At 37.5% G+C, this 72,089-nt stretch overlaps 2 protein-coding genes across 4 annotated transcripts; one reads left to right on the top strand and one right to left on the bottom strand.

The window, feature by feature from the left end:
• The first annotated feature begins 17,770 nt into the window (after nt 1-17,770).
• Nucleotides 17,771-38,573, top strand: NEIL3 (nei like DNA glycosylase 3). 3 transcript variants are annotated; one of them, XM_066185932.1, is made up of 10 exons: nt 17,771-17,915; nt 21,162-21,277; nt 23,268-23,402; nt 24,712-24,925; nt 25,970-26,044; nt 28,499-28,665; nt 31,683-31,852; nt 34,807-35,209; nt 37,030-37,204; nt 38,020-38,573. In XM_066185932.1, the coding sequence occupies exons 1-10, from the start codon at nt 17,820-17,822 to the stop codon at nt 38,194-38,196; spliced, it is 1,728 nt and encodes a 575-aa protein (XP_066042029.1). In that variant the 5' UTR covers nt 17,771-17,819; the 3' UTR covers nt 38,197-38,573. The 3 variants fall into 3 exon arrangements, with proteins under 3 accessions (XP_066042029.1, XP_066042030.1, XP_066042031.1); XM_066185933.1 differs by lacking the exon at nt 17,771-17,915 and adding an exon at nt 19,539-19,619; XM_066185934.1 differs by lacking the exons at nt 17,771-17,915; nt 21,162-21,277 and adding an exon at nt 22,850-23,176.
• A 14,383-nt stretch (nt 38,574-52,956) lies between these two features.
• AGA (aspartylglucosaminidase) lies at nt 52,957-69,011 on the bottom strand. Its single transcript, XM_066185931.1, has 9 exons — nt 68,833-69,011; nt 66,795-66,948; nt 65,522-65,634; nt 62,797-62,909; nt 61,882-61,996; nt 59,848-59,923; nt 59,024-59,131; nt 56,844-56,977; nt 52,957-56,032 (listed from the first exon to the last, which is right to left on the bottom strand). Exons 1-9 carry the CDS (start codon nt 68,975-68,977, stop codon nt 55,932-55,934), a joined length of 1,059 nt encoding a protein of 352 aa, XP_066042028.1. The 5' UTR covers nt 68,978-69,011; the 3' UTR covers nt 52,957-55,931.
• Between the last annotated feature and the right edge of the window lie 3,078 nt (nt 69,012-72,089).

The following is a 72,089-nucleotide window of genomic DNA, read 5'->3' as shown; positions in this document are numbered from 1 at the left end:
TATTTAATGTGAGTCAGGCAACACTAGCGTGAATTTGCATTCATAACTCCTTTCTGAAAAGATAATTTGACATGCCCTCTTTTTTCACTTTGCTATGTATTCAGCTTTAGTTGCAAAGATCATTTACTGTGCTAATGCCTTTCCCCTTCAAAACTGTCTGTGCTTGCCATGTCTCATGATGAATACCCATTTGTAAACAAAGTAGTGATGCATTATTACAGCTGAAGGGCATTGTTTTACCTGGATGTAAATTCATCATTTTTTAATACATCACAGCTTGATGCTTGATATCTCATCAAGCACTCTGAAAGCTTTGTTGACACAGATTGATGATCCAAACAATTAACTTAATAATGGCATCAGCAACTCGAGGTTAGTGTTAACCAGAGAAAGAGTGGACCAAGTTCTTCTCTAGTGTATGCCTAATAAAGTCAAAGGAGGCAGGTTTGGGAGCTATTTATTGCAAACAATTTATTTGATCCCTTTTTTTCATTTTCAGAGCTAATTTTAAGAGACTAGCTATGCTGCATTAAGTACTGTGTGGAAAACAAATGGTAGCATTTTTTTTAAACAGGTTATGTTCTGTTGCACTTTATAAATAATTCTCCTTTCTCAGGGTAGTTTCAGAAAAGCGAATAATTTGTGAATATTTTGTTAGATCTCAACTAGAGATAGCTACTTCCCAGCTGTTAACTACGACACCTCACCTGAGACATGGTGTATATATGGAGATGTGGTAACTACCATGTATGTACTTCTGCTTTGCTCTAATGTATAGTAAAATGACATTCAGTAAAGCCTTTGTTCTTTGTTGTTTCTATAACTTGTCTAACTAGGAAAGCTTTCCTTTTCTAGCACTATCTATCTCAATGCATTTCTGTGTGGACCTAGGAATTCACAAATGAATATATGGCATAATTTAAATACAGACTGAACAAGTAATAATTGTCTTAAGAAAGATCTTCTGCTGTGGATTTGATGGATTCTAGAAGACTGCAACCTCATTATTATATCCTTTGTTATCAATCTTTCTGATAACAACCTAGCAGAAAACACAGCATCTAACAGAATTCAAAGTAATAACTCTTAAAACTAGGGAACTTAGTTTTATGACGGTTTAACAGGGAGTCTAATGTCTTGTGCCAACTGATGTAATTGTACCTGGCAAACAGTACACGGGAACTGCCAGTTTCAAGCTGGAGACTGACAGATGAGTAGCTTTTCTTTCTGAAGTGAGCCAGGTGCTTGGAGTTAGATGTAAGGGGCTTAAGTACTGCCTTGAAGCTAAGCTGTTTCATCCTCTCTTTGATAGTAATAAATGAGAGAAATTCATGAGTCAGATGACTATAAAAGTAACCTGGATCCAAAGCTGACACCTGCCACCATCTGTCTGCCTCTGTTTTTTTTTTCCTTTTTTTGAAGTTTTTGTCATTTTTTTATAACATGGATAATTTCTACATCCTCATCACTTCCTTCCTCTAACAGAATTTTTAAAATTCAGATTTGGAACAAATTCTACAGATATTTCACAGCAGCTGATATGTCTTTAATGGTACAGTTAGTGTTCCCATGCTAACACAAACCCTTTTCCACTTTTACATCTGGTACCACACAAAAAGTGTGAGTGCTTAGCTAAGTAATCTTCCTACCTGTAAGGTATGACTACACATTGACAACTACTTATTTCCCAGGTCTGTTGCATGCATCAATGATCTTGCAGTTGTAATTTACTTGCAGGTGCAACAAACCCTTGTATGTTAGATGTCAAGGTACTTTTCACTACCTTAGGAATACTGATTTTAGTACAGTTGTTAACAAAGTCAACAAAGTAAAAAAAAAAGCACTGGTAACCATTTCTTGTATTAACAAAAATATATATTACTCAATATAGGCTTGTTTTTGAGAGAAGCAAAACTCAGATTAAAGTACTTCTAAAGAAACCGACTGTTAGAGATGCTACAACATGCAAATAAAGATGATGATACTCCATATAATATGCATTTTTTTGCTTAATTCTAATGCATTAACAAAAAAAAAAAAAAGTTGAGGAGTGGAGGATGGTGCCCAGTAGAGACCAGGGATAAAAGAAGAGGAACTACCAGAGAGCTACGTACAGCCAGGTAAATTGGAGGTCCAATTATGTTCCTAAAGTATGATAAACTGTAGAGAAAACAAGAATGGATACACAAACTTATATTTTAAATTAATTTTTCAGAAATCTTTCAGTTCTAGATTAAACTCTTTTCTACTGCTCATGACTTCTGAAAAAGAGTGAATCTAAGTTGAATCTGAAGAGGTAAATGGGAACAAATCTTTATCTTCTTTTATAATCTAAGGGTAAGGATTCATTCAAGAGAACAAGCCTGAAGTTAAAAGAGAATATTTTTATGAAGGACATAATTTATATATTGAACTCCCACCACAAGATAACAATGATGTGATAGCAGCAGACAGAAAAAGCATGTATTTAATGAATGTTGTTACACTAGACAGAATATTAAAATGTATTTTCATAGACGTAAAGCAATTAGAGAATTGTTAGTCATATCAGATGTTTTGACAAAGAAAAAAAAATGGAAATAAAAATGAAATAACACTGCATCCCCTTATTCAAACATCACTGTTATTACAACCACAAAACAGATCATGCACCACAACTCAGATTCTGAGGACTTGAACTTTTATTGTGCATCTTTTAGTTATGATCTCTCCCTCCCCTCAACCCTATTCCTTTTCTAAGAAAAATGTGTACATCTTGGATTTTTTTCCAGTCAGTTCTTCTGTGTATAGCAGTCTAGTGAAGATTTGTAAATAGTGAATGGATAAGATAAAGCAGTGTCTTTGGCAGGCAAAATTAATGCTGTGATGCATGGTCTGGAATACACAGCTGGTCTAAACATAAAAAAAGTATTTTCTTTAAACATTGCTCAAATTGAATTAATTAACAGAAGTAGAACAGCTAAATATTCTGCCCACTAGCTAAATATTTTTTTCCACTGGCATATGCACATGAACCTTATCATTTAGTTTGATGAAAATGCACAGTCCCTTTTGAAGAAGGTTGTGTGCCCAGCCCTCACCCAGCAGATTGGTGCAGCCTAAGCACTGCGAGTTGGGAGGGTATGTTTTACAGACTGGGCTGTAAAGAATCTCCTTTGTCCATGAGATTTGTGTAGAAAACTGTAGAACATGTTAAAATGTCCTAAAGGTATAATGATGTCAGTCACCATTAAAAAAAAAAAAAAAAAAAAAAAAAGTGTTAAAGTTCTTAAGTATGAGTATTCTAACATTGACAAAGAGATATCAGGCAATATGAAAAGTTATTTCAAGCTCAGCTTAACTGAAAAATCTTTTTTTTAATTTTTTTTTTTTTAATGGATGCCACCCCTGTGCAATTTCTTTAAATGGTGCTGGAGTATTTGTTTTTGGCCACGATCAGTTCCATTAAAATAACAGATAAATAGGGTTTGGTACACCAATTCCTCTGACAGACTAGCCTATTTTACTGCTGTAGCTTGCTGTTTTAAGATTAGTGCAAGTGTGATGGCAAGCTTCTCAATAGACGCTCATTAGGAAACCTTTCTTTTCTGAGTACAGAATCAAGAAAAGGAAGTACCTGTAATGGGACATCTACTTTCAGGCTAACACAGTTAAGGACAAAGTTACTTCTTCATTTTAAGTGACTAGGTCTAAACAGAGCTAGATGTGTCACTCATAGATTACACACTCAATGATTTTTATTAGCACCGAAATTTGAAATTTTCAATCTAGGACTATACAGATGCAAAGCACTATATTGTTTTATGCAATACACTGTTAACAAGAAGTTGGAATTAACTTTTAACAGAAGTTGGAATTAAAACGTCTGCTACTAGTTTACACTGAGAAGACACCAGTAGTACAAAACATATATTATGCCACTTTATAGGCAGAGCTATAATGAAAACATTGCTAAAGCAATGCCAGCATTGCCAGCTACTGATGAGACTCAGGAGAAATTCTTAAACAGATGTTTCCCACATCAAACAGATATTTATCCCTCTCTGATTACCATGATGTCGAGAATTCATTACTTGATTCAATGATCAACACCTCTTCATCAGCCCCATAAAAAAAAAGAAAAAAGAAAGGTTTTTCCTTCCCCACAGCAGCTGATAAAATATATTATGGCTTTAAGTCCCTTATGGTGAAGTTGTATTACAGCATTGTTGTGTTCATGACATAATTAGGATCCTGTCAACACATCAGTCATAAACTGATGAATACACATTTCATTTCCTTTGCCGCTTTAAAACCTACCATCCTCACAGTGACTAGTGACTACTGTACTACAAGCTGACATGACCATATGCCTACTTCTTTAAATTTCAACTGCTGTCCTCCAGGAATATTTATTAGTATTTAGTATAACTGCAAACTTAGTTCAAAGAGTTTCCTTTGACAGGCATTATTTATTATTTTTAAATGTCCCTAACATACAATGCACTGAATAATATTCCATCTGGATAGCCTGTTTCTTTAGCTGGAAGTTTTATCATTAAGCTTTGTTTAGACACATATCAAGTAGAGATATCAAACCCTTTCTGGAGTAGGTAGTCATCACCTAAAGAAAAAAGTAGCAGCTTATACCCTGACTGCAATTAGCAAGAAAATAAGTTTGAGATACTCAACAAGCCTGGAAATATGGAGGGTCAAATGAACACTGAACACAATATCCAGTTCTATTTGATTCATCTTCTTTAATTAACAGAAATCTTCAAACCTAGGTCACACTAATAATGTTTTTGTGTCTATAACATATATACTTCATTCGTAAAATAACTTGCTTATCTCACAAAACATATATTGTGCACATAACACCACTGTACAGTGAAGTACACTCATTTTTACACACAAAATACCTTGAAATGAGCTGTAGCAGACACTGAAAAGAAACTCCTGCCAAGGAAATGTGAGAGGTCTCTTGATTTTTCACATTAGTAGAAATGTTTAGAATTATGTTGTAGATTTTTGTCAAATTTTATACCCCTTCAGTTTTCACTGATTTTCATAAGGAAAATAGCACAGCTCAATTTAAGTGTTCTGCTGCTTTTAATTTCCTTTAATATTTATTCTGCTAGTATGAATAATAACTCAGGTACTCCAAATGGCATGTTTTGCTTTTGCTATACATCCCATGTTATAGTTTCTTATGAGTGGGATGAAAGTAACAGGCATCTTGGGCCAAGAAAAATGACTTCTTAAATAGAAAGAAAATCTTTCTAGTATGTATTTTTAATTTAATTTAAAATTTGTGTTACTTTTCATAGGTGAGTCAAGAGTAATAATTCTATTGAAATCAAATTTTTCAGCATATATGTGACATAAAAAAACCAAACCCCTTGATTATCAATGACTATTTCTTTATAGTATCTAATCTCATTTAGTCTGGAACACAAGAGAGAGCAAATCACTGAATAACCCGATAATTGCAGCAAAACTGTTTTTTATAATTGTATCCCGGGCAACAATGAAATTGAACATCTGAACTTAGCCTAGCAGCTTAAAATCTACACTTCAAAAAATATCACCTTGCCTACCTCTTGCACATAAATCATAGAGTGCCACCTTGCCTGCACAGCCCCTACTTTCTCAACTGCTAAAAATTGCTGGCATCATTAACTCACTTCATATTATGCTATTTCTCTTTCTGCCGAACCTGTCATCACCTCATTTTCTCCTGCATCCCCTGGTTTGACAGATGCACTTGCAGTAACACTTTTCTAGTTTTTGACTTATTCAGATTCTGCTATATTGCCAGCTTCCTCCTGAGAGCGCTGCTGGATCAGGAGCCCGCTTCCTATGCTTGCACATAGAACTAAAGCAGAGTTCTAAGCACCACAAGAACTGCAGAATTGTGTCCAACAGTTAGGCTGCTTATTTCCAGCTTAACACATGCTGTGCAGATTTACCCATGATTTACAGAAACAACAGACTTTTCCAAGGGAACTGCATACAGCCCACATTACTGTGGTCTAGACATCTCTGTCTCATTGACAGGGAGAGGGAACATGCCTTACCTATCTGTACACATTCCACACAGAACATTACACATCAAGTACATTCACAGCTTCCAAAAAAACAAGCAGATTTTTATTCTGTGTTGTTTGTATGTGCCTGATTTTTAGAGCTGGTGATTATAGCTGTTCTATTGCATACTTTACAAGACCTTGTATAAAATAGGCATATAACAAATAATGAGTTTCAGTTTTCTTCCAAAAATAATTCTTAAACAGGAAACTACAGTAGTGATTGCAGCATAGATAGACTGATACAGAGCCCTATAAAACTCCTAAAAAACTGCTGATACAACATTATTTCAGTAAGGAATTTAAGGAGATTTAATTAAAAAAACACCCCACTGTTTCTAGAAAATCTTATAATCAAATAAGCTTTGTGACATTGCTAGACCATATGCAATTTTGTCTAAAAGCTACTCATAAAAATATGAAGTAAATTAATCCACCTGAAAAATCTAAAAAAGTTGTTACCAGTATCAAGTTGAGGTGCCTGTAGAAGGGTCTGTAAAATTCTAGTCAGCTTCTTTCACTTCAATACTTAAAAAGTGGTCAAAAAATACTATACTGATGAAAGGTATACTGATATTGACAGGTAAAAGTGCAGGGTAGACTTAGTCTGTGAAGAGTACTGCAGTTTACTCTTTTGCTCAAGGAAGAGCCAAACCACAGTTTCTACTACCTTACCCCCTCACCCCTGCTAAAAAGGAAACCTTGATGTAGCTGTTAATTCTCTCAAGCTGCTGAATCTTAAATTGCATGTAAACAGTGTTTCAATGTGTCGTTCATACAAAAGTATATGCAATCACAATCTGTAAAATAACCAAAATGTGGCTGCAGACAAAGAGAAACTGTTTTCATAAATTGCTCTTATCTTCTTAATACTTGTCTTTGTTTTTAGTCTGCTTTTATTTCTACTCTAGCTAGGATCCTAGAATATTTCTGTGTAATAACTGCCAGTTCAATTAATGGTCTATTTACTCCCTCTTCCAGATCATTAATGAAGATGTTAAGTAAAACCAGTTCTAACACTAATCCCAGGGTGCCTTGGAGGACACTTCTCACAACATAATTCATCATATCCTTTGTCTGTAGATTACTTGGATGATACAGCTGATGTAAAAGAATGCTGCCCACCTGCTTGGCTATGTTATCCACAGGGAACATATCAGACCAATTACAGGAAAATTTCACTGACTCTATATCTGCTTCTTGCTGCAAGTCAGAAAATGAAGAGTATTGACAAGGTTCTAGAGAAGAGCTTTAAATTTTCTGGTTCCTGATACCTGAGAGACAGCAATCAGATCACTGGAAATGCTCTTCATAGAAGCACATTTCTACTTTTTGAAAAGACTTACTAATTAATGGAGGTAGAGAGATGGAAACATCAGCTTCCTTTGATAGCAAATTCTATTTAGCTGAAGTGGAACTGTATTTAAATTACTTTGTACAGAGACTTATACAGATGGAGAATTCTCTGGAAAATTTTCCACCCCAGATAATGATCTATGTAACGTTACTACTTACATGGTATCACCAACTGTTCTTCAGTGGTTGAATCTGCTGGTGTAGTTTTCCTTGCTGGCAAATCAACATACAGATGGTTAAAGCAAGGTCTTTCCCCCTTTCAAAAAATAAATTAAAAAATAAGGCATTTAGTGGTCATTATGACTTTCAACAGTTTTTACTCTATTTCTGTAAGTAATCTCTATAGTTAGTGTTATATAATCTCTATAGTGGAAGCCATAGTGGAAGCTTCCCACTTCTACAGAAAGAGTCCAGGGACTCTACATTTCAAAACAACAGTCTGTTTAACCGAAGATTACTGCAGGCAGTATTTTTACTGTGTAATTTCATGATTCACATATTATTTATGTTATTTGTGGATATAAATCCTATAAATGTGTTTCTGAAATCCAGTAAGAGGCTTTGTTTTATCTTACGAAGTTCTTTCAGTTTTCTTCATCAGATTCTATTTAGTATTAGTCAACATTAATCTTTCCCTAGTTACTCCAGTGTCTAAAATCTTTTCTAGTGATGGCACTTTTATTCACTGATTTATACAGCCTTTTTTATTTTTTTTATATATTTTTCACTAGATCTGATTTAAAATGGGTAATAGAACAGGTACAGTCCACAACTACATATCAACAACCCTCATTCATCTGAGATGGGCCACGCTTTAAATAAAAAAATCTCACCATTATCACTATAAATCTGCATGAGGTAACTAAAGCCAAAGGTTGAAATACAACAGAGTTCAAAATACCTGAAGGGAAAAGGAATAAATCATTCATAGTATTGCAATGTTGCCAACCCTTACACTGAAAAAGTGCATCCTAAAGAAAAGTTTTGTCCTTTTTGAACTTTCTGGTACTCCTGTCAAACCTCTTCCTCCTCAAGTTCTGCCAGGTTATAGCCTGCCAAATAACCTTGTTGCCAAAGCAACCACCACTTCACAAAACATCAGAAACATTTTTGCACAGAAGCTCTTACTGCTGTAGCAGTTTAATCAGCAACTGCTTTAGACAGTCCTCTACTGTCCAACAGCTCTTAGATACAATATTTCATTATCGGGAGAGGAAAAAAGAAATAAAGTCTGAGTTGGTAGCATGTGCACAATACGATCTTGAATTTCTTTGAGTAACAAAGAACTTCACACAGAATTCAAAACCACAGCAAGAGCAATCTGGTTGATGAAGAATGTAGATCTTAGACTCACAGGAAATAAGCAAATTGGAAGAAACCTCTGCTCAAAGTCCCCCTCAAAGCAAGGCAATATTCAAAGTGAGATCAGGTTCCATAGAGTTTTACCCCAAGAGCACTCTCTCAGGGTGGAGATTTCACATGTACCCTGGACAACATACTCCTGTCCTTAACCTCTTTTCATGATGGTTTTTTGTTTGTTGGTTGGTTGGTTTGGTTTGGTTTGTTGTGGGGTTTTTTTTTTTGTTTGTTTGTTTTTTAATCTAGAAAAATATTTCCGGTCCTGAATATGTTGCTCTTGTCCTTTTGCTGTGAGCCTCTGAGAAGAGCCTCTGCATCCTTAACACCTTTCTTTTTTCTTAAGCAGGTGAAGCCAGAAATCAGAGAAGTGTAGAAAGCCTTGCCTCTCTCTCTTCTGCTAAGCAAACACTGCTCTCTCAGCTTCTTGCCATCCGGTTCCTAAACATACTGGTGGAGCTCGGCTGGACTTGCTTTAGCTCGTCAGTCTTCCTGTGCCGAGAAATCCAAAGCTACCCACTGAAGTCCAGGTGTGGCTTCCTGTGTTATAACTAGGCAGAACCCACCGCTTCCCGTGATGTAACTGAGCAGAACCCACGGTTCTCGGCAACATGACAAAACCGAACCCGTGGCTCCCGCGGCGCCGTAGCCGTGCGGCAGCGCGGCAGCTCCGCGTGTTGTTCTCCCGCATGGCCACACGGGCGCGCTGCCGGCCCGCGCTCCCCGTGCCCGCGGGCTGTCCGCAGCCCCGGCCTGCCGCGCTGCTCCGCCGCCGCACAAAGCCCCGGCCGGCACTTGTTGCGTGGGATTATGCCACCCTAGGAGCCCGACTTTGAAAGAGAGGCATCCTCTCGCTTCTGCACCAGTCCAGGAGTCCTGGCTTCTTTGTTTCTGACTTTCATCACGTCTAGAAAATACACTTCATCTATTCACTCTGAAACTCAGCAAGTCATTTACCAATTCTGCTCCTTCAGGCCCACATTTTTCTTTTTTTGTTTCCTTCTAACCCCCTAAGGAAAGAAAAAGAAAAAAAAAATCTTGGCTGGCCCTTCACTGCTTTCCTGGCTTGAAAGCCAGGAATAAAATGAAAACCTCAGCTGCAGTAATGATATGCTGCCTCCTTCCAGCCAGAAGGAAAAATCTTTTTCAAATCTCCACAAGGACAAGCAGAAATTCATAAAGAGCTAAAACTTTTTATCCTACATCAAAACCGTCTCTAGTCTTTACCAAACTCAGGAAGATCTAGCCTTTCCTTCCAAATTGCTACCCTTGACGAAGGCTCAAGAATAAAGTAAAGATTGTAAGCTCTTTGGGACAGTCAGGAAGCTGGACATCACTTTTGGGTAAAATGAGTACTTTGGAAGACAAAAATAGAAATAAAGTTCATAAAATGAGCATTCACATAACTTTCATTAGCCATTTCGAGTTCTGTTTTCCATTCTTTCTTGCTGATAGGGTTGCAAGTAATAAATATATGTATGGAAGGCATCCAGTTTTGTTTAATTCATTGGCATTGTCTGAGGAGCAATGAATCATGTCAGAGATTTAAAGGGATTACTGATAGAGAAGAGTGTAACCTTTCTTCCAATACAACAGCTGTTCTGAAAAATTTCCATAATAACAGTTGCTTTTAATTATATAAAGAATTGCAAAGCCTTTTTAGCTTCATATCAATAATGCAGCTTTGATTCAAAAGTTTCTAAAGAGATAATCCTCAGTCCTTTTTGTCAGGGCCGGTTTGTGAATAGCAATGATTTAAATCCCAATGTCATCTTTTTCTTTTTCTTTTTTTTTTTTTTTTTTTTTTTTTTTTTTTTTTTTTTTTTTTTTTTCAAAGGAAGGAAATAATAGTCTTTATTTCCTTGGAACTTGGACTGAAAAATTACAAATGATGCTTGGAAAACATTCTTCCCATGCGATGCCTTCAAGAAATGCTACTGATGCCTAAACAGACACATGTAAAATAAAAGTATTAGAAGTATGGCAAGATATGAGGAGAAAAAATATTCTAAAACATCTAGTCAAACATTACTGATAAGAATAAATCATAAATCTCTATATCTAGAATTGGTGTGTTTTACTAAAGAAGGATTATTTTTAGTAATTTTCAGGGCCCTGCCAAGTCAGTAAAAATTGCATTTCCTTATCTTCCACTCTTCCTCCTTCTCTCTGTGATTAAGTACTGGCCTCTGACTGCTTAATGCTTATTCATTCCTTATTTTCTGGGCAGAGCACTAGTTTGTGAAGATAATTAGAGACCCCTGATATTCCTCCTAAGTCTTGAATCTTCAGACTAATTAAAATAATACACATGCAACTGATAAAGGCTTATAGCAAGATACTAAGAGTCATACTTTTTGAGTCCCAAAAAAAAGAGTAAAAATTCATTGCATCTGCTAGGATGGAGCAACATTTTCACTATGGTCCTCTTTTGTGGCTTAAGAATAGTATCCTCCACTTTAGTACCCACACTGAGACACTCCATGTGTCATGGAAGCCATGGAAGCCATGGAAGCCATGTCACCTTGACCACTCCCTCCGGCTCGGGACCAGCGCCACTCAACTGCTCCCTCTGGGAGGGGCTAGCACCATGTGCCCTTCTCCCTGAGTCCTTTTCCCCCACCCCTGTCAAAGACCTGAGGTGGTACAGAACGACCTCTGGGTCCTAGCCATGCCCCCTCCCAGCTACTGCAAAAATGAACCCTGTCCTGGCCAGAACCAGAACACCCTCCCTGTATTTTGCCCAGCCACTTATCACTTACTTGGTTCTGTTATTACAGCTTCATGAATCTTCTAATACTATCTGGTGTTTGAATGAATATTTTCCTAATATCTTCCAATATGGCATTAAAGTATAACATTTAACATTGAAGAAACTATGGAAAATTCTTCATCAGGATCATATTCTCCTAACTTCTTTTATTTTTCCTTGAGGTGTTAATCTTTAATGTAAAACATGCAACATAAGTGAATACACCTCAGAGCAGTGCACATATAAATGCAGTATAGGCAAGAAGGCTACAAAGAATTTTTCTGCCTCTCTCCAGGTACCAATTTTCTCCTTTCATCTCTTTTAGTATGTAGATAGCCTAGAGGCACTGCTGGACACTTTATCTTAAAGATCTTCAAGACTTCACTGTTTGAACAAACTACTACAAGCTCTAAAGGTTTTCTTTTCTTCTCCAGACAAGTGTAGTAAATTTTATTTAATTTGGGACGAGCCAATATCCATCAACAAAACAAGGAAAACTACTGGCCTTGAACTGTGTCTCAAGGTGCAGTAAAGTTATAAGCAGTTATTGCCAAGAAGGTTGTACTTATCCCATGAATATCTAGCTTCAGTGAGATCTGCTGTCCCCACCCTGAGGCAGTTGCACACTGCAGTCATATTGTTTCTTCAAATGAAGCCAAACTATGACTGTAAATTAAATAATGCCATTCTAAATGGGTAGAGGCATCTATGCTGACAGATTTGAGTATCTAAAAGCAACAAGAGTATGTACCTGGGAAGAGAGTAAGAACATTTAGGGAGTTACAGATTTCAGTAGAAACTTAAAAAGTAACGTCTTTCTTTTCAATTATTTTCCAAACATTTTATTTCTGAATTTAAGTAGGGTCTAAGTCAATTCTACTACTCCAATACTAATCTATAATTTAGGCATTGCAAAAGATCTTTTCTCCTTTGGGTATAATATTTTGAGAAGAAGCATTCAGGAAAGAAATTTGAACTGCATAATTTGTATGCTACAGTGAGAATCTCTGAACAAATTAATATATTTTTGGATCTTTCTTTTTCTCCAGTTTTGCTTTCTAACACAAAAAAATCCTCACTTATCTAAACTTCCAGCTCCATATCATCAGTGAACTTGCTGAGGAGACATTCTAATCCTTCTGCCAAATCTTTTCCTAGGAAGCTAACTTTGTGCTGTAGCCAATTATCTCCACCTAGAATGTGCTCACAAAAAAAAGAGTCAATAACATTTTGTCCATACCTCATGTTTAACTACCTCTACATATCTTGATTTTGGTGTGTGCTCCAAGAGATTTAGTTTCTTGTAATGGTCACATGGTCAGCTTGAACAAAAACATGGTGAGGAGTGTAGTCCCACTTGGAGCAGTCTCTGCAAGTCTTTCTCCTGCTGGCTTAAAATAGTCACACAAGAAGGAATATATCTAGGTTCAAAGCACTCCATACAGTTTGAAGCAGCATATGGACTGTTGATCTTGTGTCACCAAAGGAATTGTCATTTTCACTGGGTTACTAGGTACTCTGATGGAGAAAGAAGAGGAATCTTCTAGTAAAACATTTCAATTAAAAACAATTTAAAATGTAGATGGATACTGAATACCTAAGAATATACCTTATTAATAACACCATTAAAACACAGATTCACTTCCAACAAGCCAAAATTAAATTCATAATCTCAAAAGTCCCTGTCACAATTAATGGCAAGATCACAGCCTTAGATCAGAATATGCTTCCAGAGGTAATTCTATTACAAAACATAAAGTTTGAGGTGGCTATGTTCAAAAATCACATGTTGAAAATTATATTTGGTAATTCCAGGCTAATGTAAATTATTAAATTAAATCTATCGTGTTGGTGATAGTCATAGCTTTAGTGAAAAACAAAGCATATTATGCAAAGAAAAAGCATTCTGATAAGAGGAACAGCTCAGAATGGTGTCTTTTGTAGTCTACTGCATAGTTTCTCAGGAAAGCAATTTTCTCCACTTCCCAAGGGAAGGAGGCACCACTGATTGGATTGCTGCAGCAGCTTAAAGAAGCTGCCACAATCTCTTTTTGGAAAAAAGAAAAAAAATTGCTTTGCTTGGATTTCTAACCAAAGGAGCTGTTCCACTGCAATGAATACAGACTGCAGAGGCATCTAGGAAACTCCATTGGCACTTCCAGACTCAGCATAAAACTGAGTCATGTTCTCTGACCTAACTCTCCTTACAGTGCATAACGGAATTAGGTGACAGCATGAAGGTTCTCAGCACGGTATCCAATAGAAGGAACTACCATTGTTCCCTGTGTGGCTAATGGAGAGAGAGACCTAATGAAGCCCCTGCTCTAAATCACTGTCTGGTGAGGTGCCTACCTATTGCCACTGATTACATAGAGAGTTCACAGTTTCCATTATTTTAGATATATAGAATAGTTGATGGACCTTGATTATCACTGAATTTTAGGGAGTGTGAATAGCTTGCCTGTCTCTTTTTAATCTTAACTCCCTCCTGTGGATGTAATCTTTTGGTCTGAGCAGCAGAAAAATTCAAATTTAAGAGAGATTACTTCCACTTTCCACCCCCCCCCCCCCCCCCCCCAGCAAAGTACAAGAAATTAATACACTATGAAGGTCTCTTTGGAAAGAAGTATGATCTTTGGTGTTTGAAAGCAATCCATATCTAATTTCTGACTGAAAATGGCAAAATTACTCTGCTGAAAACTAACATGTCAAACTAGCCCAGGTTTTCAAAGGTGTTGCATTTTTTATCTCTAGGTTAATCAAGCATTGGTATAGAGATAAAAAACTATTTTTTCTGAGAGTGGTGTCTTGTTTACAGCCTAGTCATTGACAGGTGAACCTGTCATACTCTTAATCACTACCTAGGGAAATTCTGGTAATATTGTGAAGAATGTTGAAAAAAAGAGTGATTTTTAAAAATATAATTGCACACATAATTAAGCAGTTTAGGTTTTTTGCATCCTCTATCTGTCTAATTCTAGAGCATGTCCTCTCTGGAAATTTTGAGCACAATATATAGTTCTATCAGTATTTTTCTTTCTTCTTTAGTATATGAATTGGAACACTAAGAATATGCTTATCTGTGACCAGTTTTAATTGGTAGAAATTAGGAAAGAACGGCTAAGGCTCAACTATCCCTTTTGCTTCCAAACCATTAATCCATTAATTACTCCATTTTGAACACATACTCCATGTTCAGTGAGAATGGTATGGAAGTTTTAGTATGTAGCATTTTAGTATGGCTGAAACAATGAAATAAATGCAAGAAACTCTCATACTAAAGCTGTCATTCCCAACTTGGTTAATAATCTAATATCAATATTTCACTGCAGTTCCCAAAGAATCTCCTTGATTTCTATCTTTACAATAACTGCAGCTGTAAAAGCAAAGTTACAATAGTATGGGCTTTTTTTGAAAGGAAAGCAAGACCTCTCTACTAATAAAAAGAATCCAAACTTTCAAGGTATTATTTATTTTTAGATAACAGACAAAAATAATTTGACTATGTGTCCATATCAACTATGCATGACCCTCAAAAATCACTGGCAGACCAGGATTTTATAACTAGAACACATTCCCTGGACAGTGCAACTATTTGGATTAATTGCATTAAGAGACTTAATTTTGAAGGATTTGGGAATGCTTTTTCAAGGTTTATGAAGGATTTCATTAGGATTACATGATAAGCAATTTTGAGTGTGTTTAACTGTTCACATTAACTCTCCAGGCAACCACAGAACAGATCAGTCATCCACTGATTATTAATTCTTATCCAAGATTTTGTCACCATAAAGGGAATATCCTTGTAGGTCACTGTAAACTTTAACCAGCCAGTAGAAAAAAACCCCTGTGCTTTAGCAAGGATCTCAGTGCTGATGTTCTTCATACTGCTGGGTTTGAACAGAGTGTGCTAGTATTCTCCATATTTCTGTTCTCCTGTGTTGCCTTATCTGATCTAAAATGGTATTTAAGTTGGCCTATATTTAAATAGATCTCTATTTGCCATATGATAATATTCCATGCCAACACCACTTTCAAAGCTCTATTAATTGCAAATTTAACTTAAGAATTTAAACTGAACACCAATGTCCTAATTGGATATTGGTAGCTCTACTTGCACACAAATGAGCCACATCAATTTTATGTCAAATGTCCTGTTACATGAACTGGGACAACAAGGCAGAGAATTAGGGCTTTTATATAAATGCTGTAAAACTGAATTTTAAAAAGAATTGTATACTTTTAATGATTTTGGAAAACCTGAAGTTTTAGAAATAAATGTACTTTTATGTGTTTAATTTTTTTCCTAATGAGATCACAACTGCAGTACTATATCAAAAGGTGAGAGTCCAGTGCTGAGCACTCTGTTCTGTTGTATGCTATTATCTGAAGGTAAATATGGAAATGCACAAATAAACCAAGAAACTATGCCTGAAAACACCACTGGGAAAAATAACAGAGGCAGCCATGCACAGAGCTCCAAGAACACGGGACAAATTTTTTTTGTTTTTTTGTAATTTGCACATTTAATTACCTGTGGGAGAGATTCTTGTGGACATTGGATTTTTCAAAAACAAAATAAGGTGTGAACAACTTCTGATGCAATTATCTGCCAAGAAATGTTAAATTCTAATACACAACTCCGGAATAAATTTAATGAAGTTTTTATTTTTCTATATTTAAACCTTGCCTTGTAACCTGGGAACTTCAGGGTCAAAATTGAATGGCAGCAACTGAGATTTCCTGACTCATGGAAATACTTTGACAAAAGCAGCTAAGACTGTTCTATTCAGAACGATGTAAAACACAAACAGCTGTATATTTCTCACTTGGCTACACTATTAGATCACTAAAAAAATTGTATCAGCAATAATATTGCCCAACAACTCTTCTTCATTCAGCTGTTGTCATTTAGGTACTTTTAGCAATAAACTATCCTGATTTAAAGTTCAGTACTGGTCACTTGCTTCAGTACAGTCAGACTGGTATATTACAGTGCTATTACCTCTCTTCCCTTTGTTGCAAATATTTTATTAAATGGTTTTATTATAGCAAAGAAATTCCCAAATGTTTGTCACCGCCCACCACTTTAATATGAATCTCATCAACAACAGATTGTGCATTCCTGGAATTCAGCTTTTAGTGGAATAAAGGTGCATGCAAAAGGTGAGTTAATGCAGAATCTGTTTTTAAAATTCATGTACATAAGTGGAAAAATAGCTAGAGGACCTAATTAATGGTTACTGTTGGAACTTCTGATTCATCTGCAGAATTAGATGTGGATTTGAAAACCCAATCTGCTGTAACATACTGCACAAACCATCTACTGAAAAATATCCAGCGATGAAATGAAATCCCTTATTATGAAAAACATTATATTTGACTGCCAAGTGACAGGAACTGTTGTCTGTACTTCTAAGGTACTTTAAATATTAATTTAGAAACCTGAGTTATGTATCAATTTCTAATTGAAAAGACAGTAAGGCAGAATTCTAGAGCAGCAGAAAAATCCCTTTAGCATCCCATTTTTAATATTGCCAATTTCTGACTTACTATCTTAATTCTCTGACTAAAAATTGCCTTATTGTCTTGATATTAAAAGATCAGAGCAAAAATGCCACTGTGAAAAAAAAACCCCAAAACAAACAGACATTTGCAACAAGGGCAGCACACCCTACCTTCAGCTGAAAATGTGTATTTTATTTCAACAAACATCATTTAGCCTGATTTATCCACTTCCCTCCATGTAAAAAAAAAAAAAAAAATCTCTTTTAGGAAAATCACATTTTGATAGAACCCAGACAGAAGAGAGGATATGAGCTGTGTATATAAGAAATAACACTGAGAGCTTTTGACCAGTGTGAGTTACTGCCTCACGAGCTGGGCATTGGAAAATGGTGTCCGACGTTCTACCTTGCAATGCAAATTCCCTCAATTTTCCTAGAGCTTGTCGAGTTTATTATGCCTGATTGTACTTCGAATGTGGCTGGTAAAGGAGCATTTTACTTCTGTAAACCTGGACTGACTGCAGAAACCTATTAAGTACCGACTTCTTAAAAGTTGAAATTAATTTCTGATCGTGGATTAAGTCTTGAAAGCAGATGCACTTCCGCGTGTCTTAGACAATACCGGGGAGCTACCAGGAGCCAGGGGGGAATTTACGAGCAGCAGCGACTGCCATTGAGAAGGCAATAAACAGGAACTAGCGGGGCGGGGCCCGGCGCGTCCCTCAGGCGAGCGGGCGATTCGAAGAGCGGGCGGCGGCGGCGGCGGCGGCGCTCGCGGCCATGGTGGAGGGCCCGGGCTGCGCGCTCTGCGCTGAGCGCCTGCGGGCGCGCCTGCGCCGGGGACAGCGCGTGCGGGCCGCGCGGGGCGGCGGCGCGGTGAGGGCGCGGGCACGGGCACGGGGGACGGGGACAGGGACAGGGCTGGGGACGGGGACAGGGCTGGGGACGGGCGCGGCCCGGCCGGCGACCGGGACACGGCTGGGCAGCCGCCTCGGGCGGCGGGGGCTCAGCGCTTTTGCTCGTGTGTGTCCGCGGTGGTAAATGCCGCCAGGTGTGCGTGACAGCAAGCGAACGGGCAGGAGCTACTGGAGTACCGGGACACGGGGCTGGCGGCCGGAGGTCCTAGCGGGGTGGGTGGTGTCCCCTATGCCGCCGCTGTCGTCGGCCGTGGGCGGTGGTGGGTATCATCAGCGAATACTGTCCTGATTCTTCCTTTAAGTTGTGGAATGTTCTTGTCAGCAGCATAATACGTCTCGGCAGGTCGGATGTATAAAGGCTATGCTGAGGCTGTAGAAACAGGAGCTTTAAGGAGTAATGAGGGAAAGCTTTTAGAATAGCTCGTGTTCACTTAGGATAGATTTCAAATTCCATGTTGCTTGAGGAAACGTTAAATACCAGGGAAATTATTCCTAATCTTACTTACTCATAATCTCCACAGTCCAGGCATGTCCTAGGTGCTCTTTAAGGTCCCTTACAACCAAACCATGCTATGATTCTAATCGATGAGAAATGTACACCTTGACCTGCAGAAAGGGGGCTTTTACTTCCATAATTATTTCTTAAGCAACTTTAATTAGACTGGTTATTTAAATAACGTGTGTGACATTTTCTTGCAATGTACACAGTATGTGATTTCCCTACAAGTTTTTATGCTTTCCTTGACAACATAAAATAGTTCACTGGTATAAAGCTGCTGGGACTTGTGAGACCTTGTAGCAGAGGGAGAAATCAGGGTGTCAGATCAGTAAGCAGACCTTGGCTGATGAGTGTGTAGGTACTGTCCTCTGGTGTTGATTACAGAAGACAAGGTATCTTTTTTCATTCTAGCTAAGGTATCTTTTTTTCTATGATTCGTTTTGCTGATCTTTAAGAGGCTGTGTGTTGCTTTTGTCCCATGAAGTATACTGGATGCCTCCAGGCAGAAAGTTGGGGAATTTTTACCCACTTTCAGTGTGTATGAAGCAGCGTAGGAGTTTGTGATCAAGGCACAGTAGGATATTAATTCAATGAAACAATTTAGGAAAGAATGTGGTTGAAAATACATCTATGTATAGGCCTTAAGATTAGTCTTCATAGGTTAATGTCTTTCAGGACAGGCTTTTGAAGTAAGGAGTTATGCTTCTAAGGTTTTAAAAAGATTTCTCACTCCCTCAAATAGATTTGATTTCATCACTTTATGCAGTAAAAGTAAAAGGCTGCACCTCAAGGCAGCCTCTATTCATTGGAAAATGACCAGCCTAAGGGTCTTGGACTTTATAGATTTCACAGGGGCTGCTAACCATGGCAAAAGACTTGGCTTCTGCTGAAGATTGCACTGTTTAGGAGTGTTTGTAGTATGATGACTGTAAGGGTTTGCCTGTTACCAAAGAGATATGAATTTAGCTTCAAATATTTGAGAAGACAAGTTAGTTTTCCATCTCAGTCATTTCTTATTATGGTTTATTTTAAACAAACCTGAGTGGCTTAAAGTTAAAATAAACTTTGTTGCACAGCAACAGACTCCAATACCTTTATTGGAAAGCATGAACTGTTTACATGGGAGCCAAATTTTGCTTTCCTCATATTTTGATAACAGACAAGGTAAGTGATGTTATGCTAGAAATATTTCTATTTTCCTATTTGACAGAATAATAACCATAAAACTCTCTAAATGTATATCATTTCAAGGTAATAATACAGTGGGAGATTGGATAGAGAGTAGCTCTGAATTGTCACTAACTAGCAGAAGCCTGGCTGATTTGCCAGAGTTGCATTCATACATATTTGCATTGAAATGGAGTGCTGTGATTGAAGCACTGATAATGTGGATCTGCCTTGCAGTCAGGGCTATGATGACAGTGAATCTTGGGGTGCTAGTCAGGGCGACCTTCACAAGCTGAGAAAAATGGGCTGGTAGAAACTCAAGTTCAGCATTTGCAGGACTTGCAGAATCCTGCACTTGGAAGAGAAGAGTGTCATGGAACAGCACAGTTCTGGCTGCTGCTCAGATGTGAAAAGGCTCTGAATCAAACAAGGACCTAGAGTCCTGGTAATGCTGACTCCATGTCACATGTTCCAAGGAAGTGACAGTGACTCTTATCTCTGATCAGCATTTGTAAGGCTGCGCCTGAGTTTCCAACTCCCCGGTAATAACAAGATAATAATATACTTATCACAGAATCACACCTGCTCTGGTGTGATTAGCAGGTGAAGCACGTGGTGCTCAAAGAGAAGCTGATAGAACTGGGGTTTTATTGCTCTCCTCAGCTACCTGTAAGGAGGTATGGAGGAGACAGAGCAAGACTCCTGTTGGACATGCACAGTGGGTGAGAAGCAGCAAATGCAGGTGACAATGGGAGAAATTCTTGTTAGGTATTAGGAAAAGTTTTCCACCACAATAGTCAAGCCATGGAACAAGGGCCCAAAGAGACTGCAGTGTCCATCACTGGAGCTGCTCTGATTTTGACTGGACAAGGCCCTGGGCTCCCTGTCCTAAGTGTACTCTGCTTTGTTTGGACCAGATAACCTGTAGACATCCCTTACAACTTCAATGCATTTTCATATGCTAAGCAAGAAAATATGACTGCTTCAATCTCACATTTATCTTGTCGTCTAATAGTGTCCCACCTGCTGCTTGCCTGCTTCTGAGATTAGACTTTAAACTATTAGGAAGAGCGATATCTCTGTGGGCTCAGTAGAAGCTTTTCTGTGCAAATGCACTATGCAAAATACTGAAAGCCTATTATTAACATTTGAAGAAGAATATAGATCTGCAAATAGCAGAATTGACACTCTGACATGTTTTTAATATTCAAACTGTACCTGTTTATTTTACACCAATCTGAAACTCTTATTATAAATTCGTGACTCTAAGGAAGAGGCATAAAACTCCCTGATAAAAAAGATGTATTGTTTCGATTAGGGAAAAAATTGAGCTAAGTTATGATAGCATTAGCAATAGTGACTGCTTCCTAGGTTAATAGTCCCATTGTTTTTGGTAGAATGCTTTAGAAGAAAAATAGTTAATGTTGTCCAAGTTGTTAAATTAGTTCATACAGCTTCTTGCTGAATGTGTACTGGTGCTAGAAACTCAGCAGTATAAATTCTCTTTAATCTTTGTGTGTGTGTGTACTCATTTTTCAGACTGCTGCAAGTAAAGAGAGAATCTCTGGTCATGATTTCCTTGTTGGACATGTTTACAGGGGTGTGGAGACATTGGGAAAGGAACTTTTTATGTATTTTGATCAGAAAGCTTTGAGGTAAGAAGTGAGAAAAAGGCTTCCTATGCATTAAGACTGAATGTATTTGTGGGGGTCACCTTATTTTTGCTAATGGTACTTTCAGAGATTTGAAAATGTTATAGAGAACCTTCTCATCAGCCTCTCTGCAGTACAGGAGTACTGGATATAGTCACATTATCAGATAATTTACTGCTTTACTGCAAGATTCCGTGTAAAGGTATCTGAAAAGGATGGTTATTTATTGACATTTTTTCAAACAGGAAGTTGCTTTTTCTAGAGACAAAACAGTTATAGTACATGCAATGCATTGAGATCCCTGCAATATTGTGTATCACTAAATAATTTTAAAGTCTCACCTTTTTACTTTAAAACAAAAAATCATCAACTCCTTTCTACCAGTTCTCATTGAATACCAGATCCTAGGTTTAATTAGCATCATGACTTTTCTATGTGTAATTAAAAAGAAGATTTCTATTTTGCCCTATTTCAGGACATCAGAGTTAATGAAACACTTTAGAATTAAATTTTATAAATTTCTTAATGCTTTGAATGTAAATATGTAGAATATAAATGTAGTTGATTTAATATTTTTTTTTTTAGTCATGAACTGAGAAGGCACTAGGATAGCTAATAGTTGTGATTCTTAAAGTTCCTTTTAAAAAGTGTACTGGAGCTTGGTAAATAAAACCATCAGCTATTAAATTGAATGAAAAATAATTTTCTGGAAGCATTTAGTGTGTCACCATTTGTTAGCAAAATACAAGAGTTTGGTTTTAAAAGAAATTTGTCTAGGTTTAAAAATAAGTTTGGCTGGTTAAGCCTGTGTAGTACTACTCATGGCACTTGAGAATTGAAAATGTTTATTGAAGAAAAGTGATTGAAACAACTATATCACCTGAACTGACTTGTAAGAAGAGTTTTGGAAAGACACAGGCTTTTAAGTACCTAATAACATTTTTTTTTCAAATTTTAAAGAGTTAACTTTAAGAATATGCTTAATGACATGTTGTGTTAGCCCATCTGTAAATACTTAAAATGTCTGTCTTTCCTGAAATGTAAGAAAGTTGGGCTTAAAGGAAATACAGACCTGGTATTGCATTTCTTTGGTCGTTTATGATGTTTAGTCTGTTAAATCTTCTTGTAACTACAAAATAATCCACTTTTTCTGATACACAGTGTGTAGTAATAGGACATTCCCACTATCTTATAATTTTTAGGACTTGATTGTACCAGATGAATTTGTAATAAATAAAATGTATGAGATGATAGTCAGACTTGTTCTTTGCTCAAGCATAGCTCCTGGTAGAATATTTCATAAAATGTAAGATCTCTTAAAGCATTACTAATCTGTAAAATGGATGCTTGAAAGAATCTGTTCTTCTACTTTGCCATCTGTGCATTTTTCAGTTTATTTCTTTTATTAATTTTTAATTGACCTGCAGGTTTTGCCTTGGTTGTAGGCAAAGAAAATCAGAAAACAACATATGGCAAATACTAATTACTTTGTTTATGGTGTTACTGGATGTAGCTGTAATGTGATAACAGTGGTGGCAATATGGAAACTAAATTCTTTCTTTCCATACCAGGTGACTTCTGGCTGATTTAACTGAAAATTTTCTGGTCAAGTGGCCTCATTTCTTTCAGCTTCCCTGAAGGTTTAAGAGTCTATGTTGGAAGATCAGCATGTCAAGTGAAAAAAATTCTAAGTGCACCAAAAAATGGTGCTACTAAATGATGAGGTTTAACTTCTGTATAATGAATTATGAAGACTACTCAAAACCAGCTATGTTTTGGAGGGATTTTTACGTGGGAAGTATTCTTTCTTCTCTGGGAACTGAGTTGTCTGTAAGACAGCAGTTTGTTGCTCTGTTGATGGTAATGACTAGAACTGATGTACATATATACTGACTTGGCTAGGTAAGGTTCACAACACTAAAAATAGACTGATGTAATGCTTGGAAATGATAGTGAAGTTAAAATACCTATAAAAACTCTCTTTCTTTCTGAGGATTCACTTTGGTATGAATGGTTCCATGCACATTAATCCTGATGGAAGCAAAGACAGAAATGGAGCACAACCAGTTTTGGAGATACAACTGATGGAGGATACTGTTTGTTTTTGGGATGTGACAGTAGAGTATAGGTAAAGCAGAAACTAACAAAACAGTTTATTTCTTTTATAACATTTTTTAAGGTAAATGAAAAATCATGTACAAATTAAGTGCTTGGATTCTATCAAGACAAAAATTTCTAAACATACCATAGTTATTTGTATGGTAATTTAAGTCTGTTACTTTTGTATCAGAGTTTACATACAGTTAAAGTAGTTCTATGCCATAGTGTCATTAGTTGATGACACTTGCCAGTGTCAAGACTGGGAATGAAAGTTGGATGTAATTCTATCCTTAGATTTGTACGCTGAAACCCATTGCTCTGTTAATTTCTATCCAAGTCTCATTTATTGACAAGAGTAACAAACAACCTGTCACGATTACTGATTTCAAGTTTTTATGTTCCCAAGGTTGGTTTTTTATTTTTTCTGTTTTCAGGAAGCAGATTTTTATAATTGTTCTATTTCACATTAAGCAGATGTTTTTGCCCATTAGCACTGTATTCACACTGCTAAAAAAGACACCAGCGAGCTTGATTTTAAAGTGATTGAAGCTCTTGAGTGGAAATGGGCATGTCAATTCATGTAACATATATAAGCATACTTTTGATTACAAAACACAAAATCTCATATAAGCCAAAACTACTTGTACTGTATTATTTTTCAAATTATTACGCTTACCCTAATAATGTATATCTTTAAATATGAATATATATTTTTTAATTTTGTAACTACTATTAATAATTACTACTACATATGTCTATTACATAATTATAATTAGCTTATTTGGTTAGAGCATGGTGCTAATAATGCCAGGATTGTGAGTTTGATCCCCATTTGGGCCATTCATTCAAGAGCTGGACTTGTGGGATCCTTCAAACTCAAAATATTCTGTAATTCTTTGAAATATAATATAATTATATATAAATATATATTTATAAATATACATAAATGTCATGTTGTAGACATTGTGGATTAGTGGACCATGTAACCATACAGTTAGGTATGTTTGAGAGTCCAAACACCTGGGCTTTCCATCTTGGAAGTAGTTTTAAAGCAAAGAGCTTGCAAATATTTTTCAAGCTAATTGGAACAAAATGAGTGGATTTCTTGTATGTTGGACTGGGTGCATGTTTCATGCACGTATTATTGTGTTGTATTACTGTTTTTGGAAGATGTGTTTAATGGAATTCCTGTGCCACTTCCTGTCACTGGTATTTTCATGGTTTCTGTTATCTGCACATAATGTTCTATTATAATTTGTTGTGTTGTTTTTAAAACCACACTGCTATATTAGAATATATTTAAAATAAAAATTAATCAGTGTATATTTCTTTTCCAGAAATGCAGCTGAGTGTGAGCAGAAAGTGAGGACGATGGAAAGTTTGGATATCTGTTCTCCAAAATTTAGCTTCTCAAGAGCAGAACATGAGATTAAGCAGCAGAACACCCGTATGCTGTGTGATGTGTTACTGGATCAAGCAGTATTACCTGGAGTGGGAAATATCATAAAAAATGAAGCACTGTTTGATAGTGGTCTTCATCCAGCTCTTAAGGTGAGTGAGTGTCTCAAGATGGTTTTAAAGAACATCAAAATGTTAAGAATTCAAATACATATTTATTTATTATTGTGCTATCTTTTACCTTTGTTTTATCATCTGTAATTTCTTAAGTTATTCTAGGACACTAAATTAATGTTTTATTATTATAACAGGAGGTTTTTGTCATGGCGCTCCTTGGAGCTGATTAATTTTCATATTCTAAGTCTGGCATCCTGTTATGCTGCCATTAAACTGACAGTCCATAAATAAGGGAAAGCAGAAAATTTACTACCCAAAGTAGTTTATGTTGTAGAGTTGATCATTTTTGCAGCTGCTTCTTCTACTTCTTATCCTGCTAGCTAGCATCAATTATTTTTTCTACCTTGTTTGTCATACTTTTCTGTTTTAAGATGTTCAGGCATGTGTCTCCCAATTTTGGTTGAAAAGATGATATTTGTAAACCAGAGATTACACAGAATGTAAATGAAATCTGGAGAAGATTAGTTACTGACAAGTTTTTTAAACATAGTATTTTGAAAATTGTTCATAGAATCAATCTGGATTTTAATTTTATCTGTGATATGGCAGAAAAAAAAATAAATAATATTTGGGTTCTTCAAATATATTTGGTTGATACGTCTCTCTCATTGTGATATCTTTGACTCACGCGTTCTTCCTGACTCTCTCTCAGAGGAAAGAGCCTCAGATGATAGGTCATATTATGATCTAGGAGGAAATTAGGAGGGATGTAGGACTTGCTAACTCTTATGTGACTCATGTGACCATGAACTCTTTGGTCAAATAGGGGAAGACAACTGGATTTTCTACCATGTTTTGCGTGGTTGAGGCAAAGCACTTTGTTTGGTATGCAAGCAGTGAGTTTTTGTAGTATAGGATGTGAACATGTACTGTTTTACTGAGATGATACATGTAATATGGAGTCAGGGAATTATCACAACATGGAGAAAAGCAACTCCACATCAAAGTGCACCCACCTCATAGGTCTTTTTTTGCCTTAGCATTATAATATTCTGAAAATCATTCTTGTCTTTCTTACAGGTCTGCCAACTGACAGATGAGCATATACATCACTTGGTGAAAATGACACGTGATTTTACCCTGCTTTTTTATAAGGTATTGGCACATACTTCTGGAAAACTTTCAAAATGTTACTCTGCCATGTTAGCTGTGTGTGATTGTCTGGTGAAAACAGTATAAAGATGCAACAAAGCAAGTGTTTCCCTAAATAGGATTGTTGGTTTGTGTGCTCTTTATTAATTGTGAATTGTCAGATGATGAAAAGGTAGGGGGAGCCAAGATTGTCAAAATATGCACAGCTTGGCCCAAAAGACATTCACAGATGCTGCCTGAGGGCCAGTTCAGTTTTTCTGTGCATGTGCTGTTATGCCACTCTGAACATGTCAGAACTGATGTAGGCTAAGCACAAAGTTACATATAAGATAATAAAGATTACTCTTCAAACTGGGAACTAGAGATTGTCCCAGGGAAATATGAAGGTAGTGATGTGGCTTCCTTTATAAAACTTGAAATAGCAATTAAATTTATTTAACTAAATAGTTTGAAACTTCTAACAACTTTGTTCTCCTAACTGAAATGATGGGTTTGGTTGACAAATTGAAATAAATTACAATTTCTCCCTACTGCTATAACTTCAGTAGGACTTAATTTCTTCCTGTATAAACTCCATAATTTCTGGTGCTCTTTAACTTTCTGCAATACAAAAGGAGAGAATTTGACCTAATTCTTCTATGTTTTGTTTCTTTAAGCTGCATATAAAGAAATGAACAGCAGTAGTGACATTTTGTCTGTTTCTCTTGATTTTCATGAAAGGCAAGGAGCTAGCACTGCTAAAAAGAATTTTTTTGGTAGGTGAGGGTGAGAGCACCTAACATTCCTAAAATCATAAAGGCTAAAACTGTAGTTTGTTTGATAGTCTGTTTAAATATCTACTTTCCTTCTACCCACTAAAGAGTGTTTTAGTTTGTTGGTACAGAAATGTTTTCATTTCTCCAAACTTCATAGTGAAGTCTGCCAGTAAAGAGACACTGTCTAGTTCTGCAACAACTGTAATACTCAGAAATTTAAAGGCTTTTAGACTGATAATAAACAAGTTAAACTTTCTGTTTAGCCAGTTTGAAAACTTCTGTAGTCCACACTTAGCAAGTATTCACCAGTCAAGTACTTTTAAGAGGGCTAGCCTCTCCCTTCCATCTTAAAGAGACATAATAAAAATATGTTAGAGGGATAGTACTCGAATTTTTTTAATAGACTGTTATAGATTGTTTGCGGTCATTGTACTGTATCATTACAGATACAAAGATGAAGAATCTTGTTTGTGTAAAATGCAGTTGATTTTGTTTGGTTTTTGAATAACTGAATGGGGAAAAAAACTACTCATGAGCAACTGACTGAAAATCTTGAGGAGGCAGCTGTGAATATTCATGCAGATATATATTAGTAATTCCTTCTGATTGAATTACTAGTTTGTACTGGCAAAAGAATTCTCTTTCAGCAAGACTGATGAGTAAAAGCACAGCAGAAGCAAATATACTGTGCTCAAAGTCATCTGTGTTTTGGGAGAACTCCAACAGTTTTCATACAGAATGGAGCTAGAGCTACTGAAATCTTCCTGAGCTGTGCTGGTGTTGCTTGGCCAGCTGTGGTGTTGTTTGAACTGAGCCCAAGGATTTCCAATGTTAGGGTAGAAACTTGTGTGGCTCTGCAGAGTTGGCTGCATCTCCACTGGGCTCTTCTTGTATCGATTTTTTTTGCCACTTTTAGCTGTAGTGTGTCTATGCTGACTTCATGGGAGTTTTGTGAATTGTCTCATGAAATGTGCCTGCCAGCTGTCTGGAGGCTCATTAGGTCACTGCCCTTGGCCTTGTACTCTACTTAATTTAATATGGCTGTCTGCCAGAGTCTGGGGAGCTCACCGTAGTGCCAAGTGGCTTTTCATGAGCCAGGTTGTCTGGCATGGCCAGGGCCAAGATGAACCTGAGCAACTTTACTGGGCACTACCCAACATTTACGGAATCTTGGGAATATTTCTGCATTGCACAGTTCTTTAGGTTTTGGGAAGGCTTATTAACCCAGATTGTAGCATCGTGTTTGAGTTGTGCTGTGGTTTCGGTCTTTTGGGGGTGAGAGAAGGTGATGTTTGTTTTGTAGTTTGTTTGTTTTGTTTTCTCTGCTGTATTGATTGGAGCTCATTAGCTCTTCAAGAAGATTCCTCCTGCAGGTTCCAGGTCAAAGACAACTGATGCAGAATCAGAGCTAGCAGGTCCAGCTGAACTCAGAGTTCCTAGCATGTATTTGTTGCACCTTGCTAGTATGCTTTTTTTCCTTCTTTTATTTCATTATGTGGAGAATTACAGACACTGTTATACCTCATTTGTCAATTCTTTGAATAAAATAATGTGAAATACAGATATAGCCTTTAATAGTGTCTCTCTTAAATATCTTCATCTAGTCATTGAGTTGACAGTCTGTGTAGGTTTTTTTTATTTTCAGACTCACATAAAATTTATCCTTAGTCTCTAACATGGATTTAAACACATTCTGTTTTAGTGCCGCAAGTCTGGGTCTCCACTGTACAAACACTACAAAGTGTACAAGCGCCCCACTTGTGGGGAGTGCAATGGCAGCATCACCGTGTGCCGCTTGGGAGACCATAACAGGATGACTTACTTCTGCTCTCGATGTCAAAAGGCGGAGCCCCAGCTTGTCAATCTTAGGTATGATGGTAACATGGTGACATTTTTAAGCACCTCTGAAGTGCTGTTACAGCAAGAGGACACCCCCTTTGAGATAGAATGGCTCTGTGTGCATTTTATAACTACATTAACTGTGCCAGACAAAAACAGAATGTCTTGCAAAAAAAAAAGTTTTGGCTATTGGTATTTAAAAATGGTTAGAAGCTTTGATTCTTTGCTACTTTTCTTTTCAAAGGTGTCATCTATTATGAAGTAGCTATTACTCTAATCAAATGTAGGAATTACAAAACAATTCAGAGTACTTAGATTTATTCACTGAAACTAAGTCACTGGAAATGTTGGCCTTTGTTCTTGGTGTTATCAATATAAAGGGCTTGGATGTTTCCACACAACTGAGTTGAATTTCATGAAGCAGGAATTTGTGTCTTTTGTTTTGCAGGATAACCCCATCAGTCCTGGCATGTCTAGATAGCTGTGTGTCTGTGCAAGTTTATTCTGGATATGGACTTATACTGAGGATAACTAAAACTTCACTAAATTCAGAGTGCAGCCAACATTTTAGGGGCTTAGTACTTTTTCTTCCTCCTCACTGGATTTTAAAAGCTTTTGCTATAGGTGTGCTACAGAGACACTTTCACTTCCACATAAAGAGTGCTAGCAGCAGCTTTCCTCTTTTTATTTCAGGAAAGCAGAAAATGCATTTGATATCACAAAGGGTCAAAAGGTAAAAGTTCCAAAAGCACCTTATTCAGACTTAGGCATCTGTTATTCTTGAAAATTTTCATCTGAGGCTTCAGAATTTTGCCTTTATTTTCTGTCAATCTAATACAAGATGCTATTTCACTTTGAGACTTTGCCTCGTTAGTGTGTGTGAGTGTGTATATATATATTTTTTTTTTTTAGGTAAGATTTACAGAACACACAAATCCCTCTCCTACCTCCAGGCTTCTTTCAAGACTCAGATGGCTGAAGGGATTTTGCTTAAAGCTTAAAAAATTGCCTTTGAGTACAGATCAAATATCAAAAGTTCCAGCATGGAAAATAAATATTTCACAAGCTGATAACTCAAATCTGCTGTATTTTCAGAAAGTAATAATGAGAAATATTTTGCCAAAGTGTAGGAAGACAGCATTATTCTGTTTTGTCAGATAACTAGAAAACAATGTAAGGAAAAAATCTTTCTGTTTTCTAGAACAAGTAGTGATTTAGTATTTTGTTGTACTTTTAAATAAAAAATTGAAGAGTGCTGTATTAAGTGAAAAACATGGTAGTGGTAGCTATAAAATAAAAATGTGGTTTCTTGTCTTGTCCTTATTCTAGTGGTCAGTTCTTTCTGTTCTACTGCTCTCTTTTCAATTATACAGTAACTTACCATGTAAAATTATGCATAGCTCAAGTAATTTATTTGTCATTCCAGTCTTTTCACATTTGAAGACTGGAAGGGGCTCGTGATTAGACTGACTTGCTACAGATCATAAACTGTAGAATTCAACCCAGTGGTTCTTGGGTCAAGTCAAGTAGCTTATGATTTTGCTCAACTGAAAAAAAAATTATAAAAATACTCATTATAAACTTAGCCTTCAAATGTACCTTGAATTTTAAAAATAGTTCTTTCCCCACATATTTCATAAATTGGGAAAGGTGGGGGGGTAATGACAGGACAGGTGAACCAGGGGAACTACATGGAATTAAACTCCCGAACATGACACATAGAATTTATCCAGTCAAGTAATGCATTTTTGATAACGGAGTATCACAACTGATCTAATAATGTGAAAATACGCATTTTAACACTTACAGTTCAGCTGTTTTGTTTGCTAGCCACAGTATTTTGGTGAATGCTACTGTAATTTCTTTTCTGCGTCTTAACAGCACAGACTCTTTGGTATGTCAGCAGTTCTCATTATCCTCCTCAGTTTTCCTGTTGTGAAAGATGTGGTAGGTAGTGGATATCTCTCTACCATTATCTTAGAATTCTAGCCTGTTACAGAAAGCGATCATTATGGAAAAAATATCAGATCAAAGGAGTGTCTCAACAGTGCCCAATTACAGCATTTGCATTATTGATTGCAGTCCTTAAATTCTTAGGATTAATAAAAGTCTCTAAAAAGTGCACAATTCCACAAAAAGTATGAAAAAACCCCTCACTTGACAGCTTATCAACTATAAATTGGATGATATCTTAGTACCTAAATATACATACATAACTAACTGAACAGGTAAGTTCAAATTACGTTTAACGTGCTTGTCAGTGTTTGGATAAAAGAGCAGTCCCTGGTAACAGGAAGCTGTAAAGAAGTAACTATGATTCTAAATCAGTCTATCAACATAGGAAGTATTATAATTTACGGGAAAATATATAAAACTGAACCTTTAGTGGTCTGGAGTGATTTTGTCTCACAAGTCACAGCTAGGTTCCTTAATTCTGAACAGGTTCCTGCATTTTAAAAGGCTTTCCAGGAAATGGTGACACATGAGACTTTCTGACTTTTAAGGCTTTCAGTGCTTTTGTCTGCTCTGATAACAAATTGGACTTATGGGTAGCATTTAACTGAGAAAAAAAAAAAAAAATTGCTACCCTGTATGATTTTCTGCAGCTCATCTTCTAAACAGTTCTTCATCCAGTAATGCATTTGTTAGCAAGTCTTTGTACAAGGGACTGGGGGAAAAGCCCTGAAACAGTCTCCTTTCTCACTAAGCGCTTTTTCTTTTTTTTTTTTTTTAGTACTTGGAAATGGTAGGGAATCTGAGAGGCTGGGGCATTGTCCTGAAGAGTACATCAGTTAATAATTAACTCATTAATGTCAATTTCTTGTTTAAATATTTTTATTTGTATTACTTCTGCAGCATCTGGAAAGATTTGCCCTTGAGGTAAAGAAAAGAAAAATCAAACCTGAACAGTGACATGCTGTCCAAGCTGATAGGAGGCATAACACTGTACTGCTTGTTCTCTAGCCTATGCCTCCCTGCACAGAGTGGTGTAAGGCAATTTGTAGGGGGAACGTCACAAAACACTAACATCATTCTTTGTTTCACAGCAAACTGCCAGCTAGAAATAGCCTAATTGGCTGGGTATATGGCAGGGGGTCATGTTCTAATGAACATGTAGCTCGGAAATCTGAAGAGGAGTGGACGTGTATGTGCTGCACCCTAATAAACAAGCCTTCTGCTGAAATTTGTGATGCCTGTTTGACTTCAAGACCTGAAGGTACTGAAGGGTTGTCTGGCATCTGTATTGGGAAAGAGGGGAACTCTATGATTTTGATGTAGTTTTTATGTAGAAGTGTCTTATTGTGAATCATATATATAACCAGCTAACTTGAAGTCAGATTTTGAGGAAATCTTACACAGACAATAAGGAAACTGTCTTGTCTTAAACCCTAAAAGTGCCATCTTCCAACCTGGTGTGTAGGTGGGATTCTATAGATAAGTGTCTTCAGTGACCCTTTGTTTTTCTGGGGCAAGGAGTGAGAAAAATCTCCATTATTTCATCTCTCCTTAAAATCATTCAAAGTTTGCAATGTAAGTCTGAATTAGAAATCATCAAGGGTCAGAAAATTAACTGTCATTCTTCCATGTGAACAAAAGTGGTGTATTTTAATAGCCTTTTTGCAGAATCACAGAAGGGATAGGCTGGAAGACACCTTCAAGATCAGAGTCCAACCCATGCCCTAACACCTCAACTAAACCATGGCACCAAGTGCCATATCCAGTCTTTTTTTTGAACACATCCATGGATGGTGGCTCCACCACCTCCCCAGGTACACCATTCCAGTACTTACCCTTTCCATGAAAAACCTTTTCCTAATACCCAACCTATATTTCCCTTGGCACAGCTTAAGACTGAGTCCTCTCGTTCTGTCAGTTGCTGTCTGGAGAAAGAAACCACCCCTCACCCGACTACAGCCGCCTTTCAGGAAGTTGTAGAGAGTGATAAGGTCACCCCTGAGTCTCCTTTTCTCCAGGTTAAACACCCCCAGCTCCCTCAGCCGTTCCTCACAGGGCTTGTTTTCCAAGCCCCTCACCAGCCTCGTTGCCTCCTCTGGACGCGCTCAAGTGTCTCAACGTCCTTCCTAAACTGAGGGGCCAGAAATGGACACAGCACTCAAGGTGTGGCCTGACTGGTGCCCAGTACAGGGGAAGAATGATCTCCCTGCTTCTGCTGGCCACACCATTCCTGATCCAGGCCAGGATGCCATTGGTCCTCCTGGCCACCTGGGCACACTGCTAACTCTAGTTCAGCTGCTGTCACCAGTAGTCCCAGGTCCCCTTCTGCCTGGCACTGTCCAGCCACTGTCCCCAGCCTATAACGTTGCAGGGTCTGGGGCTACTTTTTTTCCCTCCAAGTTCAGCGTAAAAATGATTCTGAACTTCCTACCTCAATTTGTTTGTCTCTTGCTGGAGCTTTAAATGCTGCTATCTACATAAAATATTGCTTCATTGCTTAATCATTTTATGACTGGAGTGATGTGTGGAAAACCCTTATCTTGCACTAGCTATAGTTCATTTTCTCAGGTCAGGAATCAATAAAAGTATATCTTCATGCCTTACATGACAGTTGTTGCCAACACAGGCTAATATTGCATAATTCTTCTGTCAAATCAGCACCAGAAACCTGAAAATTTTAATCTGTTCACAGAATACGATTTACCAACATTTATCCAGGAATTAATATTGTCAGCTGGCCTTTATAATATATTATGCCATGTGCACAAACGCTTTATTTTAAGCTTTGAAACAAAATCTTATTCCTTCTCCTGTACTTTTGAGTTTTACTTGTTTAGTTAGATGCAAATACTGAAATCAGGTTTGGAATTTGAAGATGTTTTAGACTTGATGGAATACTGTTAGGATTTTTTTTTTTAAATAAGACCTTATTTTTTGCATAGGAGTGGTATTTGAGGTTTTTTCTTTTTTTTCAAATATGGGTTTGCTTACCTCTTTTTTTTTTAATCCTTAAGATTCTTTCCCATCTCACTTGGTGCAGTGTTTGTTTTTATGTTGTTTCTAAAATTAACTGCTGTCAGCAGAAATGTTTCAATTTTTGAGGACAGAATACTTGCTCTGTAAAATTAGCTACTGGCCCTACAGCTGAAATAATTCAGTCTGTAGACAGATAATTATTTACCATTACATTGCAATTTCCCTGCTCCTTTGCTAAGTACAAGGCCAAGCTACTACTATTCTTTCTTAAGAAGTCTGAATGAAACCAGTGCAGAAGTGGCAAAATGGAAGGAGCCTGGAAACAAGTAATATTCCAAGTCAAATGTAGAAGTTCTTTGTTTCTGAGAATGCCTTTAGAGAGAGCTTGCCCTTGTGTAAGTCTCATCTACCCGTGTTCTGCTTAATTCCCTCTTCTTTTTATGGAATACACTGGATATAGTAGAAAAGGAAGGACTCTGTCCTTGAACACTATGGTTTCACAGGTACCTAAAAAGATTGCACATAGGATGCCATTAAGTTCTTTTCACTCTTTTCTCAGGAAAGGGATTACCTACAGACTCCTTATGTATTAAATTGGCATTAATAAATTATTCCCATTCTTTCTAAGTGATTATTGCCCGCTAGGAGGGCCTCTGATTCTGTAAAGAAACTGTTGCTTATACCACAAAGCAAATGTCTGAACTGCTTTCTTCTGAAAGCTTCTTACAGTAAGTTTGGATGAACACAAAGTTTGGAAAGGATGGGAACAGTGAAAACACTACAGACCCCAAAACCTGAATATTCGTTTTTGTGTCAATAATAAAGTAATACTTTAAAAATGGATAATGCATTGCTGCTTGGAGGTACTGTGCTCTGTGACCTCCAATTGCTGGGGTTGCTAAAGGTTATTTTGAGAAATTTAAATACTTTAATCTCTGTGTTTGGGGCAGATTGCATTTTTTATAGTTAATTGTCCAATAGCTTTCATTTACTTAGTACTATTAGCTGATCCTATTCAAGCAATAGTAATGTTATCTTGAAACACATGTTTTAAATGACTCCAGGAGTGCATGAGGTTTTTATTATTGTAAAAAATTTTGTACTCCAATTTGTGACAGATTTTGAGGTGGTATTGTAAATTTACTTTCATTCTCCACATGACAGCTTATGAATACAGATCAGAAATATAATGTAGCATTCTATGCAGATGGATTATAACTAGTAACTTTTTTTCCTCAGTTCCAAAGATGGAGAGTTTTGAAGATTCTGCAGCCTTCAATACAAAGTTAATGAAGTACCCTTGTAATGATTTCAGAAAACCAAGCACAGAAATAAAGATCAATAGGAAAACTGCATTTGGAACTACAACTCTGGTCTTAACAGATCTTGGAAACAAAACTGTTTTGAGAAATGATACCCAGGTATCTGGTGGACACTCTCAGTGTGTTGTTCCAAAAAGCAATGGTAAACAGATCCAAAGCAATGCCTGCCAGTCAGGGGGAAGCACAGACAAAGACTGCTCAGCACACGTAACTGCTCTGGCTTCATCCTCCTGTCAGCAACCTGGCTTTTTCAAACACAAACAGAAAAAACAGAAAACTGATCATGTGCCTTTGGTTCACCCACATAACATAGCAATCAGGTATGTATTCTAAAATGAGAGAGTGGAATCCCATAAACCAACTTTATCCTTAAAGATTAATTGAATACTGTGCTGTTGGGCTCAGGCAGTGTTGTCTTTGGATTTCTGCCAGAGGTAACTTATTGTAGGCTAACTATAATTCAGATTTCAAAAGCACTGAATTTCTTAGGCTGTCACTAGAAAAGTCCTGATTTTGGCATCTAGCCAGTCTGCTGTAAGCTAAACAGCTGTTCATAGTTCAGCTATTCCCACTGAATAGGCCAGTCTAGTTTTAATAAGTCAAGCACATTTCTTCCTAAGGAGTTGTCTAATCTTAGCACTGTAGTTGTTGTCTGCATGGAGAGATCTTGAAATCAGTGTGAAAGATTATAAAAGGAAGCTATCTGGATGAATATATTCTAATTAAAGTTATTTGTCAATTACCAGGTTTCAGCATTCTTCCATGACAGGAAGCTCTGTACAGTTACCTTGATGAGCTTGCCATCACTGCTTTTAGAATCCCTTCCCATTCTGTATATAACCACTTCAATGCTCTACACATACTTGTATTTACAGGGTCCTGTTCAGACACATCCATTGCCTAGTTAAGAGAAATGTGAGAATCTATGAGGGTTGTCACAGAAAAGTTGGGCAGATAGTCACAACAGTAATGGGAGTGCAAGGTAGATGTCACTTACAATGGTAAATTATGCAAACTGAATGTGAAATATTGATGATATGCTACAAAATTCTTGGTCATGTGTCTGTTCTGAAATACAGAAATTACTTCTTGCATTGTTGAAGCACCAGTTTTGAAACAATCTCGCTGACTAGCCAGGCCAGACTGAATGAATACAATTTCTCCTTGCGCTCTCAGTACAGACTGAGGAACTGAAGCTGTAGGCAGGATAACTGAGAATACAGAGGACTGCAAACAAGAAATGAGATGGTATCAATCATGACAACAGGTTGTTGTAGGAAGTCATCAACTGAAATGCTTTTTTATTGTATTTTTTTAAACAGCTAAACCAACAAAAAAATCTGTTGGTTATTTTTATCTTGTGTTTTAATGAGGTGTTGGAATAAAACTGCTGGTGTCGGCAGGACTGCAATCTTCCAGACATAGAAGAAAACATAAAATTCTTAAGCTGATAACTTGACCAGAATGAATTAATATTTTCTTTTTTCACTAAGGTGCCATTACTGCTTTTCTTCTCTATAAATATTTTGGAAAGATACATTTCAGAGTATTAATGTTGCTATTTTTAAATGAAACCTTGTGTATTGCAGATAGCCAGAAATTATCTCAATCATGAGGAAGAAACAAACTTTATCCCATTCAGAGAATTCTCTTGCATCCCATCATCTGTATTACTTCATGACCAAATATGATTTGGAGCAGTACTGTAACTTTTTAGTAAATAGAGTGGAACTCTTTTCTGTGAAGCATACAAATGCCTTCAGACTGGAGTAATTAGTGGTATTTGTCTTTTTTCCACTGAGAGCAGAACACTCTTTTAGAACGTCAGGATTTGAGGTGGGCAGTATAACATCAGTGGTAATATTTTGTTTCATGCATGAATTTGAGTACTTCAAAATAATTTAAGACCTGGTGGGGAAACTGGTATAATACCTCAAGGAAAGCACACAGTCGTGTCTATTCACTACTCGCAATCATTCAGCTTTAAAGGCGCAATAGGGTGCATTAGAGAAGCAAGTCCTTTGTCTGTCACTGTGTGCAAAAGTACACCGGGTGAGCCATTGTAATGGTAGAAGAGAGTTCTTTGGCTGGTAATCCCTTTTAAATTACGCAGAAGTAATTTTGTAACCTGTCATTACAGCGCACCTCAAACTAACGTGACAGATGATACTCGCATGTTGAGCGTGGTACATCCTCGCTGCAGTAAACACAGCCGTCTCTGCAGCCTCAGAGTTGTGAGAAAGGATGGCGAAAACAAGGGAAGGCAGTTTTATTGCTGCCCTCTCCCCAGGGAAACTCGGTGTGACTACTTTCAAGTATGTATAAGAGTTCAGGACCTGTTTTTATATGCTTGTTCCTGCAGCCTCCTTGGCCCAGTGACCAGTCAATCATGGACAGATATATTACATTTAAAGTTTGATATAAATACTCTTGCACACTGAATTGAAACTAAGAGCATAATAATACTTATGAACTTAACAGTTTTAGTTACTTCTCTTACTGTTGAGAAGGCACCTGCTTGTGGAAACGCTCTTAATCTACTTCTGAGTGGTGTAAAACGTGTAAGAGAAATACTGGTTTGAGGGGACTTCTACAAGTTGTTCAGATCAGCTTCTTCCTGAAAGAAAGACTATAGCAAACTAGATCTAATTGTCAGCCATGTTATTTGCTAGCCAGAATCCTGATAGCCTCTTAAGATGATGATTCTGTTAACTGACTGGGCAAACCCTTCCAGTGCTGCACTAGCACCTAACACGACCCTCCTAGCTGCAATTGGTGGCCTCTGCTCCTTGCTACAAATGTACATGTCTGAAAAGAGTTTGACCTGAAAAGTGACCTGACAGTCATGACTATCAGGTAGTTAATAGACGAACTCAAGACAGTAATGACCATAATGCCTGAATTTGAAAAACTATGTGTTAACATCATTTCAAGTTACACCAGTCAAAGTGCATGCAGTTGAAGTTGATGTTAAAGAAAAATCTAAAAAGTGTTCACAAAAGAGATAAAACTATCCTAAGTGCTAGAAAGAATTTCTTCGTGGCATTCCCTGTAGATCCTTTTCTGTTGTTCATTTTAAAATAAGGAATTCATAGTGATCACATGTGCCTGAAACCTGTTTCTTTGGCAGTGGGCTGACTTGGATTCTCCATTTTGTAACCATGGCAAGCGGTGTGTTACGAAGACTGTGTTGAAGATTGGTCCAAATAATGGAAAGAACTTTTTTGTGTGCCCTCTTGGGAAGGAAAAACAGTGTGGCTTCTTCCAATGGGCAGAAAATGGGCCAGGTATGAAGATTCTTCCATGATGCTCATGTTACAGTTACAGTAACAGTTCTTCAGGATGTCTTAAGTGCACACAACATTTGTAGTAATTTCTGTTTTGTTCTTTTTCCCTGTTGACTCATTAACTAGTAAAAGAGCTCCAATGTAAAGAACAAGTCTAGAAACAGTAATTTTACATAGTCCTATAAAAATTAAATACGGTTTGTATGCTGTCTACCATTTTGAAATAAACATTTAGCTTGCAAGATATTGTGACATACGATTGCATTTCTAATAAAAAATTGCACTGTTTCCTTTTTTCATGTATTGTTTTAAATTGTTTTAAATTTTCATGTAATGTTTTAAATTTTCTTAAGTGTGAACATGTATTTAACAAAAGTGAATAAAAAGAATATACTTTATTAAGTACCTAAAAGCTTCGTGTTTTCTCAGAGCTTAAGAGGAAGCAGCTACGAACTGTACTATTCAAATGTTACTGTGGTGGATTGACCTTGCTTAGATTTGGAAAACAAAGACAAAAAACTGCCCTGAAAAAAAGTAACATGACTTCAGTTTTCTAAATTATATATCCTGAAAATGTTAGTGTTTTCTTCTAGCCACTACTGAACATTTTTTCCCACAATCCCTATGTAATGGGTAATAAAATCATACCTCGAAGGTGGTTAAAACTCAGTTTTTGTTTGTTGGTTTTACCATTATTTGCTAAAGCAAGGGGTAATAGAATATGCTAAGCTATCAAATCGGAAACTGAATTCTTCAAATCTCTAGAAAGTGTACTACAGATAGCAAGGAAAATGAAGCTAATGAATAAATGGTCATAACTTCATATATCATTTAATTGCAATCAGTTTTTAATTGAAAGTAATTGGAAATAGTGTTACTTCCCAGCTAAATATGGGATGAAACACGTTATAAGCACCTTGCCAATGGTCTTTGGTCTGTACAAATAGTATTTTGTTTTATTTTATGGGGAAGGACTACTTGATTTTCTTGAGAACATTGTATAACTTCAGTCCACTTTAAATCTTCCATTCCATGATGCAAGGGAAACTCTAATTCTTTTCCTAAGCAGCACAAATTCAGAGGCTTTTTTTCTTCCTCTTCTCAGTAGCCTTTTATACCTTTGAAATCTTTCAAAACTTTCCTTACATGAAGGAAATATTTTTAATCAGATTGTAGAACCTATAATCTTTGTTGCTCAATGGCCTCTTTCCAAATAATTTATCTTTCATGAGGTACAAAACTCCACCTGAGAACAAAACAAGCCACATGGTGAAGATAATTTTTTCATTGCCATCTCTTTCTATGATGCTTCTTGTTACAATGAAATGTTGCTGCTAGCTTGAGCTTATACATCTAAATCTTTAACATTGCTATCTAACAGGTTTCTCACTTGTGTTTATACAATTCATTATGGTGATAAAATGTTTGATTATTTTTAAATTGTACATGTTTTTGGATGTCTGTGACAAGCATAAATCTTAAGTCATTCAGTTAAAGTTGAAAAATAAAAAAGAAATACAACCATTTTTGATTACTTTCCTTCTATGAATGTTAAAATTCCTCTAAAGCTGGAAGTTAAATGGCTTTTTCAAACTTTAACACATGAAAAGTAAGTTGGGCTTTCACTTTTTTTTTTTTTTTAGCTTAATAGCCAGACAAGAACTATCTGTTTAAATGCATACAAGTTTTAAAGGATTAAGTGCTTTTATTAGCTATTGCAATTACTTTACTTTTTGTGTTCTTGTATTTCTTCAATATGTTGTATATTTTTTTAAAAAAATCTGTTTTGAAGGGGTGGTATATTTGTACCATCCTAATTTTGCTATAAACACTAGTGTTACGTCACAAGGTGAGAAACGGTAGACAGGGAAATCAAAGGACAATGATACCCTGAGCTTATCACAGTGAACTTGCATGTGACGGAATCTCACATGTTTACACTTAAAGGAATTGGGAGACTAAACAAGAGACAGCGAATTCTAATTCACTAGATGCCTCTGCAAACCTTACTGCTTTTGCCAACGCTGCTTTTTAAATTTTTTTTTTTTTTTTCTCAGAGAGGATGGCACTTTGTAGCTTTTTTAACAAGGTCTGGCTGATAGCCAGCTGCTTGTAACAAGTTTTGACCAAAAAAAGCTGGCAACAAAACTTATCTTGAAATAGATCCCCGCTCAACCTTTCAAAAAGAAACTGCAACCAAGGGTGCAAAAACACATAAAAGTCCTGATTTTCAGCTTTTATTCTAATAGTTTACAAATGTGTTTTTATTTTTTCACATTGATTAATCTATCACAGTGCAAGTGATGGAACACACTACTTTCAGATTTGTATCTGGCTTGCACATTTTAATGGCTTGTGTAGCACACAATCAACCGTGATGGCAAAAAGAATAACAAGACCTAAGTTAAAGGAGAGAACGGTTTTTCACAAAGATTTTCTGTAATTTATATTCGTAATGAAAGCAAATGTAAAGCTTTTAGAAAAGAAATGTAAAGCTTTTAGAAAAATACAGCCCTTTTTTAAGGTCTTAGGGTTCTGACACAGTGTTGTTACTTTGGCCTTTACCCACACACAACCAAGAGAAATGGGATTATTACCAGTGCCTACAGGAGGCTGTTAGGAATGACAGGCTTACATAAGCTCCTTTGACTGGATGATTTCTAAAACGAGGTGGTGATAACAATTCTGTAATAAAAAGGAGACTTCCAGTAAAGCTGACTTCTAAGTACTCTTGTGTACAATTTTAGAGAGCTTTTTTAGACATTAACACTACATGGTGATAGCATGACTCCTAATAGAAGCCTGTCTTTCACCTTAAGCTGAAAACATGTTTTATATGTTTTCATATAAACTAACCTCAAAAAGCCCCTGGATTCAGCTGAGATGCTATACAAAACAGGTTTTAGAGGATCAAATGAAGGTCACACAAGTTTTGGAGTAAAAATTTTAAACTCAGAAATTACTAATGCCATATGCCATAACCAGTTTCTGGTTTATTGGTAGCACTTCCATTACTATTACAGTTTAAGTAAGTTTATTCAGAGTATACCCTTCAGCCTGAAATTAATGTTTATTTTCCAATTTGTGCCATTCGGTTTAGAATCAATAGGTTTTATGCCTGGTTCCTGCCTTTAAACCCCTATTTAAAATATTTTTTTAACCAAGTATTTGTTAAAGACAGGCATGCCATTTGATGTCAATGCAAATTCAGAAAATAGATTAATAGAGTACTACTTAATAATTCACTGAGGGACAACTAAATTTACACTGAAAATATCCACTCAAGTTTTGGGACATGACTACATCACAACTGTGACTACAGACGTTTACAATTATACAGCTATTCTGTATCCACCTTCCTGTGTAAAAAGGTGTTAGTTCCCACTTGTTTTTCTGCAATGGAAACTTAAGTAAGAGTCATTTAGCTTGATGATGGAAAGGGATTTTCAAAGAAGCAGCAGATGCCTTCCTCACTATCTGTATGAATGCTGATCATTAGTGGCTAAGCATCTTTCACATGAAATCAAAAGGTATTATAAAGTCTCTTAACAGGCCTCACAGCAACTGTGAACAGCTCTAGAAGATTTAATATTCTTTTCAATGTCTCTTCTTGTACCTTTTCACACTTTCTGCAATTCAGCTTGCTGATGACAGGCAGAGTTCAGCATCCAGTGTATTCTGCATGCCTGTTTTTTATTTCTCTCATGCCTGAAAGGTTGTTTATTATGTCAAATTTTTACTTGAATATTCAAAACATACATTCAAAATTAATTTAGAAGTGTGCAGGAACGTGCTATAATTGATCTTAGTGGAACAACAAAATAAAATCCAATCTAAGGAGAGAACCCAACAAATTATTTTCTATATGAAAGCTTATTAAAAATGCATCAAGCACGCTTAGGGATGAGGAGAATTCAGAGTGTACACAGTAGTGTCTAAACACAGTTAGTGCTTTAGTTAACTTACTGAATTGCCACTGCTGTAGAAAGTGCAGGTCTCTGCAGAGTTTGTATGCTTTATAATTTTTTATTATAAAATCAGGTTCAAACAACATGATAGTCTTTCAGCAATTAGCCATATGATAGGATCATACTATGAAAAGATGCTAACACTACTCATCTCTTAATACTAAGGTTTTAGGTGAGTCTTCTTAACAGAGAGATGGCAAAGAGAGACCTCTCAGGAGCATGGAAGGGGAAAATGAAGCGAGTTCCTCTGTTTTGGCAGGACAAGGCCCAATTGACTGGTTCAACTACATATGGAGCTGAAATCTAAGTCAGACATCAAAAGCCTGTGTGGTCTTTCACTCCAATCTGTATTATCTCCATCAGCATTTTAGATCATCCAACAATTTAACTGCAATCCAACTGCTCCGAGCTCAGATTAAACAGGCTTTAATCTCAGGCTTTGAGTAAATCCAGCTGCAGATTTCACTAGATTAGAAAATGACTGATGTGTAAATTGTGCTGACTGTGCTTCAAGTGGATTCCAGACAGTTCCAAAGATACAGTACTCAAAGTGGGCCTTGCCATAGAAGCTGGAGCATCACATATTCCTCAGAGGTATTTATTCACATATCCTTACATCTAGAAAGTATTACGTAATAATCTACCCTACACTTCTGTAGAAAAGGTGGATTTAGAATTTTTTTCTGGCTGTTTTCTTTAAACATAACGTCTTTTATTCTATCACAGTACTCATGACAACAGTGACAGTAATGATTTGATGTGCAAAAACCCCCTTCATAATTTATCAGAGACTAGGACACTACAGTATGGAAAAAAACACCTGAAATGGGGAAAACTTGGAAACTCAATTTAAGCTTTATTCAAAAAACAATGCAGCTCAACACAGGGATCACCAGCTTTGTTACCCATTCCCAGGTAAGTAGCATTTGCACGATGCTTTTGCTCCAGCTACTTGACTTTTGAAAAGCGCAATATTGTCTTAGGCTAACATTATTTCAAACCTAAGGCAATATCCATTAAGAACAACTAGGGGAAAGAAAATGCATAACCTCTCATAAAAATAATTCATACCACATTTCTCAAACTATAAATAATTCTATACCAGCAAAACCCCAAAGGTTTTAATAAAAAAGAAACAAAATCCAAGCATTTATTAATTTATTAAATATGTTCTAGGACTTCAGGATGGTCTTAAACATAAAAATGAAAAATTTGAAATGTCTTTAGAAAAACACTCAAGTTACAAGTTATATAAACAAGCTAAAATTTAAATTTCAATTTTAAATCTAGGCTACATTTGAAGAGCAACTCTGCAATATAAAAGTTAAACTCATTACTATAGCAGTACTGCTGAGCCTATGGAAGTAAAAAATACATTTAACCAAAGTTCCACTCGGGGCAAAGATGGGGGGCTGTTGGGAGATTTCTTAAGGATGGTTCTTTTAGATGAAGTGGTCTTGAATATAACCAAGAAATAAAATTTAGAGTCAATACTTGGCCTTGTAGAGGATAAAAGTAAAAAAAAAAGCGCTCAATGCTAGAATGCACAAACAAGCGTAAAATCCATTTGTATGAACAAGAAATTAGAAAAACCACTTGCTTTTTCTCTTTACCTTACACATAGAATATATAATTTATCCTTTGCTTCTCTGGCAGCTCATGTTAGTTGTACTGTATTTACCATTTCTCAGCTTCTTTCCAAGGTTCAATCATCACCTAGTATTTTAATGCCATACAGTTTCACCTAGAAATCCACGCAATGTCTCATGCTATACTTCACTAGAAGAACAGAATATACTAATTTTTAATCAGTCTAAAGTCATCTAATGGGACAAGGCTTTACAATACAAAATAAAAGCCCTTCTATATAAGCAGGCTTTCAGGAAACACATTTCTTAAAAATATGAACTGACTTCAAGTAGACCAGAACAAATATATCTAATATAATCATATCCCATCCATTTCCCATAAATTACTCGGGGTTACTAGAAGCAATTTAAACCAGCCTCAGAGATGCTAAAAGTAGCAACAATATTACAAATGAAGTTCACAGTAAGGACAGAAAGTTTCAGAAAATTACCTTTGAAACTTAAATCTTTGTGCGACATGGGACCACTGAAAAGGAATTAAAAGTCAAAAAAGCCACCATCATATAAACACACTGGAAAATATGTTTTCCTTTTGCAGGGGAAATGCACTAAACCTATAGTCTTGACATTAATTACTAAAGTGTTGTGGTAGGCAGTGGTGGTCAGAGTGCCGCAACCTTCCTGTAGAAGCGTCCTTAGAAGGACGTCCTGAAGGCATGGGCACACAGGATGTCCTGAAGGCATAGCTCTGCTGCTGCTGAGTGATTTTGAGCTCTTCAGTGAAATCAGCTCTTTGGGGCAATGCTGAAGGAAGAGATGGAGCCTTCATGTGGAGTTCTGCAGGAGGCTTTATTCAGCTTGTTCTCCTGCAGAGACCAGGGACAAAGAGCTAGAGGGAGCAGGGGTTTATATGGGAAAGGCAGGTGGTGGGGTAGAACATCTGGGCCAATCATCTGAGGGCTCAGGGGCAGTGCAAGGGGGAAAGGCCAATGGGATACAATGGATTAATGTAGCAACAGCAAAGCACACTGGGACTAACACTCTTCCTCACCATAACTTTGGAAGCTATCAGTGAGTGTTACTCCCTCAAGGGGAGTGTGGCACACCTGAGCCTAAGGGCTGTTCTCTCTCCAGGGGAGTGTGGCTAACTTGGAGTTTGGCCTATCAGCCTCCACACTAACTTTTAGTTTCCAAGGAATATCAACCCTGACAAAGATCGGGTGATATAAGCAAGCTGAAACCATACAAAGTATCACTCTGCAGCCTGCCTCGGCATGTTTGGACACAGCAATACAGAATGAGACTAAGCATAGAAAAAACTTTCACAATAAAACTACTCAGATATGCAGATATTACAGTACCTACAGAAGTTTCAAGTATTTATATGTTGCTAATTAAAATTTGTTTTGATAAACTGGAACAGGAATTATTTAGTTATTGAGTGAAACAGGAGAAAAGAAGTTATGGGACAAAATGGAAGGTGGAATTCTGGTGTGGGGAATAAAACCCTGAAAGTATAGTGCATGTCAAGAGGTTCTCCTCCCCCCTTCCACCCCCCCCCCCAAAAAAAAAAAAAACCAACAAACCCCCCCCCCAAAAAAAAAACCAAAAAAGAAAAAAAAAACCCCAAACCTGGCATGATTACTAACCTAAAACTTTATTTAGCAGATCTCAGCTGATGCTAGTTTGAATGTAATACACTAGGTACTACTGAACTCATTCCCTGATAGTGATTACCAGCTGCAATTCAAACAACTTTTGTTTCCTCCTCATTGCTCTACACGAGCTACATTTGGGTGCTACCTAGAACACATTACTTTCAAATTCAGTTTCAAGTCTTAGTCATTGCACATGGTGGATTAACTTCATTTAATTTATTGTTATACCAACACATGAAGCACATGAAAAAATTCAAGCACTTGAACTTTGTTCCTAAAATTTCTAGAAGCCAGATAAAGCCTACTTTTCATAAATCCATTTAGCTGTATCTGTTGTAAAGTCTTAAAAATTGATATGGTACGCAGGACTGACAGCTTTGATGGTAATAAATATTGGAAAAACACATTCCTGCGATAGCACTATTAATCATGTTACACTCTTCTATATTGTCAAAAATACTAGTCATTGTGTTAATTGCACTGTTTCAGGTGACAATCAGCTAGTAGGCTCTGCTGATTGAGACAAGCCTTTTAATGACAGCTTAGGTGATTATATTCACGCTATATTTAGAGCTTGTTTGGGCTGCTTGATTGAAAAAAGAAAAAAACCCCCACTTGTAACTGATGTTGGGATTGTTTCCTAGGAACAAGAATGACTGGGGGACACACAAAATCTGCAGCTCTTGGATTCTACTCCTTTAGTGGCGGAACTGCAGGCTCAGCCACCAACTGGCAGCAGGCTGCATCTTCTCACAATGAGTGAGTCAAGAACCAGCCATACTGACTGATAAGTGCTAAAAGAGCACAACTACATCAACTTTGAAAATGGAAGTATACCCAACTGAAACCATGTCTTTAAAATCAAGGGTATCTGTAATCACCTTGCTTTTTTAAAGCTGCTAAGTTAGAGAATACTGAACATATCCTGAAAATAGACTGAAAATGTTGGTTTGTAGATATTGCAAATAATAAAAGGATTTTTCATTGCAAACAAAGAATAAGGTCAAAAGAAATGACCTTCAATTGTTCTTTAAGTCCATTCATGTAACATTTTGCCACCATGATAAACACATTACAGTAATAGTAATTTATTCTATAATTTCTTTGCAGGCCTGCAAGATGACCCTAACTCTCTTCTCTGGTACAAAAGCAAGTCCAGCAATTTGTTTGGGTCTGCTAGAACTACAATTTTTCCAGAAGTTTTGGAAGACTTCATAAAGGTGTGAGTTTGAGGCAGTCAAGATGCAGGAAAATATGTACTCAGATTGCAGAAGAAAATAAAACAATTCCCACTTATTCCCTGCAATAAGAACAAATGAATGAATGAATGTATGAATGAATGTAGCTGTTTCAGTTATAAAATATCCTGAAACATAAATTTCATGCGCTTGGCCATATGATTAAAACAGATGGCAGTCACCATCTCTTACCTAAATCAGTGTGCACTTTTCTCTTCAGGCTATAACGCTGCTTTACCAGATAGCTCACCCTGAAGCATCATTTCCAAACACATTTCCGTAACCCTATTAAGTAAGGCTAAAGTAAACATTCTTGGATGTAAGAAAGATTTAGTGATCATTAATTAATTACTGAGATTACAATGGTATCTGCTAAATTGTTCTCCTGTAGACAGGCTGCTAACATTGCCAGAACATCATTACAAATACTGAAATTTGTTAACTGTAAATATCAGTTAAATATCAGTCTGCCACACAGGATGGCACACCTGAAACTGCGACTGCATAAAGAAAAGGGTTGTGCCTAGGCTGGTAGTCTCACATATTTGGTTGGCAATAAAATTTACTCATTCCATGAAGAATTACAAGCCTAGCTTGTAATTCTGAGGCATGAGATATGCATGCTGTTAGTCATTCACTATGAAGTCATATTATTACTGGGAACAGATGTTTGTTAAAATGAAAATGTCATAAATGGGAAGTTAAAGAACCACACTGACAACAAATTCTTGCTGTCAGAATTTTACCAGAAAGTTGCCTTAATGCCTTATTAGTGAACCACTGAGGAACTTGGGTCTGTTTTCTGAGCTCTGCTGGTATTCAAGGAATGCTTACCAGATGCTTACCACATACTGCCTGTTGGGAAGAAATGGTTAAAACCAGAAGATGTGGTGAGGAAGAGGGAATAGTTTCGTTCAAAGTGACCTTGCAGCTGGGATTGCTAAAAATGTCAGTGTGGGGGGAAAAAAGTCCATTTATTATGTCTAGTGTGGTTTATCCTCTACCGGTTTTAAGTGGAATTCTGGTAAACAAAACACACTCTCACAGAGATGCACAAAGCCTTCTGTAGTATTGAGGCAGGCAGAGACCCTCCTGGTGCCTACTAGGATGAGCTAAGCCCAAGGAGCCTGTGTCCCTGTGTTGTGAACAACGTAATTAAAAAAAAAAAACAAACAACCTACTCTTCATTTTAGCTGTGGCTTGGTGATTGACTTGGTTACCTGTATGTGTTGATTCACACATTACCTAACCAGCACTGACAGGAAAGACATGGATCAGGATGTGCATCCTTGTGGAGTCTTCCATCTTTCTCAAGAAGCAGATCTTCACATGCTATCTTCCTCATCATCTCACATTTCTTACTGGAACTGTTTCACCCAGTATAAATGAATTGCTACTTATTAAAGGAAAATTAGGAGAAAAAGATTCTTTGGCTTCAGTGTTCTAGGATAATTAGACAGGTTATTATTTGAACATGGATTTTCATGTTCCACACATAATGGCACAGTCATTAGAAGAAATGCAACAAGTCACAAATGCACAAACTCCCTGCCTGCTGAGCAGCACTCAGTGTGCCAGCAGGTCCATCCAACAATGCCATGGGGTTGAGCTTGAGGGCCTGTTATCTTACTAGCAGTGGGAGCTTCTCATTTCATGCAGCCTCACTAACAAAATCATATACAGATGTGGGATACTTACAAAGATAGCAGCAGCTGCTACAAAGTACTGAGGTCTTCATAAAGCTTAAAATGTTGGACTCCGGTGTCTAGGTCTCTTCTGGAATTTCCCAAGAAAAGACAGCTTTACCCTTTTTGGAGCACTCTAAACAAATACTGAGATTAAAGGCTTCAGTAGTACTGTATTGTCCAGAGATTTTGTTGTTTGCTGTGACAAATACTTTAGAGGCACTTACATGAGACAGTCTATTGGATGACCACATTGCCTCAACTTCCAGTATGCATTTGAAGTTCTTCCTAAATGCCAAACCTGGAAAAATCATAGCTACAAAGCAGAACATAATGGTTAAGTTCAACACTGATAGGCATATTATGAATAGCTGCCTGACTAAAGTGCAAAAATGATAATTATAAATGACAGTTGGAATATTTATCCAGCCTTAGCACTTACATTTTTCATAGCGAGGCACTACATTATTGTTATAAAAGTACAACTTTGTGCAAGATCAAACTTCTATTCTCAAGTCTAAAAGAGTCTTTATTTTTCAAATTAAGTTACAGGGTTATGGCTCTATTCTTGAGTGTGCCTGCAGATGTTATCTTAGCTCCACTGAGCATATTGGTGATTGTCTCTTCCCTAAAACTCTTTGTGATTCAGTAACCAGACATCCCTGTGACAGAACTCCCCAAGAATCCAATCTCATAGTCTGTCCAAACACAGCGGTGTTAACAAAGCACATCTCACAGAGACTTTCAATTAAATAGCCAGTCAAGGAGACTGAATTCATAGGGCTCACATTTTCATAAAGCATTGTAGTAGCAGCAGCTGTTCTGAAGTTGCAAAGCCTCCTCAGTCAGCAGAAATTCAAATTCACATTTCAACAAAGAGAAGGTGATCCGAAAGTTATATGGGGAGTCTGTACTTTCCATCCTAAAAATGGGAAACCTATGGAAGATAATTAAATATTTACATGACAGGAGAGAGAATAAGGGAAACATTACAATAGCCTGTTGATAAAAAAAAAAAATAAAAGAATACTGTATGCCAATCCTGATTTTTCATATCTTTTACTGATTTTTATTGGGGAAAAACAGTAGATGGGCCTCTAGCCTGAGGGTTGAATCATGAAACCTGTAGAGAGACAGGCACCTTACTCCAACCTGCAGGAAAATTTAGAAGAGTCATCTTTTGCCAAACTAGGAATGTCCTGTCACCAGCTGGATGATTTCCTGTGGTCCTCAGTGCCCTACTGCGTATTCTTGCATTCTGCCTTTTGTCGGTGTTAGCAACTGTGTGGCCCTAAAGTAAAACAGAACAGCTTGCTTACATTCTGAAAAAGAAAAAAAAAAACAAAAAACCTTGTTTTTAGCCAGACAGCAAGCTGATCCATTTTGTGGAGCTGCACAATTACCAGAACCAACTGCATAACTGGAGAACCCATACTTCAGGATATGGGTAGTACCACTGATGCCTTGGAAGGCTGACCTGAAACAGAGACTAGACAGAGCTAGAGAAAAAAGTAGGTATTTATTGAAAGGCCTTCAGGATCCACTTTGGGCAAGACAGGAGCCTGACCAAGGCTGCACCCAGGGTGAACTAAGAATAGTCACAAAATGGCTGACCAGTTACGAGAACTTATATTTTTATAAGTTTTGATCCATTTTTGAACATTGCGGTTTAATTGTCCAATTACAGCTTCGGGTTGTGAGGTCCTGTCCTTCTTGTTTTCTCTCTTCAGTCCACTGTTGTTTATGCTGTTGGGCTGAGAGTTGCCGTTGGTTCTGAGCAGGAAAAGGATTTATTTTGTCTACCTACTCTGTGAAGAGAGTCTACTGGCACTTAGTATGAGGCTCAGAACTACATCCCTAGGCAGCACAGAATCTGCAAATATGAAAGCTAAAGCTTAAGGTATCACCACCCCTTTTGAGCAGCAGGATTTTTCTTCAGCTGAATCCATCCTTGAAAGATGGACAAAATTTAACCTTGTCTTCATCCCTTCGTTATTAATTTTTGTTTTTAACACTTAATTGTTCCCTGTCCAGTACAGTTGCTTTTGGTGGATTTCATTAGCAGTGCTGTAACTATGATTCCTGGAGCTCAAATGCTTACAGGAATGATGATGGTATGATGTACATACCTGACGCATGCTCCCCCAGCAAGCCCTGCAGCCTCTCCTTGCACCTCTTAGATCGGAAGGTATGAACCCCACAGAAAAGGTGATGGAATAGGGTGCAGGCAACTGCTATACAAATGCAAAGTGCAGAGGGAGGTCAGAGGCTAAACTATTGCATCTGGAACGAAGCATGCACGAGTCTGCCAGTCCCGGTAGAGGAACAGTAACCTCTAGCAGAGACCCAGCAGGCAGGGAGAAGGAGCGCTGCAGAAATCAGTTGAAGGCTGGTAACACCCTTAAACTCAAGCGGCCAAGTGATGTTACCCCTAAAGACCCATTTTTGGGGCTAACACTCACTAAGCACTAACAAAAACTGTCATAACTCTAGCTGAGAAGTGAGATCACAGTGAGATTCTTTTCATGTTGGGAGATTTGCAGGAATGGGTACAGATGGAATGTCAACAGCTACAGTTCATAAACACTGCAGCTATTCTAATGTAATTTATTTTCTACTCTGTAACATACAAATTAGTCTTCATTAACAACCAGATTAGCAAAACACACTTGACTGCATATGAATTAAACTTGTTTATAATACCTTTCACATCCACCCTTTTAAGCTATAATACTTTACTACATCTGTTACTATAAATCCTTCAGAAAAAAACCACATAGTTAAAGAAATGATTATACAAGGAAAGTAGGAAACTGTCAGTTCTACATTGCTACTCAATGCTCAGGAAAAAATGCTGCAGATAAAAATACTAATTTATGCGAAGTTTCAGTTCCTTTGTACTTCTCTATGTATCAGGTTGCTAACTCAACCACAAATTTTACAGATGATCCATGATAATTTGTCTTGGAATTTTTCTTGTAACAATGTCTATCCAGAAGTAGCATTAAGCTTGCAGTGCAACTGTTTTCATTTTCAAAAAGCCTGTCACACTGTATTTAATAAATAATCACATATGCCATCAAGCATCTACTTATGAACAATAAGCATTCATGATCTCACTAAGTATAATTCTAAACCAGTAGTGCTGCAATACTGTAATCTACTGCTTCAGTAATTATGCCACCTTTAAAAGGTTATATCATATAGAACTGAATTCTCCTTGCCAAGTACTACATGAAAAAATCATACAACACGGTCTACATCATGCATGAAGTGCAGTTCCAAAGAAAATGAAGCAACAGTTAAATCTGGATGGGTATAGCCAGAATAAGTCAACAAAGCTGATATGACAGGTCTTCTGACAGCAAAGAAAGCAAAATTAATATAAAGAAAACATTTATAAATGGACAAATAATAGATTTGCAGAAAATATGAAGTACCATTAATGCCAGAACAGGAAAAACACCACTGGGATTCTTCTGATTATAGGGAGGAATGCCTTTCTCCTGTTTGGGAGTGTTAGGTCTGTAACAATCTTTCTATACTTGTACTGGGTCTTCCCACCTGTACGCAAGAATATTCAAAATAAACAGGGCCACAGGATTTCTCTCTTAACTGAAATTCTTAATTCTTCCAGATCTTTAAATGATAAATGTTTAGAAATAAGAAATATAAAATGCAACCCAACTTTCCAACTACATTCAAGTGGCAAGGTGAACTGCTTTCTATATAATTACACAACACCAGCAATCAAAATCATAACACAGCAACAAACAGAATTAGGGTCAAAATGTATTTCAGAGTCTGCATGGCAAGTATGCAAAGGGTGAAAATATGAAACTTCCTGTTCATCTAACACATGACAGATTATTTTCAATGCAGAGCACCAAAATCACCATTTCTAAATGATAAAACCTCCTGGGATTTACAGTACAATTGCTTTTGTAAAGCTCTACCTGGAAAAAATATAATCAAAACTTCTTGTAAAGCTTTTTCCCTATCTTATTAGGAAAACGAAAAAAAGCCACCAGTAGCAGGGATTTCCTGAACTGGCACTCTTTGAAGTTGCTGTTGCTTTTATTTCACAGACCACCATCTGTCACTGTAAAGATATGAGCTATTCACACCAAGAGAGCACTGCACCAGCCGCTGTATTTACTTACGTTGATTCCAAATGTCAGGGGAAAAAGGAAATGAAAACACAGCTAAGGTTGTTAAATGTACAAACATAAATGTTTGCTTCTGACTCAGCAGCTTAAACAACAGCGATATTAGTCACAAAATCAAGATTCAGTCATTTCTGTTCCATGAACATTTCAGTTTTTGCTGTAAATTTAATGGCATTTATGTGGAGGAAGGAAAAGACCTTCCAGTGGAAACATCTGTACTTCAGTGCTTAATATATAACATACCTGCTTGTTATTAGAGCTAGAGTAAATTTAACTGTATAACTGTTTCTTCATGCACACAGACTATAGATATTAGCACAGAAATCCTGCACACATTCTGTGTTTCAAAACAAGAATGAACAGCACTGTTAATGAGTTACAACAGTCATGTGATGAACTAAAACAACAAACGCTAACAGATTCACTTCAGTTTATACATTGTAGATTCCATCTAAAAATCAATCTTGAATTCTTTAAAACTCTGAATTATTCCTGACTGAGGCAGTTACAAATGAAAGAATGGGTTTCAGTGGTACTGTACAAATGGTGAAATGACAGGAAAGCTTTCTTCAGTAAGCGCATAAGAAACACGGGCAGGGTACACACAGATTGCTTTATTAAGGAACAATTTGATGCCATGCAAAAACAGAGCATAGTTCACTTTTATTCAGACCGTTGAGCAAAGATTCTTTTTTCTGTTTCAAAGAAACAGAAAAAAATGGCTATAAAGAAGCTAATGAACTTTAAAAAGCCACAGAGCTTTACAGACAAACGCATTCAATTTGTACCACTAAATCACAAATCCTCCTATTCTGTGTCATAAAAGTAGGGTAGTAAAAACTGAAATCAAGAACAGTAAAATGCTTTTTTGCAACCCCAACACAAATTGTCACAGTTTTTGCATACTTTTAACAGGAGTTTGTACTTGATATTTATCTTTCCTAAGAGTTTGTGTGTCTGCTAAGCATAACAAAATGCCATTAACAACCTTTAAAGAAATTTTAAGACAAAATATCAAACGTGTTATTTTTCTAATTCTGAATTCTGTCATAACATCAGAATAGTACATTCTTAATATTATGATTTAATATATTGTCAAATTAATGATGTATCAAAATAATTTACACAAACTAACCCTTTAATTTATAACTAATGCATCATCACAAGGCAGCCCACATTATCAAACCTCATGTATTAGTGCCTATGTCTCATGGAGACAAGTAATTTTCATAGAATAACAGAATCAGTAAGGTTGGAAAAGATCTCCAGGATCACCAAGTCCAACCTCTCATCACCATGCCAACAAAACCATAACACGAAGTGCCATGTCCAGTCTTTTATGGAACACTTCCAGAGACAGTGATCCCACCATCTCCCTGGGCAGCCCATTCCTATGCTTGACTACCCTTCCAGTGAAGAAACTCCTGATATCCAACCTGAAGTTCCCTTGGCACAACTTGAGGCCATTTTCCCTTGCCTGTCACTGGAACTCTGGGTAAAGAGGCTGCCTCCCACCTTGCTACACCCTCCCTTCAGGCAGTTGTAGAGAGCAATAGGGTCTCCCCTGAGCCTCCTTTTCTCCAGGCTAAACAACCCCACTCCCTCAGACACTCCTAGAATTTACTCTCTAGACCCTTCAACAGCTCCATTGCCCTTCTCTGGACTCACTCCAGCCCCTCAACATCCCTTGTGTTGTGCGGGGCCCAGAACTGGACACAGCACTCAAAGTGTAGTTTCACCAGGGCCAGTACAGAGGGACAATCCCTGCCCTAGTCCTGCTGGCCACACTATTGCTGATTCAGGCCAGGATGCCTTGGCCTTCCTGACCACCTGGGCACAGCTGGCTCATGTTCAGATGCTGTCAAGCAGCACAATAAGCTGACTATGCAGGAAGTTAGCACTGTAATGGTGACTTCAAGGTACACTGTTATAGGGCACTCATAACCTTTACTGGCATAGACTAGCTAGTACAGAGTGACACAAGCACTCTAGAAAGCAAACTGTGGATGTTCCCAAACCTGTTTCAGAAATGAATCCTGGAGGATTCAGCTGCAGCAATTTGAGACAGCTCCCAGTACTGAACCTTCTATGTTCACAATCTACAATGCAATCTTCAAAGTAGCAATCACTGGGATTTTATTAATCTATTTGCACTTGACTGCTCGAGTTATCTGAAGACAGAGCAGCCATGGCAGAAGGACTGTAGGTAGCACAGGTGGAAAACTTATCTTAAGCCATTACAGATGTATTCAGTAGTAGTTTCTCTGACAAAATCTGTGGCCTGCAGTGAATACTGCTACAACATGCTCTGAGGATCCAGTGACAGAAGTAAGCACATTATTTTGTTGATGAAGCTCAATAGCAGGCCATTAAAGATAAGACATTCTAATTTGAATTGTTTATTTCCAGATTTTAAAGATACCAACTTGAAACAGAAAGCAACAATCAATCCAAGGCACAGTACACAAGCATCTAAACAACTTTACTAATACATTAAGGTGTGCTTTTATTACCCAGTGATTTTATTTAAGTAGACAGAGAAAAATTAAAATTACAAGACACATTCTTTTTACTTGCTCCCCTCTTTTGCCATTTCCTAGCTCAAGTTTAGTAAAGATTCCATCAAATGATCGGCAAGCCACCAGTTTAAGAGAATGATCAAACAGATCTTCAAATACGTGTGGAATAATCCTCATGATGCTAAAGTTCTATTACAAATGAATCCTGGTGTCCCTAGACACAGAAAGTGGTAAAACACAAAGCTGCAGGTAATTGTCACACTCTAGGTATTCAACTGCTCCTTTGCAGAGGTTTATGTGCTGTAGGACAGGGTGAGTGCACAGCATATCACTGACAAGGAAATCACCGTGATTATGGTTCATAACTTAACTTCCACTACAAAAAACAGGTGATAGGATGATTTCCAATTGTCTTCACATCCAGTCAGTCAACCAAAATTCCTTGAAGGTTTGTACTACCAGGGATGCTTGCATGTACTCTCTATTCAAATGTATTCTCAGCTGTTGTGGAACAAGTTAGAATGGTCCATAAGTACTTCTTATCTCTTCATTAAAGCTTTGAAATAGTCTCCACTACTCCTCAAGTCCCTTTTCTTGCGTGTCAGCATTTTCATGCAATTTTTTTTTTGCAAGAGAGAAGAAAACCTGGACTAAATCTTAGACAATTAAATATTCTCAACGTAAGTTTTATGTGTAGAGTGATAGTTCCACTTCCAGCCCATTATTCCAGATATCTGACAAATATATTTTTAAATGGCAAGGCTAAGGGCCTGTTCAATTGGTTACTATTCATCACTTCTGGCTACTCAGTTCTTAGGAAAACAAGCAGACTGTAACAGCCATTAAATGCTAGAGACAACCAATTTAAGAAGTATTAACTGGTGGAACTTGTCCTCTTCTAAGTTGAGATGCTAATAGGACAAAAGTAATTAAATGCAGTCTACTACTTGCTCAGTTGGTCGACCTAGCAAAGGGCTTGAAACCATGAAGTGAAACTGAGTAAATCCTGGAATTTTATTACATGCAGCACCTAGGGGAAAAAAAAAGAAAAAAAAAATTCTAATTTGCTACATTTGGGATTAGTGTCTCTGTCATTGTATTTTACCATCTAAAGATCCAGTTACTAATTCTACTACAGCGGTATAATTATTCTTTCACAATTTGTTTAACCCAAGACATCTTGAAAGTATTCAGTTTTTATGTTAAAATACCATACTGCTATAGTGCAATTAATGCCCTTATACTACAATTCAAAATAGTAACACAAGTCAGGAAAATCTCTCTTTTTCAATCCTGATTAATTTAATGAGTTCCTTCCACACTAATCTCTTAAACACAGAACTATAGGAAGTAAGAGATCAAAGAATAAGCAAAGCAGTCTAACTAAATAATCCACATTGATTAGCAAATTGTACTTCCTACTGATCTAAGAGTTCACTAATGAGATGCCTGGCACAATGACTACTCTTAGATCACTTTGAAGCTACACTTAACATTCATATTCTCCCTCCCCTATGCCATATCTAGGGAAGGCAAAGCAGTCTTTTTTTTAAAGCCTTCAAATGAATCATATATAGCCCAGGAAAACAAATGAAGGTTGTAAATATTTTTGAGTTTTGCTAAGACTTCCATAAATTTTGTGAAACTCTAAGACATCAAAACGCACAATTAAATTATCTCCAGTCTGCACTAGGACACAGCTGCCCTGCTAACCAGCATTCCATACTGTGAATGGCCAGTACTGCTGCAGTCTTCAAAGAATAATTAAAGACTTCTTTTAAATCTACGTTCAGTTTTGTACATCTGTGACCTAGTTAGGGTCTGCAAAACAAAATACATACCATAACTTCCGGTTGTATTGGCACAAATGATTGCACCAAAGAACTTCGGGGCATACTTCCGGATTCTGGAAATAACTTTCTGACAGGCTACCGTAGGGTCTGTTCCCATCCTCATATATTCCACAGCTTGGTAACTAAAAAAAAGCCAACCCCAGACCCAGAAAATTAGCCATACTCAGGTTATATAATTTAAAATACCACAGAAGACACCCTGGTTTCTCTGAATAATAGAAACAAGTGAGAAATAAATTTTAGGCCAACTTCATATTGGCACTTATTACTCAAATTCTACATAAAAAACCAATTAAAAACGAGATTAAAAGGGACTACAAAATGACATCTATACCATGTATCATTCTATGGCAGGCCAAGCCAGGAGAGAACTCTGATCATTTGCAGTAGAAGAGGCTAAGCAAAAAATCAGTTAAAGAACCGCAAGGAGCAGTGGCTTGGAAGACTTAGTGGCTTCTATTTTTCATTACATGATTGAGTTTGCCGTTAGAAGTAATTGCTGGTTTTGAGAAAGGCTAATATGTCAAGATAATTTTTTTGAAGAAAACTCAGTATTACACTACTGATAAATTATTGAGTTCAGTAAGCATTAAAAAATCTTTCAGGAAAAATTTAGGTTTCTGAAAACATCGAAATTGACACATTTATTTTATTCTAAGAATATGAAGGTACCATGATCAGGACTTTGAGTCACTTTCAAACTTTTTGCAAAGTGATTAAATCCCCCTTATTTTATGAGTAATCCAAATGAATATCCTTTATATCTAAAGGAATTGCTTGAGATGAACCAGTTGCATTTCCAGAATGTCCTGAGGTAAACGATTACTTACGTTGCCATTTTCTTTCAGAACCTCAAGATTCAATGATAACTCATGGCATAACTTACAAGCAAACAACATTTTATATCTTTGATGAAAGATGCATATACCATGACCAGCTTGTTACAGTAAGACATCTACAGATTGCATTAATTACAGATATTACCAAAGTACCACAGAAAAGAATAACTCTTGCATTTTGAGACTCCCTGTTATCTTTGATTTATTCTAACAATCAAATAGGTTCAAGTTATCTAAAGATAACTATCTGAATATAAAGCTGTATTTCACAGGGGTCTCTTCACTAAACAGAAACTCAACAAGAAGTTACCACCTCAAGGAAGGCATAAAGAAAATGTCAGCAATTTTGCCCTTTATTTGACACTTCCTTCACTTCTGGGAGGTTAATTCTTGTCTTTGTTTCATGTGGGAATATCTAACTATCATGGAATTAGTAAAAATCTTCATCTATAAGGAACCAGTAATTAACCACCTAGTCTGGTGGTTAACCCACTGGTGTCAACATGAAATGTTTTAAGCATTACAAACAAACACTTCAGGCTGCTTAAGTGCAACCTAAGTATTTACTGACTAACCTCACAGTGGAGATCAAGTCACTACTCATCTTGGTATCTTGTATGACAAGATAGATAATTTATGAAGTTGTCAACTGCCTTGTATTTGAAAGACCGAATCAGAACAGCTTGAAATTCACTGAAAACATCTGTAAATATGCAACAGCTAGCAGGCTTTCTTGGCTGCCAGAGCTTCAGAAAAGTTGCCTGAGAAATATGAAGGCCACTTTGATATTATCCTTCAAGCATCAGTGCCCATTATGTTCAGCATGGACTTCCATAATTGATTCCTGCTGAGACTGAAGAGAGCCATATCTTACAGAGTTTATGCAACCACGGTGACAACACTAAAACACCTCTTTCAGTTTCAAATTACATGCAATTACAAAGCATTGCTGCAGGGATACCTCCTGAGTGAGCTGAGACCCACACCTCATCCTTTCTACAATATATGATACTTTCCCATACAACAAAATGCGTTGGAGAAGAAAAGCTATCATTTCTGCTAAAAAGCATATAGGTTGGAAATATTACCTGCTGCCTGTTTGCTCATAGCTTGGCAGCATTAAGGGATCTGTCATCGAGATATTTAAGTCTCTTCTTTTAAGACAGATCATAAGGGTAACTTGGTTCTGCTACTGTTCTTTCCCCTTCCACTCCTTCCTTCACTCCCACTTCAGCAGCCACTAAGTAAGAGCCTATTTTTCATCAATTTCTTCATTTGCTGAGTGCACATTTTGCTGCAGAAATCTAGCAGTCTGCCCTAAGGACAAACCTGGGTAAGAAGCGCATCATGATGTCACCATCCCCAGTGGCTGCAGCTCCTCCAGCTGTACTATCCGCGTAGGATCCCGCTCCAGCTATCGGAGAATCTCCAACACGGCTGTAGTGAACAACAAAAAATAAAAACCAAACTTTGTCAGCATTACTGCCTCCAGCTGACTTAGCACTAAACCCACAGGAGAACAGAACAGAACAGGTAAAGAGGTCAATCCAAGTCTTGTCTTAAAACTACCTGTAAAAGTGAACTGTGATAACCTGACTGACCTGAGGCTCAATCCACCTCCAGTGCATAACTGTCTGTTATTGTACCGTCTACAGTTAAGCCACTGAGGTTTAGCCTGTGGGCAACAGTAGGCAGCTGGGGACATTAGTATGTTCAATAACTTATTGCTAAATCCAGAAGTTGTCTGACTTGGTTGACAGACAATAATCCTAACTGTGTAGAAAAAGTATCTCAAAGACAAAACACAAGCCTGAGGGTCTGATTTTATGTACATTTCTTAGGAGACTGTGTGCCTCTCCAAAATGCTTATTTGTCTCTGGTGGCTTGCCTTACAAGTTGTCTCACAACTGTGCCAGTTGTTTGTGTCTCTATATGGTGAATTAAGCAAGCTGAAAAACAAGCATTCCCTCAAATAAACACACGTAGTCTTGCAACTGAATCAGTTTCTCAATATCAGGATTTATGGCAAGTACACAAAAAAAAGCAAAGCCATTCTGTGATCTAAAGGTTAACATTTTAAACCCCAATGACAAGTTTAACATAGGAAATAAGGTGAGGAAAAAAACTTTTTTTGTAAAATCAGAGATACTAACCCTGGAAGTTTGTGGATTGCACCATTAGTAGATGTCCCAGAAGCAACAGCTCCACTCACACCAATTACAACCATACCTAAGATTTTCAACAGGGACAAAATATATTCAGGAACACTACTAACACATTTATTTAGTTGGCACTACACTCATCAAACAGAACCACAATGCCCATACTATTAAAATTACTGATATCCTGAAATACAAGAGTTGTACTCTTATGGAAAACAAGTTCTTTTTAAAAGAGATTTGAAAATTTTTAGTATCTATTACAAGAGCTCAAAAAGGAGTGTGAAACAGTGAGTGACACACTGTTCAGAGCTATGTGTTACTGCTGCCCATACAGCCACTGCCTCCTGATACACACCTTTGTTAACCAGTAGAGAACAAGCACTTGGTGCCCCTACATCAAGCACCAATACCATCAGAACAACAAAGTTTAGAAATTATAAACAGTACTTGAAGGAAATGTTAAAAAAAAAATCAGAAGCATGAGCTTACACTTGTCAGAAGATGACATACTGACTACCAAAGTAACTAGAATTACATGACAGAAAACCAAATGTAGGGATGAGCCTACCCCTTGCTAATTTTGTGCTGTAAGAAAGCCATAGCCTCATACTAATGAAGTTTAGACTGTCACTCGGAATTGGATTTAGGATCAGCTGCTTCTCCATAGGACAAGACTTTACCTCCACAGAGCAGGAGAAGAGGGCATGAATTGCTGCTAGCATAAAACTCCAGTACAAACTAAGAGCCAAGAAGCAGAATTCGATGAGCTGAATTCTGTTTCTCTGACCTCACTAAGCAGTATTTTCTTCTCATAGAAAAGTTTCCTGACCAATAGGAGCTGAAAACATAGAGGCACAGACCCAATGGCCTCTGAAAAAAGACTGGAAGAGCATCAGTTCCTACCAATGTCCTAAATGTATGCTGATAGAAGACTCTTCTCAAAATGTGCTACTCACAGAGATATTTCGTATCTAAAACAATGGGGTGGGAAAACGTGAAATATTAATCCAAAATACCATCATTTGCTACAAAACAGCTACTTAATTAACAGCTACTAATTGTATTTAGCAGATTCCTGCCTCCTGACACTCCACAATTTCTGAGTTTTCCAGCACTTACTGAATTACCCCAGTAAGTAAACTAACTATCAACTTAAGAAATTGGTAGGTCACCTGACTTTTGTAGCCTATTAATTGATTATTAGTAGGATGAACTGGAAACAAAGATGAAAGATTCACACTTGAAACAACTTGTTAATTCTTGCTATTGTAAAAACCATCAGACAAAAAGTTCTGGATTGCTAAACTGAAAAAAAATACAAACTATACCAAAAAGTGCAAGTTTCAAGACTACAAAGTATAAAGATATGAAAGACATGAATCTGTAAATGCCTGAGTCCTTTGTCTGATCTGCTCATTAATCAACTTATAGGCTTAGCAATTAACAGTCCTTGATCAGTAAACTCTTAGAAGTTTTTGAGACTACTACTGCTAACCTACTTTAATGTTAGTTTCTGTAGAAATTTACTGATTTAGAAAAAAGCCAGAATAGAAGAAAAATGAAAGCAAAGTTTATTTTATAAGCTTAAGGAGTGTGACAAAAACTGCTTTTAGTTGGAAACAGGACTAATGGTACACTCATCTCTTCTACCACTGCAAGGCCTTGTAAGTTGGTCTGACAGCACACCATAATCAAGATAATTAGTCTTAACTTAGTCAGTTTTCTAAGCATCCACAGCTGCCCAAGTAATTATGCCAAGGTATCTGTGGGAAAAGCAGCAGGACAATGAACAAGAGTTGATGGCAAAAAATGAATTAAGAGTCTGTGCAGACAGTGAAATGGAAAAAAACCAAAACAAATTCTACTTTTAGGCAGTCCATCCTAATACATAAGTAACAGAATTTTGAAACCACTATAAACAGGAAATACTTCCTTTATGAAATATTATTCTTTAAATAAGTATGATTTAATCATTAGAGGAATGAGGAAAAAAAGATCAGCATCAGAGTTCCCAAAAGCTGTTACCTATAGTATCATGGTTATGAACACTTCTTTGAGAGCTGGTCTGTTCTTCTTTATAAGTTACTTCTTCACGCCGTTTATATGGTCCACAGGATGTTGAAGAGTCTGGCACCACATTCTGTAATTAGTTTGTGATTTGCATGAATAATATAACATATTCAATACAGATAAATTAAACAAATACTCCAGTCAATACCTACAATCTACCATGAAGGCATTAGAAGCCCAGTACTTAAACCACAGAGATGTACTGAGATTCCACTAATTGTTTTGCTTAATGCATAAAGACTGATTTCTGGTATTATACAGTAAAAAGATTTTCCTCAAAAAGTTACATTGTTCAAATTAAAGACTCTCTTTTGCTCAACTGACTGGGGAAAAAAAACACCCAAACCACTGTATAAACATGTAGAAATCTGTAACACCCAAAGCAAAAAAAAAAAAAAAAATCCTTATTCAAACAGCAAGCCAAGCTCACCTCAACAGGCAAGTTTAACAGACATCTGCACTAACCTGATGTATTCATAGGTCTGCATAAAGCCTCTTAAGTAACTATTTAAAGATCTTAATTATTACTCCAAGGTTTTCTTTCAGAAATTTATGCATGTATCAAAAAATGCATTCACTGCTTTGTTTATTTTGGTAAGTCCTGTCCCAGTTAAGAACTAAAAAATAACTCCCACACCAAAACACTACTGCAGCAAGGTCAAAAGCAGCAGGATCTAAGAAACAATTAACTAGACACATAAACTCCCAAGTCTAGCAAGTGCTTAGTAATATCTAGTTTTTTCTGTCTAATAAGCAAAACTTCTTTTTCTTCACATGTAAAGAGTAAGTTCAATATAAGCTGAAAGGAGGAAGCAATGCTGCACCACTGATTTTCTAAGTCCCCCCTTCACTGCCATCACTGCACTGTACCTTCCAGTAGTTTGGCTGACAGCTTTGACTAAGCCACTCTGAATACAGCGAAAGGGATTTCTGGGTTGTTAGATCTTCATATGGAAACCCCATTTTTACAGCAAACAGGGAGGCTTGAAAAGCAAGAATAAAATAAAAAAGAAGCATTGATTTATTCACAGTTTTATGATAATGCATTCATGTTATTTTTTTTAGGAATCAAGAAATTCTGCATTCTTTTTGGAGATGAGAAATACATCTTCAGGGAGCAGTATCAGCCATTAGAGTGATGTACAACTGCAGTAGCCAACTCTTGCTGCACAGGCAGTGACATAAAAGTTTTCCCATTGAAAGAAACAAATTCAACTCTGTTAATCAACTGGACAAATCTGAGAGTGTGAAACAAAAATGGCCTAGGCTGTGCGGGTCACAGAAATAAGTAAGTCATACAAATACATTTTCCTTAAAAAGCAAGTTTTTATCAAATGTAAGTAACACAGCTGCACAACATTTGCCATTAAAACTCTGATACCTGAAGAAAGCAATCTACCAGCTTACATCACAGTCCTTGCAGCTTTAAAAGTAACTACTTCCTTTTTTCGAAAATTAATAGAGTACGTGGCAAGAGAGCAAAAGAAATACCAACACAAGCAATGAAAGAATGCTACACTTCTAAGAATGACTTGTCATTAGGCACAGGGAAAAGAAAAAAGATCAACTCTTCTTTCATCTTTTAGCTGTAGATACCTTTGATATTACCCAGCAACAGACACTGTTGCTAGGTTCAGATGCTTGAATTTGTATTATCAATCCTTGGTAGCAATGTCTCTATAACACATAGCTGAACAAACTTATCCAGCCCAAGAATTAAGAGAAGACTTCAATTATTTCTGGACTGCTTTTCTATGTTTTCCTTAAAAACTGATGCAAGTAAAGTATTAGCACCCAGAAAACTGACAGCTCCAATTAAACAAATATTTTCCCACTTATAGAACAAACAGGCAGAAATTGGGGTTTTTGGGGTTTTGTTTTTTTTTTTTTTTTTTTTTTTTTTTCCTTTTGTTGTAAGATAAAATTGTGCTTGTGCATGTTTGACAGGAATTCTTTTATAATTTTTGAAACGTTTTTTCTATTCTGGGAAGTAGAGTCCCTCATTTAGCATCTTGAATAAAAAAAATGCCTGCAGACATTACATGCATTTATATGAAAAGATTTTACTATTCCAGCTATCTTTTCTGTAATGTATTTCTATTTAGAAAATAAACTGTTTTTTCTCTCACAGGCCAGTTTGAAGGTTCAAATGGATTTTCTTTTTATTCATCTTCATCTGGTGAAGACAACCAGAGTTTCCCTCATCCAAGTTCCAATTTCCACAAAAAATATATTTCTTCAAAAGAAATAGTCTTTCTCAATTTCTCCACTGCTTTCATTAATTCATTAACATTAAACATCATCTCCAATTTTTTACTCAGATAAATCTTCAGCTTTCACACCTTTCTTTTGCCATTAATTCTAGACATTTTCTTCTGAGCAAGCTCTCACTGACAGTAAGGATTTAGCATAACAAACTTGTCCACATGACTCCATTAGGCAAAGAGCTATCTTCTTAGGTTGGAAGATGTATTTTAAATCAGCACTTTAATCCTTCTGTTTCTTCATTTACCTTATCTTTTCTGCTCATTCTCCTGATTAAAATTTAAAAATACTATGGTAACCAAAAATGAGGGGCAAATGAGTATTAGGAGTATTTCTCCCTCCACTATTTAACAACTGACCAATTTCTTTTTCCACACTATATGTGAAATATCTCTTAGAAAAGCCACGCATAATCATGGTCTATTGCCTTAAATTAAATAGAACCTACAGGTTTCTCTGTTCACACCTTCAGTCAAATTGTACCCTCACCTCCCAAAATTGTTCCATTTTATGCCATCAAAAAATTGTTCGTGCACTTACTTCTGTACATGCTAATTCCTTCAAGAATATTTTATCTTTTCTTATCAATTTCAAAGCACTTGAATCACCATTAATGCACAGATGTCATTTTCCACACTTATCTCTCTATTTCTTTCTGAGCGGGTAGAGGCTCAGAGCAGGCTTCTTAAAAGCCAAGAAACCTGTTCACCACTCCCACACCTCTGGGGAATGAACAACTCTTTTTGAAACTGGTACTATTCTACCAACAGCAGCCTGTATTTAAAAAGCTCAGCTAAGCCTCCAATTTGCTGCTGGTCTTTTGTTGTGCCTGGGAGTACAGCCTCTAATGAGCTTTTTCACATTTAAGTTCTCACTAATACTTTTAAACTATGAGATACACTAATCATACTCAATATATACCAAAATATTAGAATTTAACTCTAGTGTCTATTAATTCTGCCATTCATTAGAAAAAGTTACTTCATAATTTTAAATAAAAGAGTTACATCTAACACTTTCTATAGTGTCTTCTAATAAATCATCTTTGGTAACTTGGATGTCAGTAATATTAGCAAAGCCTTGGTATTACAAGTCAATATTTGCAGTTAAGCTGATAGGAAAAAACATAAAACTATTTTTTTCCTTCCAAAAATAAACCTATTTCATAGACACAGAATTTAAGAATAAACACTTTTGAACTATTTGAGTAGATTGATTTGATTGTCAAGGAATTCCTCCATTTGTATTACCAAGATGAAAACATGGCAATTTTATTAGGAAGTGTTTTGAATTGAGGGTTTGACTTGGAAACAGTTAAAGGAGTAATTACCTGACTCTCCCACTAGTAATGTATGCTTAGTGTATTCAATGACCTTTCGTGCTACACCAATTGCATTTTTCACACGCCTGAGATCCGCAACAGCCCCAACTTCCATAGTGTTGCTAGAAATAAGGAATATTTAAAACTTATTAAAACTACAAGAATAAATGCACATTTTTTACTAGACAAAATCTGTTCTCATCTAAATCAAAAAGCTTCCTTCTTTAACATAATGCTTTAATTGTTCTATGCCACAGACAGATGTCAGCACATTAGCAGGAAAAGACTTCCTACATTTATTGTTTCCTTTCACAGGCATGGAGACGTTGCTCAAAAAACAGTTACTTCCATTCACAGTAATATTTTCAGTAGAGTAACTATTTTGTTACATAAACTCCTAACATAAATCACACACTTGAAATTACTTTTTAATCAGAACAGTTTTAAAAAGCAAATAAATTATTGAAGACAATTGCTCCAAAAGTGAAATATTTATGGACTCAATGTAAAGGAAAAGCTAACAATGCTATGAACCATCTGTTTCAACCGCTATACCTAGAACTGGATTAATGTTCTACAAGTGAAGAGTTATTTCCTACTCTTCAACAATCAGGTATTTTTCCTTTTTCCACAAGTCAGCTTGTCCCACAGTCAGCCTCACAGCAACAAGATCCTGTAATGACCCTTAAGAGTGCTAAAAATGGCAGGTGTGTGAAACAAGTTAATGGAAGTTGGCTTTTGCTGGGTATTATACAAATTGGTATTATAATATTAATTATATTATTGATTAAATATTATGATGACAGTATTGAAATAGTGATCTGTGCTGTGGAGTGGTTGATGTTGTTGCAGTGGCCTAGCTGCAAGGCTGGTTTTTGTGAGGATGGCTTTGTGCATTATGGTGTAGGTTTGTGAGTTTACATTAGATAGACTGTTGCTGGCCAAATCATCAAGACACGACCTTAAAGGAGCAGAACTTCATCCACTGATGGCCCTGAGGACCACAGTGATGAAACTGTGTTTGCACTGAGTGACATAGAATGAGACTATGTAAAATCAAAATAAATATGCATCAAGCTGATACAACACCAGGGGTATAGAAGGTGGATGTATAAAATTTCATGGACGGGCCTCTGGTATTTGGCCAGGCTCCCAGCCTTGTCCTTTTTGCTTTGTGAACTTTTTTACTGATCTCAATAAAACTTTTATTACTCATTCCCACTCAGGGTCTGAGTCATTTATAACAGCAGGGGTCATGCTTTTCTCCATACAGCTTCCTTACCCATCCATAATCATTGCATCCAGAGTTGTTTCTCCACTTTCATCTGGGCTTCCTCCGTATCCCACACTCCCATCGCACTGGTCGATCTCACACTGACCACAGCCTCTCTCGACCGCATCCAGCTCTGAACCTCCCGACTCTAACACTCTCCAAGCTGTAATCAACACAAATAATTAAATGTCACTGGGGAAAACAGTTTCCACTGCTGCCTAAAGATGGACATGATGCAGGTGCACTACGTAAGTGGATAAAAACCAGTAAACTCTAAATTACAAAGTCAAAATATAAATATAATCAAAAGAATGTAAAGCATCACTTTTCTAAATATTCTTTTTCTTGCATATCTGGTTAGTGTTTCTGACTGAGAAACAGAGCTTTTCTTCTGACTGAGGTATTATTTATTAACAATTATCGCAAGTTCTCTATATCAAATAGCCTTCTCTGCCCAGAACCAATCATTACGTTACCACTGCTTGTTTAAAGCTTTCTTCTGGGAGAAGAAAGAGGAAAAAAAAATCTTTCAACTCAAAAAAGGAAAAAAAAAGGCCAAAAAAAAAAAGTTGCCCTCAAAAGCTTCATATGAGAGTATGAGGTGTTTAACTGCAGAATAAAAACGTATAAACCTACATCAGTAACTACGTAAGCACAAAAGAAAAGTGAAAATTATAAATAAGAAACTAAGTCTCCCCATTCTCCTGTTCAGGCCTTGGTCTCCTATTCTTCAGGATCTAGATCATGGTGCAGCTTTTTAAGACATTACAGACATGTCAAACGACATGACTTGAACACACTGAGCCTGAAGGCATTGCACATAGAAGATTACACAAGGATGGACCTCAGGCAAGAGGTGCTTGAGCTTGCTGCCACTGACAATCACAGTCTTGCTCACTCCTATTCGCGCTGGCTCTGGCACTCTGTCACCTGACAGACCCAGCACAGGGGGAGGAGCAGCACATGCACAAATGCCAGCTCTTTTTGCTGAAGTAAACCAGCTCAAGAAGCCTCATTCATGATCACAGATGTTGCAAGCCAACTACATGAAGTTGCCTGCACCAGGAAAAAAGTAAGAGTTCATACCATGCATCCAACTCCAACATATGCCTGCCTCTACTACAAAACTCAGTGTGAGGAGTATTCTCTGATTCCTATTACCTTTATTTCTGTGAGTATTCTTAGCATAGGCTTTAAGAAGATGCAAAGCAAGGGCCTTGCAATTTTCAATAGTGTATTTCGCTTCTGATCATTACAAGGCTTTACTGGTAACTTGTTTCACAAGCAAGCGTTCTGTAATAAGGGGTTATTTACAACTCAACTGTAGTAAGATAATCTGCAATTCTTTTAAAATTACTATTCACAGCTAATATGTGTTTCCATAGGAAAGCCTTCGACTCTCAATAACACAAAACAGCAGAGTTTCAAAGAAATAATATAGTTACCTAATTATTTACGGGGCAAGTAGGAATCTCAAAAAAAAAACCAAACCCAAACCGCAAAAACAAACAAACCTTTAAAAAACGCTGCACGAGAGTGCAAACCACATTATCAGCAAGAGCAGGTCTTTGACCTAGCTTTTCCGCAGTTCATAACTACCCTCTTTAGTTTTTGTGGGTTTTGATAGGGTTTTTTAAGCGTTATTTCCCACCGTAGAAAGCGAAACAACCATCTGATCCGCAGGTTTCCAGCGGCAGAGAGAGGAAACGGCAAGCTCCGGGGCTCGGCCCTTCCCACAGCAAGGGTAACCCCTTCCAAGCCGGCCGGGGCAGTTCCCGCCGCCTCCCCGCCGGCAGCGGGGCTGGCTCCGAGCCGTGACGAGGCAGCGCGGGGAGCAGAGCCCGGGCCCTCCGCAGCCAGCGCCGCCTGACAGCCCGCTCCTTCTGCCCGCGCAGCAGCCTAAGTCTCGCCTCAGGGACTTATTTTTCCTCAACCAGTACCAACACGCAGGTCCGCCCTGCAGGAGGGCGCTCCCGAAAGGCACCGAGCGGCGCGGAATGGCACCGCTCCACCCGCCCCGCTCCAGCCCGGGCCCCCGCCAAGACACCTGTCTCTGCGGCCGTCCTGAATGCCCAGGTGTTGATGACTACAGGCAGAGCGGCAGCTGAGGCAGCGCCCGCCGGCGTCAATACCGCCAGCAAGAAGAGCGCGACCGGCACCCCCGGCCAGCACCCGCCACGTCGCGCCGCCATCGCCGCCCGGCCCGGTCCGGTCCGGTCCGGCCCCGCTCCGCCGCCTCCAACCAGGCGGCTCCGGCGGCGCAAGCGCGCACGGCCCGGCCGAGACCGGGCTGCTGGCCGGCGCTGCGAACACGGCCGGGCCTGGCGCTGGCCGCGGCGTGAAGTGAGGTTCTACAGGCACGGAAGCGGTGTCGTGGCAGGGAAAAACTAAACCCCCAGCAAAGGCCGGGGCCTACGCCCTGAAATGCAATTTGTCTTTCACAGAATCATAGAATGGTTTGGGTGGGAAGGCACCTTAAAGATCACGTAGTTCCAACCCCCCTGCCGTAGGCAAGGACACCTTCCCGGAGACCGCATTGTTCAGAGACCCGTCCAACCTGGTCTTGAGCTTCCAGGAATGAGGCGTGCACAGCTTCCCTGAACAGCCTGTTCAGTCCTTCACCACCCTCACAGTAATGAATTCTTTCCTAATATGTAATCTAATCCTACTCTGTTTCAATTTGAATCCATTCTCCTTGTCTTGTCACTACGTGTGCTTCTAAATAGTCTTGCCTCATCTTTCCAGTAAGTTCCCTTCAGCTACTGGAAAGTTGCAATTAGGTCACCCTGAAGGCTTCTCTTTTCCAGGCAGAACAACTCCAATTATCTCAGCTTTTCCTCAAAGGAGAGGTGCTCCATCCTTCTGATCAACCTGGAGTGGCTTTGTTCCTACAAAGGTCGATCTCTTTCCTGTGTTGGGGTCCCAGAGAGCCGGATGCAGTACTTGAGGTGGGATCTCACCAGAGCAGATTTGAGGGGCGGAATCACCTCCCTTAACCTGCTGGCCATGCTGCTTTTGATGCAGCTTTTTTACGGAGTCTGGGTATGTGTTACAGCCAGTCTGCTTGTGCAGGGCCCCCACCTGCCGATGAAAGTGCCAGTGGTACTGGAGTGCGGGAGCGGAGCTGTGGTGGTGTTGGGGCGGCTGTGCAGCAGCAGGGCTGCAGGGTGGGAGCAGTCTCCCCCTGAGCTCATGAGATCCACTTGCAGCATCTTCACGTGCTGCCTTGCTAACATGGATGTCTTTGTCAAAAGTGCCTTATGGCACAGAGACATTTCTGTAGAGCGTGTTCTGGGACCTACTACAGCCTGATAATTTAGAGAAGATTTGTGAAGAGTCTTGCTTTACAGAAATCATAAAACGTATAACAAGTAATTTCTTAATTCTGCCTCTGCCATTCAAGCTTTTCGTGATAAACAATTAGCAATAGTTTAAAGCCATTTGACCCATTGCTGTAGCACTCTGACAGTTTCCAGTTCCGAAGGCTTGCCTTCTGTAAGTGCAATTCATTGGCTCATGTTCAGGGCTGATTTGGTTCAAGGAGCTGCTGATCATCAACCAGCTATTATATCTGAACAACATGAAAAAAGGTGACTCTTGCTTCTATGTGGATATAAAAATCTCTCTTTTTTCTTTTCTTTTTTTTTTTTTTTTTTTTTTTTTTCAAATACTCTTTTGGCTTGACCTCATTACTCCTTTGCAATATATAATGGGCCAAACTCAGTTACAGTTTAGCAGCAATGTTGTTGGTCTTGTAGTTGTACGGAGAGGGGATACTTGGGCCTAATATGTAACAACCTGAGCTTCCTAGCTTTCACAATTCCTAAATTGTGAATGCATCCAAGCTGGTTTAAGAAGCCCAAAGCAATGTTATGTTTATTATAACAAAACGTTCCACAGCCTTTGGAATTAAATGATTGCCACAAAAGAAATGTAAGAAATGTATTATCCTTTATAACAGAAGTTGCAAAATAATAAAATACAGTATTGGGTTTGACATCAGTGATAGTATGGCCTTGGTTTCAGCAATTTTCCAAAAGCAAAACTACAAGTAATCTAGAAAAACTTTTACTGAAGTAAATACTGTTAGCTGGTTTATTTCTGCTGTTACTGTTCTCATTTTTGTCACGTATTTCTGTGTAAAGCTGTTAGGCAAGGGAGATAGGCCTAAACACAGATCCAAATTGATATTGGCTGAAGGGAAATAGAGCAAAATATTTTCAGGAAATAAATTTAGTAATAAGTAAAAAGAAAAATATAATCTAACGCATTCATAAAGTGGATAAATTCATTATATTTTTCAAATACAGTTTTCTTCTAGTGGGATAAAATGGACTGTTATGAAAGAAAACCACTTTAATATGGGTGTCATTCAAGTAAAAGTATTGACTGTGATGGTTTCATCTGCAGGCTGAGCCTGCACAGCTGTGGAGAGAATGTTTTGTATGAATTGAAACAGCATAACTTTATGCTTTGAGGCTCATGCTGAAATTCAGTTGGTTTCATTTCTGTGGCATGCTTTCTAACTGGCACTCAAATGTGAATTACTTCCTGCTAGAAATAAATGCAATCTTGAATCCATGCTTTACTGTATACAATGCTATTTAATATATTTTTATACTGTGTGTGTACAAACAAAGCAAACACTACTTTCAGATACACTGTATAAAACAAACAGCAAAGTCAATTAATGCTGAAAGCTAAGGAGAATTTGAGCAGTGTCTGTCCGCAACAACTCTGCAAGTCTGTTCTGCTACATCCATGGGCTCTTGATTTATGTTCCATTTCTCACATAAAGTATTTTAAAGTTGGTCTTGGGATTTAAAAATTCTATATATTTTCTTAAAAATTACCTGTTGTTTTATATCAGTCCTTCCTACTTCAGCGGTGGAAATGCTTCTTCATCTGCTAGTCCCCTATACTTACTGTTATTTTGAGAGACCATAGCTAAGATAAATGGTGATGCTAATAAACTTTTGTCTCTGCTGTTAAAAAGCAAATCAGTGTTTCTACAAGAAGTATTTTTGTTCAAATGTATAATATTGAAAGAATATTCTAGAGAAAGGCTTGTATGGACAAGGGATTACTGAGAGGATCTACAGCAGAAAACACTCTGACTGGATGGCACTGAGTAATTAATGAAAAACACAGGAGGAAATTCACCTCTTTCACTGAGAGGGTTTGTTCCTACAGTGGCCGAATTCTGACCTCAATTATATCTGTGTGGCCTAATCTAGCACCATCTGTTTAAAAAAATGCATACCTAGCTCCTTTTTGTTGTCTCAAATTTTCTGTAAGTGTGCT

The sequence above is a fragment of the Chamaea fasciata genome, unplaced genomic scaffold (genome assembly GCF_029207755.1).
Source record: "Chamaea fasciata isolate MVZ Bird 193981 ecotype frontalis unplaced genomic scaffold, bChaFas1.0.hap1 SCAF_6, whole genome shotgun sequence".
Taxonomy (NCBI): domain Eukaryota; kingdom Metazoa; phylum Chordata; class Aves; order Passeriformes; family Sylviidae; genus Chamaea; species Chamaea fasciata.
The sequence above is the reverse complement of the archived record's forward strand: the minus strand, read 5'-3'. Positions and strand labels throughout refer to the sequence as shown.

What these genes read in the sequence shown, in the direction of transcription:
- NEIL3 (XM_066185932.1), top strand. Translation starts at nt 17,820, where the DNA reads ATGGTGGAGGGCCCGGGCTGCGCGCTCTGCGCTGAGCGCCTGCGGGCG. An exon ending in GATGTGACAGTAGAGTATAG is followed by an intron (nt 23,403 to 24,711) that starts GTAAAGCAGAAA and finishes TTTCTTTTCCAG; the next exon opens with AAATGCAGCTGAGTGTGAGC. An exon ending in GTCTTCATCCAGCTCTTAAG is followed by an intron (nt 24,926 to 25,969) that starts GTGAGTGAGTGT and finishes TCTTTCTTACAG; the next exon opens with GTCTGCCAACTGACAGATGA.
- AGA (XM_066185931.1), bottom strand. Translation starts at nt 68,977, where the DNA reads ATGGCGGCGCGACGTGGCGGGTGCTGGCCGGGGGTGCCGGTCGCGCTC. An exon ending in CAGGACGGCCGCAGAGACAG is followed by an intron (nt 66,949 to 68,832) that starts GTGTCTTGGCGG and finishes TGTTGATTACAG; the next exon opens with CTTGGAGAGTGTTAGAGTCG. An exon ending in TCATAACCATGATACTATAG is followed by an intron (nt 59,924 to 61,881) that starts GTAACAGCTTTT and finishes TGAAAATCTTAG; the next exon opens with GTATGGTTGTAATTGGTGTG.